At 40.8% G+C, this 72,089-nt stretch overlaps 2 protein-coding genes across 7 annotated transcripts in view; both read right to left on the bottom strand.

Annotated features, from left to right (window-relative positions):
- Positions 1-20,774: 20,774 nt before the first annotated feature.
- Positions 20,775-51,709, bottom strand: LOC131251072 (protein sym-1). Of its 4 annotated transcripts, none has more exons than XM_058251569.1 (8): positions 51,259-51,709; positions 35,984-36,071; positions 30,849-30,943; positions 29,129-29,201; positions 28,925-29,017; positions 27,887-27,973; positions 25,714-25,794; positions 20,775-20,963 (listed from the first exon to the last, which is right to left on the bottom strand). In XM_058251569.1, exons 1-7 carry the CDS (start codon positions 51,642-51,644, stop codon positions 25,714-25,716), a joined length of 903 nt encoding a protein of 300 aa, XP_058107552.1. In that variant the 5' UTR covers positions 51,645-51,709; the 3' UTR covers positions 20,775-20,963. The 4 variants fall into 4 exon arrangements, with proteins under 4 accessions (XP_058107552.1, XP_058107551.1, XP_058107550.1 ...); XM_058251568.1 differs by having other exon boundaries at positions 20,775-20,956; XM_058251567.1 differs by having other exon boundaries at positions 20,775-20,951.
- A 7,963-nt stretch (positions 51,710-59,672) lies between these two features.
- Positions 59,673-72,089, bottom strand: part of LOC131251071 (transcription factor GAMYB-like) — an 18,381-nt gene continuing 5,964 nt past the window's right edge. For all 3 annotated transcript variants that reach the window (XM_058251564.1, XM_058251563.1, XM_058251565.1), the window contains exons 3-4: positions 60,707-61,703; positions 59,673-60,259 (exon numbers count right to left, since the gene is read on the bottom strand). In XM_058251564.1, coding sequence (XP_058107547.1) covers positions 59,967-60,259; positions 60,707-61,703 — 1,290 coding nt within the window. In that variant the 3' untranslated portion in view covers positions 59,673-59,966. The remainder of the gene's footprint in view (positions 60,260-60,706; positions 61,704-72,089) is intronic.

Genomic DNA, 72,089 nt, shown 5'->3' with positions numbered 1-72,089 from the left:
ACATGCATAGGAGACACGTAACACAATTTTCCCATTTCACCACAGAATAAGGGATATGTTATACTCAAATTTCTCATAGTGAGAAGGAAATCAACAAGGCAAACATCAAGATGGTTAGGAGTTAAACACTTATTCCCCAAACAAGTTTAATCAATGATAAAACGCAATATCTACTTTTGTATTCCTAAAAAAAAAAAAAAAAGACATACAAAGCAAAATTTACAATCACAATCACTAATTCCAGCCTAGGTTTGATAAAAAGCCACCTAAAGATAATGATCCGCACCTAGGTATGGTTTGACGGCCTGCGGAGTCGCTTCCAAGGTGCCGGTCCTACAAATTTGTGTGTCGAAACCTTGTGCTAATAGGATTTGTATGTTAGGATACATGTAAAGGGCCTAATGCACTAAAAACTGAAAGAGGGTTGGAAAGATAGCTTCCAGTTGCTAGCGGAGTGCTCTCACGGCGGTGGGGTTACAAGCTCGGGCGTGGGACTGAGGTAAGGGAGGAAATTTCTCAACTTCCAGTCTGCTTAAGCTCTTCCTTAGCCTCCACTCCCTCTCTACTCTCTTCTCTCTCTCCCCACTTGCAGGAAATTCGTATGGAAATGTAGGAGGGAGATTTAAGGACTTATATAGTCTGAAAATTAGTCTAGTTAGCCATACGGAGACTTATTCTAATGTATATACCCCTAGTGGGTAGATTTTTAGTCCCAATGGACATATGAAGGGTTGTTCCAAGTTTGGTGGCAAACAGATTAGTCAATTGATTGTAGGGGCCCGATTTGTGATCAACGGTGACTGATGATCGATCGGGCTCACAGTTATACTGATATGAGTAGGAAAATATCCTTGACTCATGGCACGAGTTTGGTTGCGATCTAACGGTCAGAAAGCTGCAACTTTGCGAAAGAGCGAAAGGTCTATTTTACTTAAGTTTTTAGATTTAAGCTTACAAGATTTGTACGTTTTAAGCACTTGGCTTCTGGCCCAAGTTGAGCAGTTCTGGGTACTTTCTTGGTTCGCCACCAGCGATGGACATCAAGCCCAGTGAGACGGATATTATTCTATAATTTCGGAGGTAGTGGGCTTCTAACGAGCGGTCTGGAGCTTGTTTAGATAATCAATGCATTTTTCGAATGAATTAGATAGGGAGATTTCTTGGGCGCAATCGTTAGGCTCTGGATTAATTAAGTCCTCAATGTGGTCTATTCGAAATTAGAGAAAATGATGATTTAGTCATGATCACTTTATATTGTTGGTTCTTAGGCTAAATGAGTGATCGAGTTGATTTGGTTTATAAATCAAGATCCGACCCATAATTGACTCGACTTTAGGTATGTCTTTATTTGGTCATGGTTATCTCGATTAGTCAGTGATGGGTCGGTTAGATTTGGGCCCTAGATGAACAATTCACAAGACTAGACTTGAGGTTAAAGTGATCAAGCGGATTAGTTGGTTTCATATGGTTGGTTAATTGAATTTGTGTGGTTCTTTATTGGTATCACCTATGTATATACTCACCTCCAGCGTCGAGGGTTAGTATGTGATGACGTGGGCTAGTTATATATATATATATAAAATTTTAGGACTTTTTGACAATTCAGAATAGCAAAATTTTCGAATGTTACATCCTAACCATTCCTGAGATAACTAATTTGAAAAAGGACTCATATCATTGCACAAAAAATGTATAGCGTGTAAAAGATCTTTAGATATATTTGGAGTGTTTTTTACAGAAGTACAACTAGCGTTTCACTGGATCAAGCTAATATTTTTTCTTTCAGTCATCCCAGTGTGAATGGTTGGACCACTTTATGGACAATTTGGATTTCATATAAACATCAAGTGGAGCCCAGAAAAGCTTGAATAATAGACAATCCCTTTCTACCTATTCCAATCACATGTCCCAATTGAGTTTAATATCCTACTAATTTTTTACCTCGTGTCTTAAAAGTACTTGCGAAAATGGATTGACATAGTGGATTTCTCACAAATATCATGGTGGGCCTCATGTGCCGTGGAGCAATCACATCATTAAAAGTCCTCTCATGTCACATCACCCGGCATGTATAGGCTAGTTGGCAATGCAGGGAGAGAGAGAGGATTAGGTGAGACCTCGAACTCACCTAGGTCGATGCGACCCTTACTGTAGGGCCTACCTTGATGCATATGTATTCTATATCCACACCTTTCGTCCGTTTTCATTTTAGGCATTATCCAAAAATGAAGCACATCTAATTATCAGGTGGACCATACCATAAAAAATAGTGGTGATCAAGTGGACTGTACCATAAAAAATAGTGGTGATCGACCATTATTAGGCCATAAAAGTTTTAGATCAAGCTAATATCTGTTATTTCCCTTCATCTAAGCTTATGTGACCTTATTAAAAGATTGAATGGCAAATAAACACTATGGAAACATTAAGATGCTCCCTAATAAGCTTTTAATCGGTGGAAGTTCAATCACCACTCTTTCCTATGGTATGGTCCACTTGATAATTGGATTTGCTTCATTTTTGGGATCTTGCCGCAAAATTAGCTGTCAAAATGGATGAACAATGTGGATGTAAGTTACATTCATCACAGTGGGTCCCACCGTTAGGGATGCATATAAACATCAAGTGGGGCCAGAAAGGTTTAAACGGTAACCAGCCCATTTGCACTGTTTCCCGTTGTGTGGCCCACTTGATCATCATATCCCTCTGATTTTTTGTCTCATGCCTTAAAATAATCTGCCAAAACTGATGTACGTAATGGATTTCTCACAAACATCATGATGGCCCACTTGTCGTGGGGCAGTCACGTCGTTTAAAGGCCTTCCACATCAGCCTGCCTGTAATACAGGCAGCCAGTAGCAAGCGCAGCTTCGGTGTATCTTGTATCCACAAAGGTGGGATCCCTAACCGGGGGCCCCACCTTGATGTATTTGACTTTTATCCATGATGTTCATCTGTTTTGAAACTCATTTTAAGGCAAAGTCCAAAAAAATGAAACAAATCCAAATGTCAGGGTGGACCATAATACAAAAAATAGTGGTAATTCGACCATTAAAACTTTTCATGGGCCACAAAAGTTTTGGATCAAGATGATATTTGTGTGGTCTCTTCATCTAGTTCTTAGTGACCTTATCAACAGGTTGGATTGAAAAAAAATATTCCAGTGGCCCCTGTGAAGTTTTTAATGGCGGGGAGGCTTCACGCAAAAAATCAGCTGGATATGAGCAAGATGCTGCCCACAATAATAAAACCAAATCCAGATGATGAAAACCGTCCAAACCTTCTTGGGACACATGTGATTAGTCGGTGAAATAACCTTACAAAACAAATGATATTATTGTTCACTTTGTCTGCTAAAGGTAAGCCGTAAACACACTGACGAAAGCAAGCACACAAAATTAGAATTCAATTGTGAATATGACCGGCAACAAGTGCAAAATGGTCTCTTATAGGCCTCAACAATGCCTTCCTGTCAGGAATCAGTAGTCAAAGTGAAACATGCTACTTTTTCATTATATTTTTCAATGGAAGGTGTGTATTCGTATGTATTTTTAAATAAGGCATGTATTTGTGAATAGACTAAAAGGTAGATAAGTTTTTGTAATTAACTCTATAATCAATTGATGTTTCAGAAAGTCATCTCATAGTTGCTCCCTATTTTTCATAAATGCATCTTATAGTTGCTTTCTGATAGGTATTTTACTTTTGTTTAACTATTTCTACTTATAAAAGTCATTGCATATGGAAGTTAATGTACAACCCATCTTCGGAGGAAGAATCCTACCTCTGACAATCGCCTGGTTATCTTATAACTATCTTACGAGTGGCTGAATAGGCGACTGATCTTCTCAGGTCTCAGTCATATACAATCGCATTCGACATATCTGTCTATTTTAGCGCTTGGATTTAAGTTGTTCGATTTGAATTGAACTGTACAATCAATTCCAGCGCACCTGGAAACACCATACGTGACCAAACCAAAATGACTACCAACATTGTAATATAGGAGAGCTACACTAAAGAAAATAGTTAGTAAAGAGACATCCACCTTTGAAATTTACAAGGCTCACAATGATGGTTATGCGAAATCCACTCCAACCATAAGATGCCACATAAAAAGTTTAGACATTGGGCTAAAAAAGATGCCGATTCATCATTCAGGTGGGGACCCTAATAAAGGAAATAGTTAGGGTGTTGCCATGTACACCTTTTCTAATTCTCATTCGGAGGTGATGCACCTAGTGGGGGTAGATTTCACATAAACATCATGGTGGGCCCCACCTGAGCGACCCCTTTCCTCAAGGGTGGCCAACCGTTTAACAAACTTAATGAAAGGTACTTCAATGATAGTTACTTTTAATGAAGTACCTTATTGGAAACCCTTTTGAAAAGATACCATAATGTAAATTCTAATTAATTAGGTGGTTTTTATTTTTATTTTTTTGACATTCATGTTACAACGACCGGATCACTGGACTACTAAAAAAAAATGTAGCTCTGGGCCCCACAACTATCCATTAAATCCACGATAGGTGATCGGGTCCATTAATCTGGTGGCACGGTAGAGAGGATAGGTGCAGATTATGGTAGAGCTGTATCTCATAAGTACATGTGGCCAGATGGCTTACAAAGGGACCGTCCATCTAGTGGAACCCATCATGGATGGGCCACAGTTTAAAAATCGCACCTCCCGGAGAATCCTAACCGTGTTGCTTGTTACCGTTGCATTGAAGTCTACTGATTGAACGGTGAAGATTACCTGATTGATTTTTCATTTTGACCATTTTCCATCCACGGTAGGGCAACTAGATGGATGATCCCCGTTGATACATTACCATGCCACGTAAGTTCATTGATTGGTGGGACATCCCTCCCAGATTGGATAATGTGAATCCTTTGATCGTTCAACTATTTTCCTTTGAATATGGGCCGTCCCTTAACTATCTCTTTGTGGGAAACTAGTTGAACGGTCAGGGTGGCTCCATGGACTGCATGTCGTCGTATCAACGGTTTGGATTAGTGGACCGTGGTCCAGCTTGTTTGGAATCATCCGTATCAGCCAAGTGTACGTTTGATGATGAGGACACTATAATTCTACCACCGTACACGTAAACATTATCCAGGTGATCCAAACCGTTGATCAAGTGGACTACACATGCACAATCTATAGCACTAGTACTATCACCGGACATAGCTGCCTTGACTTAAGCAAAATCATAACAATGCAAGAGGGCCGTTTGTCAGTGGAGGGGATTGGAGGGGGTTTCAAATCCAAGGGTTTCCAATCCCCTCTTCGAGGGGTTTGTAATCCGAACTTGGATTACACCTAAAATTATTTCAATAGTTGCATATATAATATGTGTGTCACTATACATTATCATTCTATTAGGTACATGGTCCACTAATGATGATCACCACTGTCCATGTAAATCAATGATTAAAAATTATTGGTTAATCACTCAGACATGATCTTGTGCTTGTGGCTCATTCGGGATTTGGAATTTCATCATTTTCGGGCAAAGCATTTATCACAACCATTGTCTCAAAAATTACATATCTCACTAATTAGAGATATTAAAATTGATTTAGTAATTAAATTCAAACCCCAATAACTATACCATGGATGTTGATTCAAATTCCAAACACAGTGGGAGGATCGCAAATCCGGAGGTATTCTATTTTTGGGGGTTCAGAATCCAGGGGGTTCCAAATCCACGCTCCCAAACAGGCAGTAAGATTTCTCTGATTTAAAAAGTGAATTGTTAATGGTTTTTGACCGTCTGCTCATTGGCCACCAATCAAGTGGTCAAGATCATCCTGTCACTGCAAATCTTAGAATTTTGACACTTGTGTTAGTAGATAAGCCATAAGGAGAGTTCCATTCTTTCAATTGGACGATTAAGATCATCGGGGCAATGAAGACCTGGCCCACTATCCACATGGAGATCCACGAGATCAAAGAGGGAGCTGATCTAGAAGCCCCATCTGCATGTGCCAGACACAAACGCTCCACATGTGCCAATATTGTACGTGTGCAGGGTCTGGTACGGTAGTAGGGTGGGCCCTTTCATCAGGCGTTAACGGATGTAACCAACGGTCTAAATTGATTGTGCAGTCATTACTCATCTGATGACTGGGCCAGCCGCAATTTTAGTAAGCAAAAAAGGCTCTGATTGCACCATCTGATGGACGTCCCAGATCCCGTACACGATTGCCATGCTGGAAACGTACGTTGCCTTACGTTTGGCGCTTGAGATGGTGCGTCTGCAGTTAGACATTTTGAAAAGTCAAGATCACCGTCCATGATTCCACGTGGGCAATGCGACACCTAGGGCATTTCTGGACGCAGCACTATAAAATTTTCCACGTTGCTTGCAAGATTTCCACACGCGCGCATGATCCCTCCCATTCATGTACAAATACAAGCACGAGGACGTTACGCACACGTGTGATGGACTACAATCTTCTATATATTGTCCTCAAAACCTGGCCAGATCACTCCTCAGGTGGACCACAACATAAAACTAATGGACGGCTAGGAACAACCTCGACCATCTTTTCGTATTTTACATCATGGCCCACTTTAGGAATCAAACAGCGTGAATATGGGAAGAAGATCTGAATCATGAGTTATTCCCTATTCGCACGTGTGCTTGCCTATAGGTGGGCGGGGATTCACACGCGGGTGGGCCAGCAACCTCGATTCTAGTGTAGTAGGGGTATTTTGGGTATTAACTGAGAAGCTAAGGACATGATGACGGTGACCGCATGCAGCAGTTTTTAGTCAAGTTCGGTGGCTGTACTTGCACGTACTGTCATATTGACCGTTCATCAGCGGCTTGTTGTCATCACGGAGACTGTTAAAAGTGAGAGTTTCGCTACTTCCATACATCCCGACGCATGGCTACATTTTTTTCCTCGGAAACATAAGCGTTGGATCTTGGATCATGCTGCAGTGATCCAAACCATTCATATGGTGGGCCATACTACAGATGGATGTTAAAAATAAAGTCCTCAAGATCGAAAAGCCTATTATTTTCCCACAAAACAACGGTTTTAAAGGAGAATAGAACTTTCAAAGGTTTAATACTCGATATGAGCTTTTCTTTCTGTTGTCCTATATCGGCAGTGAGGCCAATCATATCAACGGTTTGGATCATTCAAAAAGGACCCTAGATATCTTGCAGATTAAAAATAATGGACGGTCGGAATATAGTGTAGCAAACGTCTGGAATAGTTCATATGGAGACTTATTATGACGGAATTACCCCTAGGTGGTTGGAAATATCAATTTCAGGGGGCTAAAAATACAACTTTTTTTTTCCTATAATACGACAGGCTATCATAATGCAGATGGTTGTTGACCGAATCTCTTTAATACAAGTCAAACGAAGGGGGCGTTGTCTCGACTGACGTGTCCTTCGACTTTTTTGACTATGGACTGGTGGGCCCCACAAGGCTTACGTAATCCTACCGTCTGCATTGCGTGTATCTCGTAGCTGGCATTTCTATCCTTGAGTGGGCCCACTTTGTAAGAATGGGGCCCACGATAGATGGGTCCCACAGCTAAATTGGTGCTGGATGATCGAAGTACCTTATAACTGCTTACGTGTGATGCTTGTAGGACATCCACTCCGTTCAAAATGTGGGTTGCAACATGAAGATTGGGCCATGCAAAAATCAGGCTGATCCACTCATTATGTGGGCCACACATGTAGCTTGGATTAGATCGACGGTTGTCGGAGGTTTTCTACAGTGTGGGCCATATGATGATTGGTCAGCCTGTTTTGGGATGAGGTGATCTTGATGGTATGGCCCTCCTTTTGTGCGGATTGGATGCTGCTTACGGTTGAATAGTGGACATTAATGTGCTGATTGGGCAGTAAGTAACCGTCCATCTCTACCTCTTTATTTCTACGTGTGGCCCACGCAATAAACGGTTGGAAGTTTCCATTTGTAGGTGGGCAGAGGCATGAGGGAGGAGGACGCAGATTGCGTCCTACCCCCGCCGGGATGTTAGTCCGTCCAGGCAGGGCTCTGTGGGGCCCACCTAGATGTAAGTATTTTATCCACGGCGTTCATCGCTTCTATCAGACTATTTTAAGCTATTAGCCTAAAAATGAGGCAGGTCCACAGCTCCAGCGGACCACACCAAAGGAAGCTGCAGTGATAATGACACCTACCGTTGAAGCCTTTCTAAGGGACACTGTAATGTTTTTCTACCATCCAACCTATTAATAAGTTCATGTAGATGTGGATGAAGCGAAAACAACAATATAAGCTTGGTCCGAAACTTCTCCAGCTCCCAAGAACTTTTTAATGGTGGATGTTCAATCCCCGTTTTGTGGTCCACTAGATCTGTGGACCTGCCTCATTTTTGGGTTCATACCTTAAAATGATCTTAGAAAAGAGATTAACGGCGTGGATAAAATATTTATACTACGGTGGGCCCCACAGAGCTCTGCCCGGACGGATTACCGTCCGGACGGGGGTAGGACGCAATCCGCGTCCGAGGAAGGAAAGCAGTTTTTTTGGGGGGAAATCGGCTTCGGTGAATCCCTGACTATGGGGCGTAGGTACCTTGTATCTATGCCGTCCATCCGTTTCGCCAGCTTATTTTAGAGCAAGTATAAATAAAATGAAGCAGATGCAAATCTTAGGTGGACCACGCCACAGGAAACAGTGGTGATTGACCATTTAAGAATTATTGTGGGCCAAAAAAGTTTTGGATCAAGATGACATTTGTGTGGTCCCTTCATCTAGGTCTTTTTAACCTTATCAACAGATTGGATGGAAAATAAACATTCCGAGGTGGGCCCCAAGAAGTTTTTAAGGGTGGGCGTTCAATCACCACTGTTTCCTGTGGTGTGGTCCACTTCAGACTTGGATCTGCTGCATTTTTGGGTTATGCCCTAAACTGAGCTGGGAAACGTATGAACGGCATGGATACAAGATAAATATATCACGGTGGGCCCCACAGTCAGGGATCCACCGAGTACCATTTGATGCGTGTCCTTAGTGAACCTACCATGTGTGGCCCACTTGATGAGTGAACCGGCCTAGCTTATGTTTTCGCATGCCTGAAGAATGGCCAGAGATCTGTACACGTGCAGGCATGTTTACACATTAGATGTGCCGTTTCATTTGAACCGTCCATTAGATCTACACTGATCAATAAGTAAGTAGATTAAGGGCGTGTTTGGGCAGTGGGATTTGAAGGGATTAGGTGGGATGGGATTCATTCCACTCCATGCTTGGGAAGAATGGAAAAGCTTGGAATTAGATGAGACGGAATTGCATTGGGTCCTATGCCAATTTCACTTAATGTTAGCAAGTTGTGTAGGTCCCACCATGATGTGTGGACTATATCCACACCATCCACCCATTTTTCGAGATTATTTTAAAGTATGGGCCAAAAATTAGGTAAATCTAAAGCTCAAAGTGGATCCTACCATAGAAAGCAATGGGGATTGAATACTTACCATTAAAAACTTCTTTAAAGCCACATAAGTTTTGGATCTATCTCATTTTTAGGCCCATGCCATAAAATGAGGTTTCAAAACAAATGAAAAGTTTAGATATAAAACATGTGTTATTCTAAATAATTTCAAATGATGGTGGGTATATCCATTCAATGTACCACCGTATTACCAACAAACCATGGCATTAATCTTATCCCATGGCAACCGGGGACAATCCCTGCCACGGGTAATAATTACGTTTTTTGGAATCCCATCCCACCCAAACTCTTCTAATCCCACTGCCCAAACACGCCCTAAGTGGAGTATCTTTTTCGTCCATCACCCATCTAAAGTTGCCCATCATCAGAAAAGTTGAGTTGTACGAAGTTGTACAATTTCTCATAGGGAGAAAAGTCGTGACTAGCGAATTTCAGTGGGCTACATTCATCAGGTGGGCCCCAGATAATCCTGGACAGGGATTGAAGGATGACCGTTGACTATATATCTTCGAACCATGTTCTTACACTTGGCACAGAGCTTGAGTCTTTAATACTTTCTCATCCAAATAATTCATGCCGAATGGACGACATCATCTGGCCCACCATGAGATGTGTGGCCAGATGAGGTCCGTAGCTATCCATCCAACCGTTGAGAATCTCGAAATGTCAATCAAACGGACGGCCATTGAGAGACAGCCCTGGATAAGGTCGGGGATCTCGATGTCATGTGTCCCATGATGCCGAGACAACTAACAAACCTAGGTTGGTTTTGCAGGGAGAAATTGCATGTGATCCTCGAGAGATCCTAACCGTCCAAATTTTGTCGTGAATTTTCCGAAAATGCCATTTGAAATATAGTCATTTTCATGTCCGTACGGATATTCAAGAGAGGTGATTTCGGTCAACTTGAGGAAAAGGAGAGGAAACAACCCATCTACTTTTGAAAGTAAGTGCCAACTATCCACTGCCAATCATTTTCAGCTTTCCCACACGTGTGCCAATATGCCTTGGAAATCTCACGTGTGCTGGCTTCTTACATGTGCAAGATATGCTACCATCTATTTTAAAGGTTGTTGTAAAATAGTAGAAATGGGAAAGATTGAACAGAAAATTAAATTAAACCGGACTTCGAAGCAATATTAAATACATTTTTCTTAAAGCATTATTAGCTCTCTCTCATTAATATTAAATACATTTTTCTTAAAGCATTATTAGCTCTCTCTCATTAATATGAAATAGCTGCTAAGTTACTACCAAACCGCTTCCAAGATAGAACTCGGAACACAGTTTTTCTTCTTTTTTTTTCCCTAATTTGACGGATTATGTATATATAAAAATAGCTTCAGTTGCTTGTAGAGAAAGAAAGAAGAGGATATATGTGATTGTAATAATTCTTGATATATAAGGGATTTTACAGAGAATGAAAAGTTGTGTGTTTTCACAAAGAAACATTTCTTAAGGGCCCGTATGGCCAGGTGGATTGGAAGGAATTGAATGGTATTAGGGTGGATGGCATGGACTTCAAGGTAATGATGGTGTTGTCAGTAGATTGTCTTAAGATCCGTGGGATTGCTACATCCCGGGATTGCTATATCGAGTCTGTTTGGCACGCCCGGCCAATCCCGGGATTAAACCTTCCCATCCCTTCCAATCCCTCGAACCAAACACAACCCAGGCAAATTTGAACGGATCAGGATGGGATTTAAAGTTAATGACGGTGTTGTCAGTGGATTGTCTTAAGATCCATAGGATTGCTATATCCCAGGATGAGATCACCCAGTTTGTTTGGCATGCCTGGCCAATCCCAGAATTTAACTTCCAATCCCTTCCAATACCATCGAATCCCTTTCAAACCACCCGGCCAAACGGGCCTTAAAATGTATTTAAAATCGTTCACAATGGTTAAGTTTTTTAAAAAGAGACATGACTTAATTAAAAAGGACAGAAGTTACCGTTTCTTATAACAGTGATATTCTACCGACTGTTCCATGCAGTAAAAATATTCGACCAACTGAAACATAATAACAATATATAATAGTCAATCGGACATAACGGTTGAAATACACTGGTCATTCAGCATGATAGTCATATCTGTCAACTGGTTGAGGAAACGATCGAAATCTGTCAGCCGATCGGTGGTGGAACGACTGTATTAGCATGCCATTGAGTAAAAACGACCAAACTGCCTCATAGTCCACACCTACGCACATGTCTTCTAGTGCGAAACGCAATAAGCCTTCTTCTCTTTCTATTCTCTAAGTAATTTTACTAGAGAATTCAAGCCTATTTTTCTCTCTCTCTAAACGATGTAAGACAAAATTTTAGAGAAAAAACTAAACTTTCAACATTTGAATAAATCAAAAGATAAGAAGTGCATATGTATGACTTTAATTATTTTTATTATTCAATTTAACCAACTCAATTAAGAATAAATCTCGACACATATGATATTAAGCTACATTATCACGTGTGGCTTCAATTATCTTTAAGTGCATCACATGTGTCTCATGCACCATTGTTCATCTTCAAGTGCTTTGCATGTGCTACCAACCATCTTTAAATACCCAAACCTGCAATCAGCCGTATTCAGTTGCTGTACAAGTGCTGCCAACTATCTCTAAGTACTAGTGTATGCTACTGGTCATTTTCATGTGCTCTACATACGCCACCAACCATCTTTAAATACTTGTTTATGCTATTGGACATCTTCAGGTGCTTTGTATGTGCCACCAACCATCTTAAAGTACCCTTGCTATTGGGACTCATTTAATAGTGACCCGACCTAACTAGAGATGGATGGTCCTAGTAGCGGATTTGTGGGGCCCAACGTGATGTATGTATTTTGTCAACACTATCCATCGATTTTGACATGTCATTTCATTAAAAGGAGGTAGATCTAAGGCTCAAGCAGACCACACCATTGGAAGCAATGGTGATAATAACACTCACATTTGAAACCTTCCAAGGGTGCACCGTGATGTTTACATGCCATCCAAACTATTCATAGGGTCATATAGATCTAGATGATGGGAAAGCATAAATATTAGCTTGATCCAAAACTTCTATTCCCAAGAAGTTTTCAATAGTAGGTTTAATACCCATTGGTTTCTATGGTGTGGTCTACTCAAGTCTTCCATATTTCTTTTGAGCTTGTGCCTTAAAATTATTTATGAAAATTGATGAATGACATGGATAAAATACATAAAACACGGTGGGCCCACAGATCTATGCAGTGATGATGATACTGCAGTTAAAATTTTCTAATGCCCATTGTGATATTTATTTGCCATCCAACCTGTTCATAATTAGTGTTATGTAGGTCAGTAGGTGGGTGTTACCGTTTCTATGGAGCCCACCTTGATGATATGTTGTATATCCACGCCGTCCAGACATTTCTCCAGCCTATTTTAGAACATGATCCTAGAAATTAAGTAGATCCAAATCTCATGTGGACCACACCACAGGAAACAGTGGTGTTTGAGTGCCTCACCATTAAAAATTCCTAAAGGCCCATAGTAAGGTTTTTGTAATGTTTATTTTCCATCCAACCTGGTGATAATGTCAAGAAGAAATGCATGAAGGGAAAAATACAAAGATTAGATTGATCCAAAATGTTCGTTGCTCACAAAAAGTTTTCAATGGTCATTCGCAACTGTTTCTAGTGGTAGGGTCTACCTGAGATTTGGATCTTCTTAATTTTTGGGATCCCGTCCTCAAATGAGATGGAAAGACAGATAGACGGCGTGGATATTCACAAAATACATAACAGTGGCCCCACACGTGAGACCATCAGCATGTATTGCACGTGGCATTTTAGTCCATGTGGCACATGTGGGATGCTTGAAGATGAATAGTGATACAGGGGGCAGGGCCCCTATTCATGTCGGTATTGGAGGGTTCACCACCGAATCCGTGTCAACTCGATTGTACGATCATGACACTATTTGAACGGTTGGGATTTTATTGGATGCCCCTGTATTTAAATTTCGGTCAGTGAGCTGTCTTCTTCAGATTGAAGCGTGTGCACTGTCCACACATAAAATGCTACTGGTCGGAGCTCTGTGAGTCCCACCATGATGTATGTGTTTTATCCACTCCCTCTATCCATTTTTCTATCTCATTTTAAGACATGATCCAAAAAATGAGACAGATATAAATCTCAGGTGGACCACACCACAGGAAAACATGGGTTATTGAACACCCGCCATTAGAAACTTCATAGGGCCTGCTATAATGTTTATTTGCAATTCAAACTGTTGATAAGGTCACACATGCCTGGATGAAGGGAAAACACAAATATCAGCTTCATCCAATACTTTTCTGGCCTCTAAGAAGTTTTTAATGGTGGACGGTTGATTTATTTCCTGTGTTGTGGTGCACCTGAGATTTCGATCTGCCTCTCATTGGGGCTCATGCCGTAAAATGAGCTGAGAGAATGGATGGACGGGCCAGATAAAACACATACATCATGGTGGGGTCCACAGAGCACCTCCCAGTAGCCACGTCGTTGCTGGCACGGTCAGCAAGCAATCCGCATCACCCAAAATTCAGATCGATGGGCCACACTGCATGGAACAGTAGGGTTGGGGACGCTCACCACAAAACCTTCCTGGGCCACACAGTGATGTTTTTAGGCTATCCAAGCCGTTCATTGGTGAGAGACACTAGCTAGGGTGAGGAGATTCCCAATATGCATCCTAATCCAAAACTCAGGTGGGCCACACCGAGTGACTTTTAAGATTTTAGGCATGATTTACATTGTTTCATAGCGTGTTCTACCTGATTTTTGGACCGAAATGATTTTTGTTTTCTATGGTGAACTTAAGGTGACTCGACTGATGAACGGAGTAGATATTACACATGCATCACAGTGGCCCCCACAGAGATCGGGTGTTGCACGTGCTTTCTACCACCGGTGGTGTAGAGGATTTGAGGAATATAAACCATGGGCTATATGAAAAATTCCCAAGATCTGACCGCGTGGGTCAGACGTGATTCATCAGTGATTATTTCTCCACAATCAGTGGCGAATATCTCCCATAACAATCCGAATCTTGATCAAATGGCCATGAAATTCAAACAAAACGGACCATTCTCATTTTCCAAGTCTATACCGAATTTCCTCAGTCATCAAACATTCAATATCTGTACACTCGGTAAGCACCGTGAAATCTGAACCTTCCATCTACTGGTTAGTTAAAAACCCACCTGGCGAAGGATGTTCAAGGAGCAAACCAATGGCTAGGATCATTTGGCTGGTATGACTTTTGGCAATGGTCTATCAAAGATAAATGTTAGAACAGATGAAAGGCCCAGATCTCATAAAATGTAGTCCACATGTACACAAATTAAGTGCTTGGACACTTGGTAGAATTTGATGGTTGGGATGCAAACACCAATAAATCACAAATCTCACATCCCATCAGAAATCACCCGTCCAAATGTTAGATGATCATAAATCCAAAATTGCAATGATTTGATTGCTCTGCGACTGTAGCCCAGTGGGTTGGTTCTCCTACCAAATACAATGTATTGAATAATCAACCCTAACCCAATTAATTGGGTACTGCCCAAATATCTTACTGACCGTACATATGGTGATTTAATTAGTCTGGATGGTTGTACCACCTAGATAAGATGTGGTCCCAAAATCATAATTCATTGATGATTGTAGCCATTGCTTTTTGAAGTTATATGTTAGGCATTAAAAAATTTCCTTTTCATGTCTAATAAAGATGGTGATGGTCATAATCATATGTTTCACATAAATTTTTCGTGGTCCGCATATAACAGTCCACAAGATTTCAGTGGACCACTTAAACATCGAGCCCTAGGTCAGTTTTAATTAAAAACCTTGCTTTTCATGCCTGAATGGTTCTAATCATGAACACAATATAGCATAAACCTCACATGACAAACAATTTTAGTTAAGAACCTTATTCTTAGAAAGGTTATGATTTTACATTTATAGTACGTCTGTTAGGTTTTTCTTTTTTCATGATATTTAGTGTGACCAAACATAACCTAATTCATAACTCATATGGATATGAAGGACGCAAATTGCCAATTGACGTTGACTCAGTCAGTTGTGAGTAGTTACAGGTAGAGCTGTACACAAGTAAAATCCAGTCGACCTTGGCACAACTTTATTAGGCTCTACTAGCAACAAACATATCATGCTTCGAAAATCAATACATGAGTACGGAGACTCTAATCCCGAGTTTCCGAGTGTGAGCCTATCAAAAATGCATGTGGGCAAGTTCTCACGTACTTACGCAGTTTCAATTAACATTCACCCCTGATTAGCAATTATATTGATTTTAAATCAGCAGTATCAAAAGTTAAGCAAAGATAAATAAGTTCAAAAATAGATAGCTAATGTTTAAAATTTACAATTCCAAGAGTGGTGTCTACTCAAATGAGGATTTTACAAGCTGCAATATATATATATATATATATATATATATATATATATATATATATATATATATATATACACACACACACACATTCAAAATTAATTCAAAATTATTAAAGTGTAAACTTTTCAGTTTTGGCCCAATCCTCCAAAACATAATGGCAGTGGTGCAAGCCGATCTAAGCCTAACCGTCTGAGATCTAGATAGTATACGCATCGATAATATTGATTGGTTAGTATTTTAAAACATCGTTCCAGGAGAGAGCGAGTAGCTAACTCAATGGTTCTATTTTCTAAGTTACACATGTTATCAACATAATCAAGCATATGCAATAATTGCATTACAAAACAAATAATTTCTAGGTTAATTATTTAAATGCATGGATGACATAATGATATGCGCAATGGTTGGCCTACAACACAACCCAACTCAACAATATTTACCATGATAAATGTCCGAGATCAACGATACCAATATAAAACCACATTAATGCTATTACTAACGAAGATGTCAACATACGCACAATGGTTGATCCGTGACACAATCTAAGGGCTATGTTTTTACTATACTAGCCATAGGAAGTGTGTTTATAATATTTGGGGTCCACAATAGGGTGTAGGGGTCAATATACACCGTAGGATAGTTGACCCAATAATGATCTGCGTATGGATACGATCGGTCTGCTATTTAAATGCGCCGATTGACGGATATGATCAGAAATCAGTTTAACGGTCATCGATGATCAATCGGAGCCGTGGCTATACTGATGTGTAGGGTGTTAACTTAAGTTGTTGCCCTAAATTTGATCTTGATCTAACAGTCCGAAAGTCATAACTTTAGTAAAGACCGGATATAGACAACTAACTTAAGTTCTTAATTAATTTCAATAATATTTACACATCTCATGCACTAGCCTTGTGAGTCTAAGTTCAGCGATTCGAGACGTGATCTCGGCTCGATATCCGAAATGAATGACAAGCCCTCTTAAGACAAACATCTTTCTATCGTCTCGGGTTTAGTGGCCCACTAAAATACGGTATAGAACTTGTACAGAAAATCGGGACATTTCTGTAATGAATTAGATAATGATTAAGGTTTGGATTATCTAAGTTTATAATGTGGCCTATTCGCAATTAGCGAAAATGGTGATTTGATCCTAATCACCCTGAACCGTTGGTTCTTAGGCTAAATGAGTAACTAGGTCAATTCAGTTTGTTAATCAAGATCTGACCTTTAGTTGTCTCGGCTTTTGGTAAATCTTTATTTAGTTGTCGTTGTCTTGATTAATCAGTGATATGTCAAATATATTTGGGCTTTAGATGAACAAATTACATGGCTAGACTCAAAATTTAAGTGATCGGGCGAATTCGCTAGCTTCTTATGGTTGATTAATCAGATTTGTGCAGTTCTTTATTAGTAAAACTTACGTATAAGCTCACATCGAGCATTAAGGGTCAGTAAATGACGACATAAGCTAATAATTAAAGTAAAAATTTTCAAGAGTTTTTTTTTTAAAAAATAAAATAAAATAAAATAAAAATCCAAACTAGTGAAAATTTGGGACGTTACAAAACCCTAACTCAAACTCAGCTTAACTCGGTCCTCGATCATGACTGGCCAACTCAACTTGACTCGGTTCGGTCAATAGCTCGGGCCAGCTCGAGCCGAATTCAAGCCTGTGTGACATTTTCTCAAACACACAAAATGCATCTTCAATCCCCCACACTTTTAATGCAAAATAGTAATAACACTTTATAGGCATTTCATCAAACACTTGGCGAGCAACATCAAGATGAAAATATGAGGGCAATACTACAATGTAAAGTTTTTTTTTTTTTTTTTTGTGGTGATTTATTTATTCAATCTTCCATCGAATGCCCATTTCGAGAATACCTTGATACGAGGACACTTCGTTGAGTCATTTTATTAAACACTTGACAAACAACATCAAGATCAGAATAATCGAGTCACCGAGCCAATTCGATCAGAATCAATTCGAGTTGGGGTTCAAGCTAAGTCGAGTCGAGTTCGGGCAAGCTCAAACTCAGTTCGTAATTTTTTCGAGCTCCAAAAACTAGAACTGACTTGACTAGGTCCAAATCCAATTTTGAGTCGAGCGAGCTAACCAAGCTAACTCAACTAATGTACAACTCTAGTTACTGGTCGGTGCTATGAACCATTAAGTATGTCTTTTATCCGCATTCCATCCATTTTTTCATATCATTTTAGAGCATGAACCCAAACATGATGCATATCCAAATCTCAAGCCAACCACACCACAGGAAACAATAGTGATTGAACGCACACCATTAACAACTTCTTCGGAGCCACAAAAGTTTTGCATAAAGCTGATGTTTATGTTTTCCCTTCATCCATCAATTGATGGATTAGGCCACACATGCATAAAAAAAGGAATGAAACCAACCATCTACATGGAAGATGCATGTATTAGGTAACCAAGGATTGGAATAACATATACAACCACAGTAGGGACGGTCCAGATCAGGCTAAAATGGCTTAAACCCCAGCCTAGCCCAAAAATAGATCAGTACATCCATTCGGGTCCAAGCCCAGCCCATGGGCCAATCTTAGCGGGTGGGCCATAGCTGCTGCCACCCATAGCTAGGGCTATACATTGAATCGAGGTGGGTCAAGCTTGGCTTGGCTCATCCGTGCTCTCCTCGAGTTCGAGCTCGAGTTGGAGCTTGGCTTGTTTGCTAAAACTTTCGTCGAGCTCAAGGCGAGTTAGTGGATTGAGTCGAGGTGAGCTTATCTCGAGTCGAGTCGAGTCGAGTCGAGCCTGCTCCCAACCTGCACCTGACTCAACCCAGCAACCCGACCCAACTGACCCAACTCCCAAATCAAATATTCAATTAATAATGTGTATGTGTGTGTGTGTAATATTATATTAGATAGATCCATGGAGGGTACCTTGTTGTTTGTGTTGAGAGAGAGAGAGAGAAGAGCTTGGGCGATTGCAGGCCATATGGCTGAGATAAGTCCGATATACACTAAGTCAAGCTAGAGAGAGAGAGAGAGAGAGAGAGAGAGAGAGAGAGAGAGAAGCTCAGGTGTGGCAAGTTAGGTAAGGAAGGAAAATGGTAAGAAAGGGTCGAACTACCGGATGGGTATAGTTCAAGTTATTTTTTACAAAAAATTTTAAATTATATATATATATATATATATATATATATATATATATATATATATATATATATATATATATATATATATATATATATAAAAGTCGAGCTGATCTCGAGCTTTGAACCGAGCCAAGTTCCAGTTGAGTCAAGTCAAGCTCTACTATGTTCAAACTTGGCTTGTTTTCAAAACGTGGAGGATGACATGAAGCTTAGATTATCTCGAGTCATCTTTCCAGTCAAGTCAAATCGAGCTAGATCGAGCCACGCGGGGCGAGCTTTTCGAGCTAGCTTGGCTCGGGTACAACCCTACCGATAGCTCTAATTGGCAATGGGGGTGCAGACTGGCTAAGCCCATTCGGCTCATCATCCTCCTAGTTGAACTGGTTCACTTGGACAATCTAATTAATCGATCCACGCCATCTATTAAATTCAGAATATATTTCATGGACTACCATGTAAAAAACACACTGGTCGGATGATCCAATTCATCCTCGATGTGGCCCTATTTCTTATAGCCATCCCTTTTCCAAGCGATGGATGGATGGATACAATTGCCTCGCAAAATTGATTCCTTGGAATCATAAGCAATCCATGATGGGCCCTAACAAATAGATGGATCGAATTAGTTATTTGACCTATTTTTCTGTAAACAATTTTGACCATCCATATTAGAGGCCATTGATCAAATGGTTGAGATCATCGGATTGGTGTGATAATTGCATGGTAGCCCATGAAACTCGTGTTCAACCTAATGGACAGTCTAGATTAATCAACTGGACTGTTTATGTGTTCCAATGCAACTAGTAGCACTATAACTTATATTGCTCTGAGAGCTCGGGAGCATCTCTCATATAGATGGGCAGCCTCAGGCCCATTTGGCCAATGTAGTGGGCCTGAATTTCTGGTTCTATACATAAATGGGCCTAAGCAAATCAGACCAAAACCTGTGGGGCCAGTGTTAAGAAATCCAGACCACTGTTCTCATACATTCTAACCACATATATATGGACAATGCTCCAAAAACCTCCTTGGATGATGATAACCACTGATCTTGGGACCGTTGCTGTATTTCTCTTCTTAACCATCCATTCATTGCCCAGAAATCAGAAGCTTGGGATTTTCACATGGAGAAGATTTTTGGGGCATGGTGTATCCATGGTGAGAGAAAACCAACGAATGGTCTGGATTACTGACAGGTAAGGAGATTTAGGCATCATGTATGGAAGTTCCTATATTTGCATTGAGCAGAGTAGCCATTGTGCTCAATTGGGCTTTTTGCTGCATGGTTTCAAATGGGGATATCGGGCTTGCAATGGTTCGATGAGATCCAATCACCAAATAGCAACAGTACCACAAGTTGTGGTACTGTACAATCTTCCCATCAACATCCCCCTTGTGCAGGAAATCAGTACCATTAAATCTGTAGGCCCCACCATGAAGATGACCATATTTCAAAAATCAGGCCGATGAGCGCACTAGGTGAGCCACACCTGTACATTGATTCCAACAATGTTGTCCACTTGATGAATGGATGGACGCAGTCTTTCTTCTGGGTAATCTCATAGTGGGTCCCACCATTTTGATGGTACTGATTTCCCACAGAAATGGCATGCTAAAGGAAAAGATGGTCTAGTTGGGTAGGTATCAGTTCTCATTACCGATACCGTACAGCCCGATACGGTTTGTAGCCCCCTCTGTATAATGAGAATGTAGTTTCCATACTTTCCAAACAAAACCCAATTCCAAAAAAAAAAAAAAAAAACCACTTGATTATTTAAAAATACGAAAACAAAAACAAAATTTTCACACCTGTTTGAAAAGAAAAAAAAAAAAATTTAAAAAGGAAAAGAAAAACAATCCGACTCTTTAAGTACCTGTTGTCAGTTGCCGGAGCTCTTCGAAGTCCAGTATTTTGTCTCCCAAGTCCTGTTCTAGATATTGAAAATCAAATATTAAACATGAATAAAATGATCTTATTTGGACTCTTTTTTTTCTTTAAAGGTGTGTTTGGTTGCATCAAATATCATGAAATTTCATGATAGTCCGTGATAAGTCTAATTTGGTGCAACATTTCATGATATTTCATGAAATTTGGTGCAAGCAAACGGTTCATAAGATGAAGAATGAGCATGCATGCATCAGATAATCGGGTGGTATGTCACATCTTAGTAGGTTGGAATATGAGGTTTGCTAGCCCCCACAAACAGCCATCTCCATGTTCGACATCACACGCAGCATGCCTGCTAAGCTGACATGGCCCACGCTTTGAAGGATGATATTAACCGATCTGGCAGGTCTACTTGCTCGTTGTATAGGGATGGCCCACCTGATGAGGTCACCTGTTTTTTATTATTATTATTATTTTTTTATTTTTTTTTTTGCATATATTCATCTTCAAAGTGGTGGGCACCTTAAGGCACCGATGAGATGTCCCACATACTTTCCAGGTTGGAACGTGTGCCACGAGTACAGGGGCATGCAAGACTCAAAAATCTTGGTTAAGATCACAATGACAACACGATCCCAACCATCCATTTACATCTGGCGTATGTTTTTTGGACCTTTTGTTGTAATTGTAGATTTCGTGGGCGACCAACCGTGTGGTTAGAATTTTCAATCAAAGAGATCATTGGAACCATGGGAAATCCAAGGTGTGATCGGTAGGGTGGATGATCCAGATCGATTTCTACATGATATAGTTGGAGCAAGCATGAAGATCACCTAGTGTGAAAGTCAGGCTAATCCAATCATATCAGTTGGACCACAACTGCATGTTGGGTCAGATCATTGTCTGTCAATTAATTTTGATGGTGTGGCGCACCTGATTACAAGATCAGCCAGATCTTCATGCCAGGTGATCTCCATGATGGAGCTGACCTTTTGCACAGTTCGGATGTCCGACAAAAGACACATTAGCAGGAAAAAATATGAAGAATATATTAAGCTTCTGGCACTTAGTAGTGGTTGTAAGTAGATTTCTTTGATGATCTATCATATAAGATAGTTCACCACCATTTTTTAAATGGTGGTAACTCTTTAACCATACAAATGGCTGGGACAACTTTGGATGGACCACCACCTGACATTAACATTGAGAACATGATATTCTCCATCCAATCTTGCCCTTGGAATTTAGACCGCTCGCTATCTTATTTCTAACCATCCATTGGATAGCCATCAATTGGATGGATAGAACTGGTTGATTGCTGTGATTTTACAGATACACTCCATAATGTGAACCACAATTTGGGTTGTTTTAATAGTTGAATGTGAGTTTGAAATGTGAGGAGATGAGCCACCAATTTTTTTACAATGATGGTGAATGGTAGGAATTTATCCTTCTTTTCATGGAGAGAAACGTATGGCTAACTTCTAAATTAACTAAATGCCCTTTATTTATATTAAAAACCCTTAATATGCCCTTTCATAATGCAAAGTTTTAGCACATCGAAAAGCTAATTGCCGATAGAAAATTTGCCCAAGGTCGAATGGCAATAGTGTAATGAATGATAGCTCATCACAAAGAAAATCATACCGTAGACAAAGTGTTGGGATCTTATTCACAAAAATCGACCTCATCATGCGAATCGAGCAATGTACATGAATGATGGCTCATCGACTAGGGACTCTCCTGGCAGTGGGTCTGGACCTAGTGACACTGTTACGATGATTCCTGTTTCTCATGACGACTACAAAAAGCATCTGCGAAAGAATATGAAGTTTGATTCAACAACCACCTCTTCAACCAATTTAGCCAATGCAAGTAATGCTCTAGTTGCATCCTCTGGTGTATCACTTTGGGTGATTGATTTTGGGGCCAAAGATTACATGACAAGTACACACCCCATGTTGCCTTTCCTTAATCATCTACACCTTGTTCTTCAATTTCCTTGGTCGATGGAGCCTCTTTTAAGGTTCGTAGTTGTGGAATGGTTTCCTAAAGTCACCACATCACTTCACCCCGTCTTATATGTCCCTATGTTTCCATTTCATCTTCTATCTGTAAGCCAAATCACATGGAATAACATTTTACCCATCCCATTGTGTTTTCCACAACCTCAACATCAAGGTAATGATTGGTGAGGGGCGTGAATTACATGGGCTATACTACTTTGAACCAGGGACTGTTGGAGCAGCTCTTAATGCGAAAGGAACACCATTGCGATGGCATTGCCGGTTAGGTCATCCATCTTTGGAATCTCTTAAGAGTTTAGTTCCTTCTTTGTTATTTGTTTCATCAACAAATTGTGAGGCTTGTCAATTAGCTAAGCATCATAGATTAGTGTTTCTTCCTAGTAGAGAGAATCAAAGTTTTACTCCTTTCACTTTAGTTCATTTTGACATGTGAGGGCTAATTCAGTTCCTAGTAATAACAATTTAAAGTATTTTGTTATCTTAATTAATGATTTTTCTCGTATGACATAGGTATTTATGATGAACAATTGAATCGAGATATTTACTGCATTTAAATCCTTTCATTCTGAAGTTTGAAATCAGTTTCAACAGGACATTCAGATTCTCCATTCTGATAATGCTTCTCAGTACCTATCCACTTCCTTACAGGACTATTGTTATCAGCCTGTATCATTCATCAAACTTCCTAATCGTATACTCAACAAAATGGAGTGTCAGAGAAAAAATCAGTACCTGTTGGATGTGAGCATGTCTCTTCTTACGCACATGAATGCCACCAAATGGTTTTGGAGTTTCCCTATTCATACCACACGTCATTTGATTAATTGGATGCCATCAAACGTTCTATACAGTAAAATTCCTCTCTGTTTTGTTTCCCAATTAATCGCCTTTTCCCTTCCCAGCTTCCATGTTTGGATGCACCACCTTTGTCCAAAAACTATGACCAAGGCCAGATAAGCTTGGCACAAGGGCAATCAAATACAGTTTTCTTGGATATTCACACACTCAAAAGGAGTGTCAATGCTTTGATCTTGTCAGTAAACACATCATTGTTAGTGCGGATGAGACATGTTTTGAGGATACGCCTTACTACTCCTCAGCTTCATGTGAGAGAGAGGGGGAGTCGTCCAACATCTAACTGAACAGCTCCTCAACCATCGGTAATCTCTTATGATCTATCTGGCAATACCTGTGGACAAGCAACAAGTACCTCCAGCGACCAGTCCAACCATGCCAAAATTTGACCCCACATCATCATCCTTGCCTGGGGGTCCTGCTTCCATTCCTTCAGATCTAGACCTTCCTATTGCTCTCCGGAAATGCACTCATTCGATATGCCTTTGGGGATGCTCCTGTACCTAACATCCTATTTCAAACTTTGTTTCTTATCATTGGCTAAGCTCATCCTTCCGTAAATATGCCATGTCCCTGTTATGTGTTACATTCCCTACTTTCACCATGATGCACCAGTTAATCCTGGTTAGCTAAAGGCCATGGAAGAGGAGATGGCTGCTATGCATTGTATTGGGATGTGGAAATTAGTCACAATCATCTCCTGGGAAGCAGACAGTAGGTTGTCAGTGGGTATGCACCATAAAATACCTTCCCAATGGATTGATTGAAAGTTAAAAGCTAGACTTGTTGCTAAAAGTTATACCCAGACCCAGGGGTTGAACTACAAGGAGACTCTCTCTAGTGGCAAAACTAAACTCTCTTCGAGTGTTGATTTCTATTGTAGCTAACAGGTCTTTGCCCTAATATTAGTTGGGTGTGAAAAATGCTTTCTTGCATGGTGACTCAGCCGAGGAAGTTTATATGTAGTAATCGCCTGAGTTTGTTGCTTAGAGTGAGTGGAAAGGTATGCAAACTTCAGAAGGCAATATATGGCGTGAAACAATCTCCCGGGGCCTGGTTTGAAGAGTTCAGGAAGGCCTTTGTCGACTTTTGGTTTCATAGGTGCCAAGTTGATCAGCCTGTATTTGTGAGGCATAGTTCCAAAGGGCCGGTGGTTATAATTGTTTATTTAGATGACATTTTTTTTAAATAAAAAGGTGACTGAATTTATTAAGAAACCGCCCAAGGGTGGGAAAGAATACAAAAGGCAATAGAAAAGTAAAAACCTAAAGCCCGAGCAAGGCTACGACGACACACGTCTAGGTCCTTGACCCGACCATCCAATCTGCGACCCAATACACTGCCTTGTGATAAATCCAATCTGCTGTTTGGAACTAAGAAATGTAGATGACATTATTATCATAAGAAGTGCCTAAGCAGGTACATCAGAAGTCAAAAGCCTATATCTAGAGGCAGTTTCAAACCAAGGATCTCGAACCTCTCTGATACTTCCTTAGGAGTTGTTAGATCTTGGTCAAGGATATACTCAACTTAGTGAAAGTATAGGTTTGATCTGTTGAAGGAGACCGGGATGTTGGGGTGGAGCCTAACAATAAATTATCTGATGATCAGTGAGAATTATTCGAAGATCCAGAAAAGTACAGAAAACCAGTAGGAAAGTTCATCTACATCCCTCCCTCCCTCCCTTGTTTGAGTTAATATCACAATAGAACGCGATATTTTGAGATCTGCCAAGATTTTCAAAATCTTGCAATAATATTGTTCAGTGTATTTCTCGTGATATTATCGTATGAATTTCAAAATCTCAGTGATGTTTGTCACATTGCCCCTGGCTACTTGTGTTATGTACACATAGAGATAGACCTGTTTATTCAACATGTATAAACCAATGGTATGGAGGAAAAGTGAGAGCATGCACCTATTTGGAAATAACTTCTTTGTGAGCTTTGAAAGACAGAATTACATTCCACGCTAGAGCAACGATGTTCGCTGCAAGAACCTGCCACCAACAAGAATTATAGTAGTTAACGGTTTGAAAACGATTGGGGAAGAAATATATAAAAATGGAGAGTCCGACTTCTTTGTCAGTGAACAAAGTGGAACTTCCCTATTATGCATGTAGTTTATACATGTGGGACCCATGGTTTCGTGATCCCTACCATTGAACCTGTCTCTCGTCATTGATGGCCCATGCCTAAGAAATCTCATCAATCAGATAACTCTAGCCTTTTGTTTGTTGCCATGCAAATACTTACTTAAGAAGACATACACCAACATCCACGTTGAAGGGGGAATGGGCCCCCAAGATAGGACGTGAATTGAATCACTATATGCCCATCCGTGCATATCGGGGCCATGGTTTGGTGATCCAAACACATTAATGTGATGGACTCTACTGCAAACGAGATGCCACGAAAATCTTTTGGATTGGAAGAACCTGACCCTTTGATCAGTGATCCACATAGATGGTTGAAAAAGGAGAAAAAGAAAAAAGAAAAAAAGATACAACAACGATCCAGGAAAATGCACAGATTGGATGGCTAGGATCTACCAATCTGGAGGAATTTTGGCAATCCCCCATTCATGATGGGATCCATAACATCAAGATTCTGGATCAATGAACCATGGGAACCACTAGTACGGGCTCATCCAATGAGGGTACTATTCACGGTCGCATATCTGAGCATATACGTGTTTGGACACATGCATATAATTTCCATATGGTTTGCAAGGCATCAATATTTCATGTTGGACAGTAAAACCTCACTGGACACTTGAAAATGAGAACTTCCCATACCTGTATGGAACAGGAGAAAAGCAATGGAAGAATTCTTAATTTTGGTTCTACGTGGTGCACTAGCCACTGATATGCTTCGATAAAATGTACCGATTCAATCATGAATGTTTGTGTATTTAGATGAATGCATACATGTGTAAATGCAGTATGGCTTGAATAATTGGCTGGTCTGCTCAGAGGGCGGAGTCCAATCTGACTTAACAGACCGTATGGCTTGAATAATTGGCTAGTGGACTGGGCTGGGCAATTGACAAGCATCTAGGTAGTCCAGCCATCAGGTGGACTACACATGTCTATCCATGCAAGTCATTATATCAGTAGAATGCATGTATGTACATAAAGCGTGTTCATCTAAACTAGACATGGTTTGCAAGTCTCCTGGCCTGGTGCAATTTATTCGGACACTTGAAAACGGCATGCCCGGCACACACTGGTACCAAACACGAAAAAGCCTAATAAGAGCAAACTTTCCCTTTCCCCTTTTCTTGCAATTTCGTTGTAGTTATTACACTTCCACACATAGATGTATGACTCTCTATCTCTCAGCAAGAAGGAATGTATTTACATACACAATGTGCATGCATACAATTATGGCTACAACTTGGGTCCAACGACCCAACACCGAGTTCAGGCAGGTTGGGTTGTCAAGGTCTTAGGGTTGGGTTTGGGCCGAGCAAATTTGGGTTGGGTTAGGTCAGATGGGGAATAATCACACATATTTGGGTCTGGTTGAGTCGTGTATAGAGGACTGCAGGTTGGGTTCAGGTTGGGCACCTTGGGTTGGAATTTGGGTCAGGCTGAGTTCTAGGTTGGCTCCTCTTGAGACAAGGGCAGGTTGACCCTCAACCCAACGCAACCCGCCAAAATTGCATCTGTATATACAACATGATATGGCTTCAAAGAGTGATAGCTTATATTGAATGTTGTAGAAGCTGGCCAGCACTTGAAGATTGGAATGCATGACTCTTGATGCATGTCTGTCTATTGCTGTATTCATGAATGCATGTTTGTATATGCAAGAATAAGTGTGTATAAAGAATGCATGCATGCCGTATCTGATGTGGTTAGGTTGTATTTTCGCTCAAGATTTGGCATTCGTATACGTATTATGTGTATGCATGCATACAATAAACACCCACTTGCAGAACAATGATTTATATTTGACATGGGCCCATATCATACTTACATTTGTTCGTGAAAGTTGTAACTGCAATCTTTCCATATTTTAAAAATAAAAAACCCAGGAACTTTCAAGAAAACCAATTGTGCAAGATAGAAATGTCATCGTACAAACCTGAAATTGCTGCGGAACGAACCGGAAATTTAGAAACTGGAATGGGATCCACAATTGCCAATTTGCCACCACAGAAGAAAACCACTCCTATGAATAACAAAGATCAAACAAAATGTAGCCAAGTAAGACAGCCCTGCAATGGCAACCTTGAGGAAATAGGTTCTCACCCTGCATGCCAATGTGGCACATCCAATAAACAGGCTGCTTGTCAAATGCTCTCATAATGTATCTTTCATGGCCTGAAAATCAAGCAGTCCAGTCATGAGGTGGGCCACATGTATGTCAAATGTGGACCATCAATTCACACATTTTGACCAACCATTTTTCTCATGCACAATGCATCTGTGATTGAGCCTGATTTCAGGCCATGAGTCATAACACATGCATGGTGGGGCAGGCCTACCTGGTGAATGGCCGGGATACCATCACATTTTTCAAGAATATAAGAAAGAGAAATGCCCCAGTGCTCCTAGTTGCATTGGGCCACTTAGACAGTCCAACCCATGATCCAGACTGCTCAAATAGGTCCAAGGCACATTCCATAGGCTACCATGCAAATGTCATATCAATCTCACAAATATTAACCATTTAATCAATGGGGTTTAATTTGGACAGTCAAGACTGTATACACAAAAATAGGTCCAATCAATAATTTGACCCATCTATTTGTTAGGGCCCATTATGGATTGCTTATAACTACGAAGATTTACTTCTATTAGGCACTGATAACCATTCCATCCATGGCTTGTCAAAGGGATGGCTGTAAAGGAAAAAATGTCAAATCAAGGATGGATTGGATCATCTGATCGGTGTGATTTTTTTTCTGAGCAGTCCATTTATTGGGTTCTGGACTTAATAGACAGTTCAGATCGATTGATTGGTCTATCCATGTCAACCGATGCAACTAGGAGCACTATAACTTATATAGTGCTCTGAGAGTGTTGGAGGATTTCTCTACAAGAAATACAGTACTTATACACAGAATTTGCTTGAGAAGATAAAAGAAGGGAAAAAAAGAAAAACGGATAGAAACTTCACCTGTCGGAGCTTTGGCATTATTTGGGATGGTCTTCCCTCTAGTGTTAGAAGGCAAGATAAGAAGACTCCAATGAAGATAGGAGAGAAAAGGAACTGCACAGAAGCTGAGGCTATGTTCAAAATATCACAACAGTTTTTAGGTAGAATTGAACCCACAAACCAAGGGGTAAATATGTAATTTGACCGACAAAGAGAGAGGCTTACCTGATCAAGCAAAAGGCGCAAGAATGCACCAGGTCCTCCTGGCATGGTCACCACATTGCTCAAGTAAAAATACCTAAAAATCCCACGAAATAAGGTTTTTATTAATTCAATTTCAGAAGCTCTGGATTATGGGCTCATCATGGAATCAGATCTCTATCATGAGAGGAATTACCAGGTCCTGATGCCTTAGGACATTAAATGTCCTGATGTGCCAGTACGAGAAAGTGGGCTTTGCAGATCCAGAATGTTGATCTTATGGGGCTCACCATGAACAGATTATGCACGGAAAGTCTCCAAGATTGGAAGATCCTAACCGTTTGTTATCAGATGGTTATTATAATTTATTTATTTTTTTTTAAAAAAAAAGGAACCAACATTTTGAAGAAAAGGATCAAGATTGAACGGCTAGGATATTTTGATCTGGATTTTTTTTTTTTTTTTTTGGGGGCTCATTATGTCAGCAGCCTAGAATAGGTCAACAAACCATGGGCCCAATGGCAAAACAAGCACATCAAGACACTATGCATGTCAAGTTGATATTCCTCCAACTCGGTGAAGCAAGGAGAAAAGATAAAGGGGGAAAAAAGAAAAAAAAGAAAAAAAGAAAAGGAGAAGTCATAACCAACAACTGGTTGAAATTTTGTAATACCAAATGAATTGGAAGTGCAAGAAAGTGCCTGTTTGCATGCAAGCAATGCCAATCAAATTGGAAAGGAACAACCTCGGACTCTCTCTCTCTCTCTCTCTCTCTCTCTCTCTCTCTCTCTCTCTCTCTCGGGGAAAGAAAATCAATTGAAAAAGGTGGTGTCTTTTGACCTGTTTCTAAGTCGGTCTGGGTGTTTTGGAGAAAGCAAACATCTTTTTGCATTCAAAACCTTTACTACGAAAAATCCAAAAAGGTCGGATTTTCCTATGCTCCAAACATTTCCTAAATGTCTGACCCCAAATTACTTCTTTTTGAAGAAGTAATTACTTTTCTGAACAAAACATTAAGTAATTTGGGCTCAGAAAAGTAATTACTTTTCTGAGCCCAAATTACATGGACTCGTTACAAAAAAAAAAAAACTCGTGGAAATAATCAGAGTTCAATCCAATTTTATTATTCTAAACAACTTTTGCATTTAATAACATAATACTCTTCCATGTGAGAAAATATTACATTAACATTTGCCTTGCATCATCTGCTTCAGATAGAAACAAACACCAGAATTGATTTGTACATTCAGGTGCACTACATTGCAATTGGAACAAATAGGCAGTCCACATCGTCAATCTGGACTGTCAATGCAGTCCAGCCTCTTTGTAGGCCGCCTTAAAAGACCAAGCTGATTAGATGATCCTAACCATCTGATAGTAGCATGAAAATAGATCCAGCCATCAATATGATTCATCCAATTGGTAGGACCCATTTTTGATTGCTTATGGCTCCAAATAACCCCTTCAATCAATTGATGCTATCCCATCTATGGCTTGAAGAAGAAACGTGGAGATAGAGAAAATGGCAACACTTGAACTGTTAGGATCATCCATCAACATGATTTTCTGCATAGTGGTCCATGAAGAGTAGGTGGATGATATAAGCAGCCCGGAATGATGATATGGACTGCTCAATTGCTCGGAGAGCACCTTGTTGTACTGTCACTTCCCTATCGGTATAGCCATTACTGGAATTCATCTCCAACTTTCAAATACAACAATTGCATAGATTTAGAATCATTACCAAAAATGCAATGTGGGACCAACCAACACAAATCCCAAGAAAGTGAATAGAAATGTTCGCTTCAAGTCCAATGTTGGCACCCGATCAATTAAAAGCTGTCAGTATACAAAATAGAGGATGAGTTGTGATATTAAACGCTTAAAAGAGTAAGAAGATGCAACAAGTGGTTTTGTATAGTTAACAAACATTGGCTGTAAGACAAGTTCTTAATCTTCTTCTTTTTCTTTTTTTCCTTTCTTTTCTTTTCCTTTTTTCTTCATTAAACAGTTAAATATAAAAATGAAATAAAGAATGCATTCACAGGCAATAAAAGGGAGATGGTGAAAAGTAAGCATCATCCGGGTATCACTGTTTAATAGTTTCCACTTCCTAGCCTAAGTCTATTTGACCCTTTTGTCATGCATGCGGACACATACACATACACACAGGGTTATACTAAGTGAGTATGACCACACATGAACGGACATTCTTTCCACTTTGGAAGATAGAATGATCAATATGCAAAGACTGCATGGTTATATTAGGAGAGAGTTTGACCATGCAATATAGGCAAATGCTCGTGGATGTTTACATCTTGAGATGAAAGAAAGGAAGTGAAATTAATAGGTGTCCAAGAATAAGATGGTGGAATTTAAAAGGAGGGAAAGCAATGATATTCTGAATAAAATTGATTAAAAACAGAAATTGGAATATTGAGTAGGTTTGTCAACCGGTCGGGTCCTAGAGTTCTGGGACCTGGGCTGATCATGTTGGGGTCCTTTCGGTTCCAAGTCTTGTTGTGAAGGACCTAGATCCAGAATGTTCCAGATCTGATTGGGTTCAGGTACCATCAGGTCTTTGGACCTTGGTTTTGAGTCAGGCCAAGGTCAAATAAAGGCATTTACATCATGGGGCCACCTAAATGATGGATTAGATAACACATACATGAGCCACTTTTACACATTCTTGGAGTAAATGGCCTATCTTACATGCATATGGCTTGATCCATTTTCTAAACAGGTCCGAGGTATTGGACCAGGACCCGTTAAAATCGGGGTCCATCTAGTACCCACGGGTCTAGGTACCCATTGACAGCCTTAATGTTGAGAAAGATGTGAATGTTATGTGGTGCATTAAGAAAGTTGCCAAAAGAAGTTCTAGGAGTACACGAAAAACCATTCTTATAAGGAAACTTGGTGGTTGAATGATGAGGTCCAAAAATCTATTAGCAAGAAACAATCATGTTATGAGGCTTGGCAAGGGACTAATAAAGAAATTTTAGAAGAAGAAACAAATGCCAAAAAGAAAGTATGCCAAGAGAGGCAACTGAGGCTGAACTTAAGGCATATGATGATTTGTACAACTGATTGGGGGTGAGAAGGTAAGAAAGATGTCTTCAAACTCACGAAAATTAAGGAGAGGAAGTGTAGCGACCTAGATAATGTTGGATGCATTCAGAACGATGACGGAGGATATTGGTTAAGGGCATGGTTCTAAATATCAATATCGGGGGGTGTATCAGCCCAGCCAAAAAACGATACAATAGGGGCACCACATATTGCTATCAGACCATTTCAGCCGATATTGGTCATTTTCTTTTTTTAGCCAAAGAATTAAGGAGAATATCAGGTAAAGAGAGAAAAATGAGACATTCAAGAATCCATCCTCCTTTTTGTGTGTGTGTGTGTGTGTGTGTGTGTGTGTGTGTGTGTGTGTGTGTGTATTTTGCACATGCATATAATGGTGTATTAGACCATTCTTTGATAAGAATGTGATCTGTCAATTTGACCTATTAGAAGTTAACTAAATGGGCCCTAATTGAACACAAATCAAGCATGATTTAGTGATTAAGGCCCATTGCATTGAAATACAACAAAAAGAAGATGAAAACATGAAAAAAGAAAGTGAAGGTTTACCCTTTCTTTTGATTTTTCCCATAATGATCCACTTTGCTTGGATTTGTCAAATGCCACTCAAATCATTTGTTTTGATCCCAAAATAGGACTAGATCTCACCTAACATGATTTTCTAAGCTTCCTCCATGGTTTAAATAAAAAAAGAAGAGGAAACATGAGTAAAATTTTGAATAAAATAAAAAAATTGGGCCTTTGTGGGTGTATTGGCCTATATCGGTCCGTATCAATGCCGATATGGCCCATTTTTTAAAGGCTAGGCCAATTTGGTCTCGTATTGTATCCAATTTTGTCAAATGGCATAAGCAATCCTATGAGACCCAGGGAGGTTGTGCACTTATGCGATTGCATAACCTCCCAAACATTTTATTTTATCGAGAAATGAAAAATTCAAGGAAAATTGAGAAAAAATGAAATTTTGTGTAAAAATACTACAAGTATATAGAATTGTTTTTTATAGTTTTATTAGACTATTAGACTAACAATTCAACTAACAACTACTCAAATAAATGCATATACTAAAAAATGTGAAAAAACATATAAATAATATTGATGGCATTTTAAGAGAGAATGGGAATAATAGTGTGTGTAAGAGACTTAAAAGACTAAAGAGATTGAGAGATGAGAACATTAGAGAGAGAGAGAGAGAGAGAGAGAGAGAGAGAGTTGTGGAAATATGGGGGTGAAAAGGTGAGAGAAAATGAATGTGGAAAAAAGTTCCAACTGTAAAAAGAAAAAAAGCTATGCTATGGGTGTGATGGCATAACCACATATGGCTTATGCGGTCGGCTGGTCACAAACTTCTCTGTGCAACCATATAAGCCCCAATGGCACAATAACTGCATATGGCACCATGGTATATGGTGTCTACTAGTCCAGAATGGCATATGCGATGGCATAATCCCTTATGCCATCACGTATGACAACACTGATTGTATCAAAAAAAAATAAAAAATGACACGACATGGCCATATCGGCCGATACGATACCGATATTGAAAACTATGGTTAAGGGTGAAGAGATGAATAAAAGGTAGAGAAGTTATTTCCAAAAACCTATTAACAAACAACCACTTTGAGAGTTTAAGGATAGGGGGAATCATAAACTCAAATGAGGCCTGAGAACATAGATACGTTCGCACGATCAGGATACTTGAACTGAAAGAAACATTTAGAAAGATGAAGTTAGAAAAAGCCTTAGGACCAGATGGTATACCAAGAGGGTTTGGAAGTGCAAGGGAGATATTAGCTTATTTTGTTTTCTTTTTTAAGGTGATTAGCATATTTTGGTTTACTAAGTTGTTCAACGAGCTTGCAAGAAAAAACAAAATATCAAATTTATGGAGAAAAAGTACTGTGGTACCTATTTACAAGAATAAAGGAGACATACAAATCTGCATTATCGTGGGATTAAACTTATGAACAAGGCATTAAAAAACGGTTACATAATGGCTGTACGGTTACGGTGGTAACCATTACACGTTATGGGGCCATAACAGTTGTTACATTAAAAAAATGGCCTGCAATGATCCTATATGGAACCAAAAACAGTTTTTGTATGTGTGTGTGTGTGTAATGGTTATTATGGCCCTTATTGTTACGGTAATGACAGTGGCCGTTATCGCCACCATTACCATTATGGAATACCTTGCTTACGAGTTATACAATCATACTATGAAATTTTGGGAGAAAGTAATTGAGCGAAGATTAAGGCATGGGACATGTATTAGAAAATGAAATAAGCCTTTTCGGCATCATCATTCCAAAATTTTACGAGTCATACCGTGAAACTTCGGAAGAAAGGTTTTGAGCAACTAATTGGGGCCAGTTATTTGTAGAATGGAACTTCACGAGGGAATTTATGATTGGGTGGTGGCAGTGGACTTTTTAGGAATAATCTAAAGGAGTCTCTTTTCGAGCTTTCCCATGATTATGGCTTTCCAATTCAAATGAAACAAGGATGATTCAATCCTGTTTATCAAAACATGTGGGTGCAACAAGTGTGTAGAGGATACATTGACTGAAATCAATGTAGGAATACGTTAGATAAGCTTTAGAATCCTGCGAGCAGCTCACTAGTGGATTGACCAAAACCCCGACTAGAAGAGACCCACGAGCGGCTCAGCAGGATCAAGCATAAACTTACAGCAAATTAGCCACTCTTCCTAGAAATTTAGGGAGAAAACTCATCATTTCTTTTGTGAAATCAAAATCAATCAACTATATTATTAAAATTCTGAGATTACATACATATTTAATTGCTTAGTACTCAAGCTAACAAAATCCTATGCTATGCTAACTCTTGTCACAACCATACAAACTCTCAGAATATTGACTATAACTCAAACGATATCGAAATTACATGACCTTGGACTCATTGGAAAGCTAACTCAATTGACTTTAGCTTAAGCAATACTGGAATTACATGATCTTGGGTTCATTGGAAAGCTAAGTCGATGGGCTTTAAAACTGGAACAATTTCACAACGCTTCAACATCATTTGATGCCCCCAAAAGTGAACCACAAAGTGAGTAGCAGAAATACTAAGGGAGACTTTAACTCTGCCTAGATAACTAAAAAGTGGGAGAAAATCCTTCCAAGGAAACTATGCCGAGTTGGGAGTCATTCAACTATAGGACTTCTCATGTGGGAACAACAATGGTGGCCCACTCCTCATGTAATCATAATCACTGGTCTCCAGGGTACAAATTAATGACCCACATACTATGGGCTGCAAATATAGGCCTCAGAGGATCAAGATAAGGTACTGCTCGTGATCAACGGTGGAGAATGATTTCCCCCATGCCAATTACATCAAGGACAAATATGGGCCTCGGAGGGTCAAGAGATCATGGGTTGTTCGATGATCAACAGTGGAGAACAATTTGACCCCATGCCAGTTACATGAAGGGTGCTTTTGAATGGTCAAAGATATTGTAAGGCTCTTGGTTCTGGTTATGAACAGAATGAAATAGATTCGAAAATCACTGTTGATATTATAGCCCCAAGGAAACCTCCATGGTTGGTTTGGCATTGGTGGAAGTTTTCTACATAATTCCTTCCATCAATAAAATTCAGTGGTAGTGTCCAACTTAGCCAAAACCAAAAACAAACAAACAAAAAAAAAAAGGAACAAAAAAAAATATCAACCTAACTTTGCAAAAGCAAAAAAAAGAAAACATAAACAAGCAACATATACACAAGAGTTCAAGGAACAAAACATGCATTGAAGGAAAAAAAATACCTGGCAAATTGAGTCCCCAATGAAAGTTAATAATGCAGACGTCAAAGCTTTTGTGAGCACTGGATACTTCTCAAGAGCTACCAAATACCTGAAAAAGATTACATAATATAGTTGATGTGCTAATCCTTTTACTCTAAAATAGAAAATTTTCAATAGGGTTGTTCCATATAGACCGGATACGTCTTGTAAACAATAGAATAGATCTTATGGTTGTTCCATATAGAAATAAACCTTTAAGACACAATGATAAATACTGTTAATTGGACGAGCACAACAAGACATGCAGGTAAAAGACAAGCCAAAAGGATAAGAGTGACTCTCTCACCAAACTCTCGGAAGCTTATTGGTGACTGTGTATCTCACAAGTCACAACATATGGCAAGAAGAAAATTCAATTTTAGATGATAACTCCTAGATCCCATTAACAATGAACGAAATTCTCCAGACTTTCCACAGCTCTAAATCTTGTGACAAAACCCACTTAATTACACTTTGTGAGTTGCGTTTCTATTATAAAAAATCAATAGCTAGAAAAATGCAAAGTGAGGAGCCACGATCCTTCTCTAACACCCTAGATTCCACTTCATTCCAATATTTGTGCTCATCAGACAAGAAAAATGCCATCTTAGCATTTGCCTTTTCATACTAAGAAATCCACTTGTTCCTAATGGGCCCACTTCCCTATCGAGCATAAACCAGAGTTCCCAATAACTAGGTCATGGATATTACCACTAGATCATCAGCATCATCTTTTCCACTAGCAACTTCCAACAATATAAATAGGTCACGGATGTTACCACTAGACCATCAGCCTCATCTTTTCCCCTAGCAACTTCCAACAATCACTTGTTAAAGACTAACTAGATACTGCAAGTCTGCAACTCATTGTTAGGCACCTACCAAACAGGGTCCTAGTCTTCTAAGAGGCACTTCATGAGCGTGACACGCTATCAACGACAAAACTCACAAAGATACAATGCATCATGTAGTAATTGCCACACTGGAGTTAATCATAGAGAAGTATTCGAAGATATAATGCATCAGCTTGGTGTTTATCAAGCCAATTGACAGATATCGTGGGCATTGAGATGAGATGCTGATGCAAGCATTGTTGTACAGATTCATAGAAAACAAAGCTCGATGACGAGTTTTTCCCAACTTGGGGAAGATGTAAATGACATTCGGGCCACAACTTTCTTGAACTTTGATCACGGAACGGCCCACGGTCTAGACATTCAATTGCCTAGATTTTTGTAGGATTGTGTGTGGTCATCATCTATCACCCTCAAGGACAATGAAAGCCAACCACGATAGACCCCACAATCATAGGTCCATTTTACACATCTGACCAAATCTTGAGTTACCAATTACCAATTTAAATTATTTTGTTATTGGTTTTAAATTCTTATTTGGTTAGTGCTAGATTTATCGGAACAAGATTCGTGCAACCAACCCCAAATAGTTGGAATAAGGCTTAGATGATGATGGTGGTGATAGTTAGCAGTAGAATTATCTTGGACTCCAAGCACGGGGTTAGTATAAATAGGATTAGTTAAGAGTCGGATTTAGGTTAGAACTTTGTTAAGTTGAAAGCCAAGCTAGGAAAACTCTATAAATACATCTAATATGGGATTTTTTTTATTATTAGTGATTGATGATATTGATTTTTAGAATAATGTTACCTTGCTTTTTCCAGCAAGCTTTGTCGAAGGAAAGTTCCACCTTTCCCACAAATTGCTTGTAGAATTTTGTCATTTTCAAGGCTTTACGATGTCCAATTATTGAGTCGCCGCAGGGCTGCGTGAATTGATTATCCTATGTTGATTCGAGGCAATTTCTTGGCCCCTTCGCTATAGCCTGTACACGTTGTTGCATCAACCTGAATGGCTTGCATCATTTTTTCCTTTGATCACTCGTTCACTAAGGGTCCATTTGGCGCCCATCAAAGTTATGTCTAGAACAAGCCTATCTAGAGACATCTGACAAGGATAGGTTATTCCACCACCTGGTTGTTGTTTGTCAAACACCTTGGAATAGGCATGAATGGATAAGCACATGTGGTGCCTTGCACCTGGCACATTGACACATGTGGACATGCAAGGCACGTGTAGATAGAAAGTGGCACATGTGCATGCAAATGCTTGAAAATGTACGATGGACACATGTGGGGTGCTTGAAGATGTACGGGCACATATGATGTGACACATGTTGCGCACATACATGTTTAGCTGCCTATTAAAGCCATACAAGGTAACCACTTTTTCAAACTTTCCATACCACTGTTTTGGTGCCTATTTAAGTCCACAGATTAACTTGATCAATTTACACACTTTATGTTCGCGTCCCAAAATTCTAAAACCTTTTGGTTGCTCCATATATACCTCCTCATCGAGGTCACCCTCTAAAAAAGTTACATTTACATCCTGAGTACATGATCTAATGCATCCTCAATTGCCATTGAAGGAAATTTAAGTCGTTAAATAATGTTATTTGAATGAAGTCCGTTGACACATAGAAGAGGCCATAATCATCGCCTTAAAATTGTCCGAGTCAATGTGCATGGAAGAGACAAAAACAAGAAAACACACTTAAAGATACACTTGAGGCGTGTCACAATATTGTTATCTTTAAGGCGAAATTTGCAGCATGGTCGTTAAACCAATTTGCAAGAGGGTAACAACAAATCCACATCAAAGATACAATAAGCCTTCTCTCATAAACTTGAGAAACGTGGGCTTCGACCTACAAAATTAAAAAACCGTACCCTAATACACTTTTGCAGTGTACACCCTGACTTCTTTATTTTAACAATTTATCCCCTGATTTTTTTCCATTTGCAATTTACTCCCTAAAATTTTTGCAACTTTTCAAAACTATCGAAAACAAAATAATAGTAGAGAAGAAGATGTAAAGAGGAGATTGTTAGAAATATGTAATTTAGAATGACTCAGAAGTTAGTTTTTATAAAGCAACAAGAAACACTGCGAGTCCTTTTCATGAAAAGGCACATGCATTTTCATGCTTTTCATGGAAACGTCTTTCCATGGTGTCTCTTCATCGATGGCAACTATTCGCCAAGATTTTGAATTCAAAAATCAATTCATTCACCAGGAGTCGCTATAATTCATAATTAAATGGTCACCAAGAATCACCAAAATGTAGCTATTGTTAATCTCTGGCGCGTATTTAGAAGTAATAAACGAAACTAAAATATTCTTATCATCTAGTTTTGACATGAACGATATAGGTGAAACTAATGTGATTCTAGGTCTAATGAGAAACAAGAATGATATAAGTTTGTCTCGGTCACATTATATTAAAAAATACTTAGAAAGTTTAATCATTATGATAAAGACGTTGATTCTACTCTCGATTTTAACATTTAAGTTAGAAATGAAGGCCATTGTGTAACTCAATTAGAGTATTCCAAGGTGATTGGTAATCGTATGTAGGCCATGATATTTACTTGACTTGATATTGCTTTTGCGGTAGGTAAATTGTGTAGGTTTACCAGTAATCCAAGTTCAAATAATTGGAATGTTGTTTCTAGAATACTTAATACTTGAAGAAAACTACTACTCATAGCTTATACTTTTCTGGTTACCCTAGTGTGATTGAAGGGTGTAATGATGCAAGTTGAATCACAAACTCTAATAAATCCAAGTCTACTAGTAGATGGGTTTTTACACTTGGAGGAGCCGTCATTTCTGAGGGATCCAAAAATCTTACTTATATATCTCATTCTACCATGGAATCTGAATGTATGACTTTGGCAACTAGTAATAAGAGGCAGAATGGTTCCCAAACCTGCTGTTAAAAACAACATTATTGGCAAGGCATTTGCCACCTATCTCTATCTACTGTGACAGTGAAGAGACACTATCAAAGTCTAACAAGACTTATAATGGGAAATCTAGACACATTGGTCATAGGCACAATTTTGTACGACAACTAGTGATAGCGTTATAACAACACAATATGCGTGTTTCATCCAGACCCTAGTAAACCCATTCACCAAGGGTGGCAAGGGATGTTGTCAGTAGAACATCAAGAGGAAACTAAAACCAATTTCACAAACACTAGATGAGGGAAACCCAATCTAATTTATAGGTTCAATGGGCAAACTACATCATAGGAAGTGATTGAAGCAATACTGTTTGTTCTTTTATTTGTCTCGTTTCTAGATATATGTACGATGATGGGTACCTATAACGATTAAAAGGAGGATGAACTTTTGCTCTTAATGAGTCCTTTCAAGGGTGTTATTATTACAGAGGTATTCACAAGGACTCACCTATACGAGTATTGGAAGTTCGGCTGCTTCCCGATGATCGACAATTTTGGTTGCTCCCATGAACTTATGAATCTAAGACCGAGTATAAGGTCGTTAATGTACTATTGTTTTTAGAACGTATGGAAATTGAAAATATGTTTCTGTGACATGTCCAATTGTGTTACATGGAATACTTAGTTCAAGACCATGGTCACTAAGAATTCTAATGCAACTTTAATGTTGTCCACACTAAGTGAAGGTTAAAGTCCACAAGACACCATCTCCTATGCACATATCTTCCTTACATATTCCGACCTCTTTATTTTGAAAAATAGTGAGGAATTGTTGGGATTTTTCCAAAAAAAAATACATAATAAATAAAAGATTCTTGGTGATCCTTGATGACCATTTAATTGTGAATCATGACAACACTTGATGAATAAATTGATTTTTTTAATTCAAAATCTTGGTGGAGAATTGTCAGTGTAAGTGCTATAGTTTCTATCCCTATGTGTTGTCAAATTTGTAGTGCCAAAATCACTATTATACTCTGTTATATATAACTTGCATAAGTGAAGCTCTCTCAAGGATCAACATACATGAACAAGCTAAGCTCACATCAAGCAAAGCTCTCAAGTACAAGACTCAAGATCTTGAATGCAAGAGCTGCTCACAAAACAAGACTCAAGCTGAACTCAAGACTCAAGTTGAAAGTCAAGCTGAACTCAAGACTCAAGCTGAAACTCAAGCCACTTTCAAGATTGAGCTACTTCAAGGTTTAATCTTCATCAAGACTTCAAGGCTCATTCTTCATGGTCTCTTGTTTCAATGTCCATACTTCATGATTGAGGTTTGTTTGACCATAGGATGACCTTAGAAGTAGGTCATTTCGGATACATAAACCGAATGTTATTTTACATGTGATTGGTCTGATTGGTCTCTTCTTCGACTAGTCCTAGACTTGCTTCGACCGGTCTAAGAAATCCTCGATCAATCGTAAGTTTGTTACATATTAGGATAAAATCTATTAGCCTTCGACTAGTCAACATCTTCGACCGGTCGTAGAATCTACGACTCGAAGTCGAGCGAACCTTTGCAGGACCTACGACCAATCGTAGTACGACCCGTCGTAGAACGGTCTGCGCTTATCCCGCCTAATCTTTCAAATATCTGATGGCTTCGACTAGTCGAAGAGCACTATCCGGATCTTCTCACCTATAAATAGAGCACGAATCTCAAAAGAAATCATCGATTTAATTATAGTATTCAAGCCAATCTTCGTCGAACTTCTGAGAGATAATTTTGTGCTCCATTTAAGCTAAGTGTGCTTATTTAATATCTTCTTTCCTTAGCTTTATTTTAATTGATTTTGTTTCTTATATTCCAATCTGATTTGATAAAGAGGAATTATTATTCCCTTTCTTTGGAATCAAAATCAATTAAGGCAAGCCCTATTTGGTTTAATTTAAAATCTATTAGAATTAGAACCATTGTAATTGAGTACTGGACATTGAACTTTGATTTAGTTCTACCGGGCTGCTACAACGAAGAAGATATTCAGGTATTTTACATATTGTAAATTCCTTTCTATTATTTTGGTTTCTTTCAAGATTTGCCAGAAAAATCTTGTTATATTGGTTATCTGAGGAAAGCCAGGAAAACTCAGAAGTGGGGGTTTTTTAATTGTGTAAGCCCACATACAAAGACACAATTGTAAGGGTTTTGGGTGAACCTGGGAAAACCTATCTTTAGTGAACGCTAATATCCCCTGTGTGAGGATATTAGGAGTTGGTGAACACACAGGCGAACCACTATAATCCCTTGAGTTGTGGTTGATTGTTTTATTCTTCTAATTTTTTATTCTTTTTGTGGGATGTATGTATGGTGGTGAATGTTGTAATTATTTCAAGCTTTGTGAGAATGTTGTAATAGCTTAGAATTTACTTTCTGCTATTCCTTTATAAGCTTGATTTTCAATTTCATTTGAAAGTTGTTCCAGCAAGGTTGCCCTGCCATTTTTATGGTGTATGGCTGTCCCTAGAACAATACATTTTTAATTACAAGTTTATATTTATTATTGTATTCCTCTTCGATTTGAGACTTGATACAAAGACCTTTCTAGAAATAAGGTTGTCCTACCATAAACTCTGTTTTTGGTGTAAGGTTGTCCTTAGAATAACGTTTGTATCAACCTCTCAAGATCTGAATTTTGAGGTTGTTTTTCTTTCCTGCATTATTATTTAATTTGGCTATCATTTTCTTTATTATTCCGCTGTTATAAGTTTTTATTTGGCATTGTCCTATTCACCCCCCCTCTAGGACATATACCTTGGCCTTTTCAGTCAGTGATGAAGAAACACCATGAAAATAATGAAAAGACATGCCTTTTCGTGAAAAGGACTCTAAGTGTCATTTGTTGCTTTATAAAAAACCACATTTGGGTCATTCCAAATTACATATTTTCTAGCAATCTCCTCTCCATATTCTTCACCACAATTCTTTTGTTTTTGGATAGTTTTGAAAAGTTGCAAAAAATGCACGGGGTAAGCTGTGAACAGAAAAGAAGTTAGGGACTAAACTGTTAAAATAAAGAAGTCAGGAGGGTACACTTCAAAAGTGTGCTCGGAGTGCAGTTTTTAGGTTTTCCAGGCCGAAGCCCAAATTTCTCAAGTTTAGGAGAGAAGGCTCATTGTATCCTGGAGACGAATTTGTGGTAACCTTCTTGCAAACTGGTTTAACAACCACTAGGGTGCGAATATCGCCTTAAAGATAATGACATTGTAACATGCCTTAAGCCTATCTTTAAGTGTGTTTTCATGTTTCCACCTCTTGCATATGCCTCTACTCTCACGAGTAGCGCACATGTGTGACACAAGTGACATGCACGTTATTCTGGTGTCGACTCTATTGAGGATAGTCAAAAAACAACTTTTTAAAAAGATAACATGTCCAACATACCAATATTTTGTTAATTACCTATCACAATTTTTTATTTTTTATTTTTCAAGGGTAACGGGAAATATATTGAAAATAAAAGAAGAACAAGGACGAAAGAACAAGATCTACTGAGATAGCAGATAGCACTAACAAGCTAGAAAATGAAGGTCATAATCCTTCAAACAATTTATATTGACCACCCATTCAAAAATTAGGCTTTTGGCCTTGGAGCAAACAACTTCTACGAAGGAAGACTTGTCATTAAAGTATCTATCGTTCCTTTCTTCCCAAACGGACCACCAAATAGCAAGGATCACCAATCTCCAAACACACGTTCTGTTTTTTCCTAGCTTGAACCCATGCCACGGCGACCGGAGGTTAAGGGTAGAGTTAGGAATACACCAGCTGATTTTGAAACGTTTACAGAAATCCGACCAAACTTGAGCGACAAACGAGCAATGAACGAGTAAATGGTCCACCGTTTCTTCTTCTTTCATGCAGCACAGATAGACATTGACGATTTGCATTCCCCTCTTTCTAAGGTTGTCGATCGTAAGAATTCTATTCTTACCAACCAGCCAGCCAAAACAGATGAATTTAGGGGGAGCAGAGTACTTCCAGATGAAGGAGGAAGAGGGAGCAGTTGGATTGAGATTGGGGAGGAGTTGGGAATAGAAGGATCTAATCGTGAACATGCTGGATTTGTCGCGCGTCCAGATGAGACTATCTGGAGAGGACTGATCAAGCTTGGATTTAGAGATGCAGTCGAGAAGGTCCACAAATTCAATAAGCACCCAGTCATGAAGATTTCTAATACATTTCACATCCCACACAATGTTTGCAGCCGAAACTGTAAAAATCAGCGATGGGGATGTTCTTGTCTAAGGCGAGGTGGAAAATGTTCGGGTAGCGGAATTTCAGCAGCTCTTCACCCACCCAAAGGTCTTCCCAAAAACGAATGGAAACTCCGTTACCTAGCTCGTAGCTAATACTCTCGAGGACAGCTTGTTTTGACCGAAGGATCCCCTTCCATAGGAAAGAAGCCCTGTAGGCTGAGGAATCTTTTGTCCACCACCCACCTGGACAAGCACCGTATTTACCTTTGATGATTGTGTTCCAGAGAGCACCACCTTCAGCTCCCAATCTCCAGGTCCACTTACTGAGAAGGGTCTGATTCATAGTTTTTGAAATTTTGACACTTGCTCCGCCCTCTTAGAAATGTTTGCAGACCTCTTTCCAATCTAGAAGGTGTAGCTTCTTCTTATTTTCCTTCCCGCACCACAAGAAGTCGTGTCTTAGCTTATCAATGGACAGGAGCATAGGAGAGGGGCATCTGAACAGGGACATGTAGTATAAAGGGAGGTTAGACAGGGCTACCTTGATGAGGTTTAGACGGCCTCCCAATGATAGGTAACGACACTTCCATCTAGCGAGGTATTTATAAAATTTACCAACTATTTTATCCCACATTGATTTCAGGGGAGGGCCTATAGCAAGGGGGAGCCCCACGAAAGAAGAAGGGAAGGAAGCCAAAGGACAGCCGAGGGTGTCTGCATAGTTGGATGTTTTAGCTTCCGACAGGTTGACTCCAAATAGCTTTGACTTAGCCAGGTTGATTCTCAGACCTGAGACAGCCTCGAAGCAGTGTAACGATGTGCACAGGTTGTCAATGAAGACCGAGGAAGCTTCAGAAAGGATAAGGGTATCGTTGGCAAACTGGATGTGGGAGATGGGAGGGGACACCCCTAGCATCGCGATACCTCTCAGGATGCCTTCATCTTGACCTTTGAGAAGCATTTGGGAGAGAGCCTCACCTACCGCAAGGAAGAGAAGAGGGGAAAGGGGGTCCCCTTGTCGCAGGCCTCTAGAACAATTGGAGAAGCCTTTGGGGGAGTCGTTGAGAAGAACTGAAAAGTGGGCCGAACCTATGCATGCTCCAATCCACCTTCTCCACTTGGCACCGAACCCCATACGGGTGAATGTGTATTGGAGAAAGCCCCAATCGACGTGATCGTAGGCCTTTTCGATGTCCAATTTGCAGAACTCCGGATTTGTGGCACAAGTGGAGTCATTGGCAATGAGGGCACAATCTACAATCTGTCTGCCCCAGATGAATGCATTCTGGTTGGCCGAGATAAGCTTTCCCATCACTTTCGATAATCGGGAGGATAGGACTTTGGCTAAGATCTTGTACGGGCTCCCGATCAGACTAATTGGCCTGAACTCAAAGAATGAGCTTGCTCCGGCCACCTTTGGAATAAGAGCGATAAAAGAGGCACTGAGACCTTTAGATAATCTTCCCCTGTTGTGGAATTCATGGAGAAAATCCATGACATCTTGGCAGATAACTTCCCAGAATTTTTGCAAAAACACAACAGGGAAGCCATCGGGACCAAGGGATTTATCACCTCTCAAAGAGTCAACTGCCATCTTCACCTCTTCTTCAGTAAAGAGGGCTTCAAGAAGCTCCGCATCTAAAGCCTCTAAACTGTTGAACTGAGTATGATCGAGGTGCAATCTAACCCAATCTTCGAAGGAGAGAAGGGATTTGAAGTGGAGGATAGCTTGCTCCGCGATCTCCTATTTGTCCTCTAAGCAGACCCCATTCACTGTAATACTGAAGATGGCTTTGGATCGAGCGTGCATGTTGGCGATGCTATGAAAATATCTAGTGTTCTTACCACCCTCAGATATCCATCTAGCTCTAGATTTCAGCTTTCAAGATATTTCGTCTTCCAAGGCCCTGGCTGAGATGGATTGGATGATTTGAATACACCGGCCCAAGGTTTCTAAAGACATTAAGGTACCTCCAGCTTCAGCGTCGATACGATGAAGTTCAGAGAGCAGGGATTCCGATTCTGCATCCCTCTTTCCTAACTCCTCTTTTTTCCACATCTTCAGCTTTTGCTTAAGGAGTCTGAGCTTGCAGAGGAGCCTGTGCCTAGCGAAACCTTCTACCTGGAAGCTCGACCACCACTCTACAATCCTTTGACTGAAGCCATTGATCTTGAGCCAAGATGAGTTGAATCTGAAAGGTTTAGGGCCCCAACTCTCTTCTTCCATCAACAGCAAAATCGAGCAGTAATCAGAAGTTGTTCTGGGGAGGGCTACTTAGGACAGTGACGGAAAAGCCTCCAGCCATTCGGGGGACATGAGGAATCTGTCTAGTCTGGATTGAATGGGAGTCTCATGCCCATTGGACCATGTGTATTTCGCCCCTGAAAGTGGAAGGTCGACTAGCTCTTGGGATTGGATCCACTCTGAAAAAGAGTGCATAGCTAAGGAGACCCTTCTCCTTCGGGAATGCTCCTCCGCAAATCTGATTACATTGAAGTCGCCAACGAAGCAACATGGACCTGAGAAAGACTATCTAGTAATAGTCAGTTTGTCTAAAAAATCTGGCCTAATGGAATCAACGTTGGGACCATACACAGCAGAAATAAGACAACGGAAATTGGATGACTTATCTTACAGAATCACTGATACCAAGAAGACAACAACTGAAGAGGATTGAAGCTCCCACTTAGAGGATTTCCAAGCAATCAAAATGCCTCCCGAACTGCCAGTGGCATCAAGGGACACCCACTTCGCGTCCTTAGCTTTCCACAGGGTGGCCAAGAGAACGTCTTTGAACTGGGAGACCTTAGTCTCTTGGAAGCAGAGGACATCCGGATTTTTTCTTTTGACGGAGTCATTAATCAAACATCTTTTCTGTTTAGAACCCACCCCCTAACATTCCATGAGATGATTCTCATTAGGGTACGGAGCTTCCCCGATTTCCCTGTCTTCCTTGTTTTTCTTTGGAGGCGGATAAGAGGCTTGGACTCGGTTGAAGGCTTTGGAGTTCCCGGTTATTGATGGATCTAGGTAGATGTTTCGTAGGAGTTTTGGATTCTGGGAGGGGTCTTCCTCTATTCTCGATGCATTGGAATAGGGCTATGTAATCCTCCGGTCTGTCCTCGAAAGTTAGCCCTAGAGATCTTCCGACGTGCCCAACCGCATCTCTTATCCATTTCTTACTTTGGATCGTGTCATAGATCTGTTCTGCTTTTTTCTTCGACTGACACCATATCAATGGCTTCCTGCTGATGATGGGGGTAGTCGGTGCGCATCTGCAAGGGTTCTACTTTGATGGCATCACCTGCTGATTCTTCCTGGAAGAGGGTGATGGGGCCCAGGTCACTAGTCACGAGAGGGAGGTAAGGAGGTGAGCGGAGATGTGGGGGAGGAAGGGATTGGGATTTTGAGAAGCAAGTCTCTGAGTCATCTCCCCTAGAGGTATCGTCACTAGATGCGGAGTAGGTCTGCATCCTAGCACAATGGGGAGAGAGCATCTGCTGCGGGAGCTGCCACGTCGTCGAAGGGTTGTCTGGACGGAGAAGATGGCCGAGAAGGTTGTCGGGGAGGGGAGAGAGAATAGATAAAGATATGGTTTTAGGGATCGAGTGTGGTATATGGATATGGCTATCGAGTATGGCTGATGTCTTGAGAGACGTTGGGGAGGGTTGGACCCAGACCCGAAACGGAGGATCCGTTCTCGATAAGAGAGACGGACACTCATCTCGGGCTGGAGGGTCTGATGGCCTCGTGCCAAAGACTTAGGGCGATCTCGGGATCTCGGATGGCCACGCGTCGGCTTCCTGGAGACGGAGGCTCGTCGATTTTTGGGCGCACCGAATAATGATGGGAAGGAGTTGACGTGACTGGATCTGGGTCGAACATGTACCCCTTTCCACCGAATGATCGATGAGAGAGCCCGACTCCCTAAGCAAGGACTCTGCATGCATGCCATGTGGAGCCTTCTCCGACGGCCGCGACTGCCTCCCCTCATATCGACGGTCGGCGTCGTTAGAGCGGGACGGCTGGACTCGAGCGATGATGCCACGTGCCCCCCTAATGGGCTGAATGCAGGTGTGCTCTCCGATGGCGTCTGAAGAGCTGGCAGGGAACAAGAATGGTACTCTGTTGGCGCATAGGCATTGTGCTCCTTCACAGGTCGTCTTCTCTGGTACTACCACCGGCACTGGAGGAGGAGGTTCCTTGGCTCTCCAAAGGTCACTCCACCTATGATAGACAGCGTCGAGAGATTCTCTTTGCACCGGGAGCTTGAGTTGGCAGTCATCAACGTGAACCAGTAAGTGTGGAGGCAAAGGAATCCCTTCTTCCTTCTCACCCGATCTCTGATGACGGCCATTTCTTCTTCGATCTTTGTCTTGGAATCCAGTTCTATTAGGGAGCCGAGGCAGGTCACCGACGACGTACCAACATTCCAAGGGGATAACCCAGATGAGTATCCAGATACTTTCCATCCCAAAGATGGAATACTCTTCCCATGGCACTACTTTAGCGACTGGTTCATCCGAGTGGAGTTAGCCCGCCATTATCAGCATTTCTGGGTTGAGGCCGGGGCACACCTTGACCCACAAATCATTGTATCCCAGCAGTTTGAGGTTTTAGTTGCCAAGATGGAAGCCAGTACATTCTTCTATCCAAACCCTAACTTGCAATAAGGATACCCCCTCTTTGGTGATTATGACTACAGTGTCTAGTAACTCGTCTCTAGCACGGTTGAAGCTTGCTTGGTTTATACGGAGGTTGCAATCCTTCTCTACCTCCTTAGGTTTTACTCTGTCCAGTCCGGGCGAGTAGCTTGCTTCCATGTCGGTTTTGCTGGAGAGGTTAGGGTGCGCTCTCGAGGTTTGATTGTGTTGGAGGAGTGCATCTCTAAAAGTGTGGCCTTCCAATCTCACTGCTTGAGAAGAGTTGGGGTTTTGCTTGTAAACCTTAAGAGTCTTAGGAATGGCTTCCCTTCTTGTATTAGTGTTGCGGTTAGGTCCGAACCGGGCCCTCTAGACTAGCAGGGGTACTCCTCCAAATCTCTCGTCGTGGAGCATTTCAACCACTCGTGCTAGTTCCGTCTCTGATCCCATCCTTACCTGAGCAAATCCTCGGTAGGATCCGTTGCTCCGATCTCTCGGCATGATGACGTCCATGACCACTCCTGCACAACCAAAGACCCTCAAGATGTTGATGAGGAGCCACCCGGAAACGAACAGGGTTGGGTAAGCATCCCTCTTCCTTCCCACTGGTTCTGATGCCAGATGGGAACATTTCCTGAAAGAAACTTGCTTCCAGCCTTGATTCCCATGGTCCTCCGATTCAGCATTTTCGTCCTCGGTGTCTGCCGGAGTTGCCGATTCGTCTGAAGTTCGGCCTCTGCTGGAAGCACCCGATCCTCCCGCCGTCTTTGGCTCTTCTGTTATGAGATCGCCTTTTCTTCTCGTTGAGTTCACCTTCATTCTTGTTGAGACAGTGAGGATATCGAGTTTGCATCTCACTTTTTTGCTGTTTTTCTTTTGATGATACTTTATGAACAAATACAGAATGTGATGAATTGTGAGTGTAGCATAGTCAACTTGTTGTCATTCCTTGCAATTTTATTTAAGGTTTAGCGTAATGGATAGTCCTGGCTGGGTGGATTAGTAGGAACTGGGGGCCTGCTTGTCAGATGTTTATGATGCTTGTTGGTCAGCATGGCTGAAATCTTTCTTCTATCTGTCTGCAATCAGACTTCATTGCCTATCACAATTTTTATCGAAATCTCCGTCCAACTGTATTTTAGAAAACCATGGATAGTGCCACTATACCAGACAAGCTTATCAATGCAAGCACCTAAATATTCTCCTACTTTAATTTGAAACTCCCCACACCAGCGTGAACGAGACATATTCATTTACCCACCAATTCAATAGCCTTCTTCTAAAAGTCCAACGAAATCCTAAAGAGATAAAGAAACAACTCCATCTCTTTGAAACCATCGTGTAGTGGGGAAAAGATAGTCCGCCATCACACTCTTCTCTACACATGACACATGCTATTGAGAATTTTGATCTGGTGAAGATGGTCGGGCATTAGAATTTTGTTCAACACTTTTGTCCAACAAAACAACTCAACTCTAGGCATAAATGACTTTTCCACCAGTATATGTTAGAACAGGGACAGCTTTAACCTTGCTGTCCAAAAAAAATCTAGGAGGAACAGAGGAAGCGACTTTTTCCACACATACCCGTCAACACAAGGACAACTTCCCTCTCTCAAAGCAAGTAGCATAAAAGATGCCATTTTCATAGAATCATTCTCTTTCCATAAGAAGTACCAGCAATCCATCTCTAATAACTGTATATTAGGAGAATGCTAATTACACATGACCTGGCACACATTGGTTGGATGATCCTAACTGCTCAATCTCAATGAGAAAAGTTGACAGACCTTGCACATGCATCAAACAAAATCATACAATCAAGCAGCTACAATCGTCTGGATAAATGATTTTCTTGCCATGGCCCACCAATGGCTGACCCTTCAGGTGAGCAGTCAGGGTGGGACGGGGCACATGCCTGCTGCAGCCCAAGTGGATAGTCATGTGAATTCACTATTCTCAGTGTGTATCTATGTATGTATGTGTGGTGTGCTATTTGCCAAAAATCAGCAGCATCGATCGCCCTGCTAGCCTGTTTTAAAATCCACTAAGCACAACCAATCAGGCAACATAGAAAAATAGGCCTATATATATATATATATATATATATATATATATATATATATATATATATATATATATATATATATATATATATATATAAAGAAGATAACCAACCAAACAATAAAAATAAAACAAATGAGTGATTTTCAATGACCACATTAGTGAGGCATCCCGTCCATACACCACTACATGTGCCGACAGGGAATACCAGAGGAAGACTGGAGCTTTCCATCAGGTGGGTAACCACGTAGAGATCTGGCCCAAGAATCAAGCTGGTCCACTCTTTAGGTGGGCCAAACTGTTAGAAACAAGCTAATGGCCCATAAAAACTTCGGCAAGCTCTTTTCAGCCATCAACTGTTTCAGCAAACTGTGGCCAACCTGACAAGTAGACTGACCTGAATTTTGGTATGAAGCATATTGAGAATGGCACTCACCTGATGGACGGCTTGGATTGTGTACACGTGTGCCATTATGTACACACGTGTGGGCTTACCAGAGCACAATAAGCTTTTTTTTTTACCATGAAAGCAATGAGTGATCATTTCCACCACTCTCTTCTTCACCTCTTCCATCTGAATCCCCGCCGCCGCCGCCGCCTGAAGAACCTCCAAAACCGCCTTCCCCGCCAAAACCAGCATCGGAAACCGCTCGGGCAGGGAAAAAATCAAGACCCATTTTCCCTAACCTCATTTTGGAGGGACCCAAATCGCCGGAACGGATTTCATGGCTGGAATTTGAACTGAGACCGAAACGGCACGAAAAACGACCCGGAAAACGGGATTCTGGATGGAAATTTGCAGAGATTCTGGAGGGATTGAGAAAAGGGGATATGGGTTTTGGAGGGAGAGGGATGGAACAGAAGGAGGAGAGAGATTTGACGGGGATTGTTGCGGGATTTGGCGCCATTTTCGCTCTGTGTGAGAGGCTGTTGGTGTTGGGCGTAGGTTTTTGAACTGCGCACCTACGAGGTTTTTGCTACTGTTTTGGTGGGGTTTATAGAGCAGGCGTTCGTTTTGTCTCTCGCGACTAACAATCCAGCGTATTTTTCCACACACTGGGGCCCACATGCTGAGATGGTATGATGTTATGAACCGTCCCCATTTTATTTAATGCATTAAATAAGATATTATCCCGTAATTTCACTTCATTTGATGAATTTAACCAATGATTTTCAAACTTGAATTCAATCCATTGATATTTTTCTTTCCTTCTTATAAATCCATATAATGGTAGGAAATTAATAAATGAGTATATTCCACAAAATGGACGGTTCTGATCATGGAAATAGTGATAATTAGATCCGCATTGAGAGTGGCGAAATACGCTTGATTCTGTCGCGATGGAGGGAAAACGAACGTATAGCCGTATAGAGCCGAGCGCGGCCGGGTATCGTATCCGCGAGGCTATTCCAAACCGTGGACTAATCGGGCTATTTTTGGCCATCCATGCCAACCTGGCACTTTTTCAGACGTCCAATCCGTGCCTTTTGTGGGACCCACAGTGTAGATGGGCTGACCAAAATTTTGGCCCGTCAAGCTGTCAGTTTGGTGGACACGCATGCATTACAATAATGGAATAGTGGCCCGAGAGATCAAACGACCAACCTGATTTTTCGGCCATGTCATCGGCGTGGTGGAACCCACGTAATGCATGGTTCGGATGCTTGAGGTCATGTTAGGAAGTTAACATAAAATAAGGCTAACTCAAGACTCAAGGGCATGTTTGGGCGGTGGGATTAGAAGAGAGATAAGGTGGGAGGGATTCATCGGGTGCTGTGCCAATTCCACTCCATGTTCGGAAGAATGAAAAGCTTGGAATTAGATTAGATGGAATTGCATTCGTCCGTGCCAATTTCACTCAATTTTAGCAAGTTGTGTAGGTTCCACCATGATGTGTGGGCTATATCTACACCGTCCACTCATTTTTCGAGATTATTTTAGAGCATGGGCTAAAAAATTAAGGTAAATCTAAAGTTCATGTGGACCTTACTATAGAAAGCAATGGGGATTGAATACTTAACGTTGAAAACTTCTTTGGGGCCACATAAGTTTTGGATCTACCTCATTTTTAGGCCCATGCTATAAAATGAGGTTACAAAACAAATGAACAATTTAGATATAACACATGTATGTTATTCTTAGTAATTTCAAATGATGGTGGGTATAACCACTCAATGTACCGTCACATTACCAACAAGGCATTGATCTTATCCCATGCTAACAGGGGACAAACCCTGCCATAGGTAATAATTATGTTTTTTTAATCCCATCCCACCTAATCCCTTCTAATCCCACCGCCCAAACACGCCTGGACCAGCCCCACACACCCTCATCCATGGCTCAACTGGTAGATTGATTATCTCGTTTCAGCATTTTTTTTTTTAAATTATACACACCACCACACACTTACGCCGTGGCAGGATTCCACCACCTATGGGCACTGGAACCCTCGTTTCAGCACTTGAGGTCTTGGTATCGATCCACACAAGCTAACCCAACAAAAAAATAAAAAGAAGGAAGGTGGACCACCCCACGGGAAAGTGGAGTCGGGAATAGCACCATCGAAACTTTCATGGGCCCACCAAAAGTTTTGGGTCAGGCTGATATCTGCGTTTACCATCCTTGTGTCAATTGGCGTATGAACGGCTTCGATGGAATATAAACATCACGCGGAGCTCGGGTATGGTTTCAATGGTGGGCGTCTCCATCCCCACTTTTCCCTCTGTTTTGGCTCACTTGAGTTTTGGACAGGCTTTATTTTTGGGCTAAGAGTCTCACATTAGATAGTCTAAGTGATAGACGGATTAGATGTCATACCTACGTCACAGTGGGCTCCACAGAGCTTCTTTCAGGGAGACGGATTGGCTACTCCCCCAGACACCAGCCCAGTGGCTGGTGGTCGGTGCTCTGTAGGCCCCACGAGAATGTTTGTGTTTAATCCATTCATTTAATCAATTTTTACAGATCATGTTATGGACTAATAGAAAACATGAGAGGGATATAAATCTCAGGTGGACCACACCAGAGGAAAACAATAATGATTGTATATCTACCATTAAAATACTCCTAAGGTCTACTGTACTGTTTATTTGACATCCAATCTGTTAATTAGGCCATAAAGAACCAGATGAAGGGAAAAAATAAATATCAGCTTGATCCAAAACTTTTATGGCCCCCAAAACGTGTTTAATGGTCAAAGTTCATTCAACACTATTTCCTGTAATGTGGTCCACTTTAAATTGATATATACCTAATTTTTTCGCTAAGATCCTTAAATGATCTATAAAAATAGATGGACGGAATGGATGAAACACATACATCATGGTGGGGCCCACAGAGCACCGACCACAGCCATTGGATGGTGGCAGGGGGAGTAGCCAATCCGTTTCCTTCTTTCAGGGGCTCTCGTAGGCGGATAGTCTGCAACGCGGACAGTAGGAAATTCCTGCTCTCTGAAGCTAGGTGGGCCCCACTGTAATGTTTTTGAGAAATCCATCCTGTTCATCACTTTTTAAAAAATAGGTAGATCCACTTGTACACAACGGGAAAAAGTGGGGAAGGAAATTACTGCCGTTGAAATCTTCCGGGCGCCATTGTGATGTTCGTGTGCCACCCAAACCATTCGTAAGGTCATTCCCATTGGAGAGACTGAAATATATATATATATATATATATATATATATATATATATATATATATATATATATATATATATATAGTCATGCTCCCCTGCACACCTACGCACGTGTGTACCTTTGTACACTTGTCATGGGTGTCTAATCTGAACGGTCCATGTGATGCGGAATCCCATTAAAACCCCTGTGGCAAATTTTCACCCTGTTCTAAAATTCTGATGGGCCATAGCAAAGAGAAATGCAAATCAAGGGAGGAAACTGTTTTCATTTTTCATGGCCCATCAAAGTTTTAGATTAAAGTAAAACTTGGTCTCGAGGGTTTCACGAGGTGCTGCTTCACATGAACGGTTCAGATTTTTGATCCACATCACGTATGATGGGTTCTCAAAAAAGTTCGTATAAAGTACGTACGAACTGGTTCGCAGGTGAGCGTCTGTGTGTGTGTGTGTATATATATATATATATATATATATATATATATATAGAGAGAGAGAGAGAGAGAGAGAGAGAGAGAGAGAGAGAGAGAGAGAGAGAGAGAGAGAGAGAGAGAGTGTGTGTGTGTCATGCTCCCTGCGCACCTTTGCACATGTGTCATGGGTGTCTAATTTGAACGGTCCATGTGATGCGGAATCCCATGAAACCCCCTATGACAAATTTTCACCCAGATCTAAAATTTTGGTGGGCCATAGCAAAGAGAAATGCAAATCAAGGGAGGAAACTATTTTCTTTTTTCATGGCCCATCAAAGTTTTAGATCAAATTAAAACTTGATCCTAGAAGGTTTCACGGGGTGCTGCTTCACATGAACGGTTCAGATTTTGGATCTACATCACGTATGATGGGTTCTAAAAAAAGTTCATACATAGTACGTACGAACTGGTTCGCAGGTGAGTATTTCCGTGTGTGTGTGTGTGTATATATATATATATATATATATATATGAGTCATGCTCCCCTGTGCACCTACGCACATGCGCGCCTTTGCACACATGTCATGGGTGTCTAATCTGAACGGTCCATGTGATGCAGAATCCCATGAAACCCCATGTGACAAATTTTCACCCTAATCTAAAATTCTGGTGGGCCATAGCAAAGAGAAATGAAAATCAAGGGAGGAAACTGTTTTCATTTTTTATGGCCCATTAAAGTTTTAGATCAAAGTAAAACTTGGTCCTGGAGGGTTTCACGAGGTGCTGCTTCACATGAACGGTTTAAATTTGGATCCATATCACGTATGATGGGTTCTCAAAAAAGTTTGTATGTAGTACGTACCAACTGGTTCGCAGGTACGTACGAACTGGTTTGCAGGGGAGCGTTTCCGTGTGTGTGTGTATATAGGCTGAGTTGTGTGGCCCCTACCGTGATGTGGGTCAAACATCAACGCCGTGATTTTGATGGGTCCGGCTGAGTTATGTGGCCTCTACTGTGATGTGGGTCGATCATCAACGCCGTGAATTTGCTGGGTCCCCTTTATGCTATGGGATATCCCAAAAATCAGCCGTATATAGAACTCAGGTAGGCCATATCATTTAAAACCATGTAAAGACATGCCTAAAACATATCAAAATACTTTGTGGGACCCACATGAGTTTTGGATGCGGCTGAAACTTGGTCTGACCTCTCATCTAAATGGGACAGACGTAATAGATGGTCTGGATTTGTGAACCACATCTCGGTGGTCTCAATATATTATTATGAATGTTTTAATGGGAGGATAACCCCTATCAACTGTTGTATGTGGTGTGGCCCACCCAAGTCATGGATTAACTTTATTTTTAAACCATTGGTCCACCACCTAATGATTCATCTGACTGATGGGGTAGATGTTCGATACATATCATGGTGCTCATGGTGCCCCCCCACAACCCTACCTGTTTCTGTCGTGTGGCCCACTTGACTTTTGGTGGATATTGAATTGCCACTCCGATGGTGTGGGCCAGCTAAGATTTGGATCTGCTTCATTTTTTGGATCATGCCATAAAATGGGCTGTCAAAACGGATGAAAGGCATGGATGTGATGTACATACATCAAGGTGGGCCCCACAGTGAGGGATCCACCCACATCGGTAGATACGGAGATTCACCGAAACCGGCCCCATCCACAAGGTGGGTCGATCCCTGACTGTGGGGCCCACCATAATGTGTGTATCTTACATCCATGCCATCCATCCATTTTCACAGATCATTTTAGGGATGATCCCAAAAAATGAAGCAGATCCAAATTTCAGGTGGACCATACCCCAGGAAACAGTGGTGAATGACCATTAAAAACTTGTGCGCTACAAAAGTTTTGGATCAAGCTGATATTTGTGTGGTCCCTTCATCCAGGTCTTTGTGACCTTATCAACGGGTTGGATGGCAAATAAACATTCCGGTGGCCCCCAATAAGTTTTTAATGATGGGTATTCAATCACCACTGTTTCCTTGGTGTGGTCCATCAAAGATTTGGATCTTCCTCATTATTTGTGATCATGCCTTTAAATGAACCTTGAAAACAGATGGACAGCGTGGATGTAAGGAAAATACATGATTGTAGGCCCCACAGTCAGGGATCCACCAAAGCGGTGCCCTAGATGATTTGCCTACCCATGACCTGGGCAGATCCATCCCTTGCGCATAAAATCACATGAGAGCAGATGGACCTGAGACATAAATCACAGTAAGCTTTTTACGTTTGGATGCAATATCAAATCAATTCGCAATTAAGTTAGTTCCAAGTGGTCCACGGAAGCTGGATTTTATATTAGGATGAAACCCCTTGCAAGTCGAGATTTTGTATTTGGATAAAACCTCTAGGAGGTTTCTTCTCAAGCATAAACTACAAGAGTACATTTAAAAGTGAGCTGTCCACACCATGGCTTTATCCACACCGTCCATCCAGTTTTTTCAGCTCATTTTAGGGGTTGATCCCAAAATTGAAGCATATCCAAAGCTCAAGTGGACCCCACCACAACCAACAGTGTGAATTGAACACCAACCGATGAAATCTTAACGGGGCCCACAAAGGTTTTAGAACAAGCTGATATTTTTTATTTTCCCTTCATCCATGTTTGTGTGACCCTATGAACACGTTAGATGACAAATAAACATCATTGTAGGAAGGTTTGAACGGTGGATATCATTATCGCCACTGTTTCCTGTGGTGGGGACTACTTGAGCCTTGGATGTCTTCAATTCTGGGTTCAACCCCTAAAATGAGCTGAAAAAAAATAATAATAATAAATACGCCACATACACTCATGGTGGGCCCAACAGAGTTTACTCACTCCGATAAAGCTGGCAATTGCAAGTCTTCAGAGTTTACTCAGTACGATTTCTTTTCCTGAAAGTCTTTATGCTTCATTCCATCCCATCATATGGAAACCAAAAATTGACATCTTAAGAGACATCCAATCGCTGGAAGGTCCCGTAGACATGGTATTCATGTCACCCTGCCCGAATCACCCCTTTGATTGTCTAGAAATCAATTGACAAGGATTCAAATAAAATCATACAATTAAAAGCTTCCTCTAAAAATGGGCATCCATATCTTAAGTGGAGCTTCCATATCCTACACAAACGACCCTTTAGATTGTCCGAAAACAGATACATGGATTCCATGGAAAAAGATTGCAGTTGGGGGGAATAGCGTCGAAGGCATCTTTTATAGAATGACAAAATTCCTATTTTATGGACAGTACCATCTAACAGAGACCTCTTTCTTACGGGACAGTTACATGGCTCCCCCTCCGGACATCACATCAACCATATCTTAAGTGGAGTTTCTGACCTGCCCAAATGATGCTTGTGAAATCCCCAAGTGGTAACACTTCACACAATGTGTTTGGAAAATGGTGTAGGTGTTGACAACTTGTAGAGATTTTCATAGAAAACTCCCCTCAAATGCTTACATCCGAAAAATTGGGTTTCAGTTCATACATAAAACTATTTTATGCCCCTAATGGTCATATCTTTCTACAAATTTACAAATGGCATCGTCTGACCAGTACCCCAAACACAGATAACTGTTTAGTGTGCGTTTGGTTGCACCAAATATCACAAAATTTCATGATTAGTTAGTTCAATTTGGAGCAAAATCTCACAATATTTGGTGCAACCAAACATACCTGTCAACACTACAGGAGTTGGCCAAACACAACAGAATGTACAGTTTAGTTTACATGAGTAAGATTTTACAAGCATCTAAATGATCTGTTGTCTTTTAATCGATCAGCACGGATTCCAATTAAAATCATATGGACATGGATATCCTTCTCTTTAATGGAGCTTCCCAACCAGCCCAAACGACCCGGTGGATTATCCAGATATCAATTGACGGGAATTCCAATTAAAATCATACCAGATGCAGCAGATGGGGAAAAAAAAAGAGAACAAAATCGAACCTTCTTGGATTCCAATCATATTGCACGAAAAATAAATAAATAAAATAAGACAATCAAAACCCTCTTCCAAAATCCAACACATTTCAATCATTTTGAAGTGCAGATAATGAACCATATAAAGCATCAAGACCAAACAGACATTTCATCTCCCTTTCAATTGACAAGGATGCGAAAACCATCAAGGCATCGAACAACAACCACACCCCATGTAATCCCAAATCAATGAAAAATCTAGATGCATCCTTAGGTGATGAGCTGTGTTAAAAAAATAAAAATAAATAAGGGTTTGTTTTGGTGGGTTTGCCACGCTTTAACAAAGCCAAAGGAGCAGCAGATGGTTGTTCTTTGCCTGTGATGGATTTGCCATCCCACTGTTGCTGTTGTTTTGCCAAAGCATAGCAAGCTCAACTGGGTACGCCCAGAGAACAACGAGGAAACATATGATGATCCCTCTCAAACAACTGACCATCTCACTCAGGCCGGCATTCCTACAGGTAAACACCCATCTTTCCACAATCCATGGTGCTCAACCGGCAGGGCCCATGATGGATGGACAATCCAATACAAAATTCCCCCATCAGACATTTGCAATCAGCCCTCAGATGTGCTGGTAAAAAGAAAACATAGCCCACCATCCATGTGCAATGGTGATCTCCTCCATGGTATTGTTCCATAGAGGAGATATCAAATATATTAGCCCATCTGGGGTAGGAATTGCCCGTCTTTCGACTGGCCCCACCTCTAACACATGCCAGGAGGAAAGGGCAGGCAATAGGCAATTTGGGCCAAGCATTGCATAGCACACAGACCAAAACGATATCACAAACCTGCCAGCCCCCACAAAGACAACCACGGAAATTGCAATGACAACAAAACCCGGAAACGCCGTTTTGGTTCGGGAACATTCTTTCTCAGAAAGGTGAACCAAGCATAAGTAAATGATTATATAGGTAAGATTATGTAATGGAATCTATCAAATAATTGAAGCCCATTGAATAGCGATGTTCAGATACTAAAACAGTGCATAGTTATTCTACAAACAATAACAAAAGCGTAAGTTTTGCAGCAAAAGTACCTCTCTATCCAATGCCTTTCCACGTATGCTTGTTCTGGAGAAGCACGACTGGGCCATACACAGCATCCTAACGATACACGTAACCCATGGATCCCATCTCACAGACTGCCTTTGTCCAGAGGAGGAAAAGCAGGGATCCTCAAGGAAACTCAGACATTTGACATACAGCAGGCATGTTATTCCATGGACATGAGCCAAGTCCCCATCCCTGATTCAGTGTAGAAGATCCGGTGGCCATGTGCTTGTAATCTCCGCAGAAGTCTTCGTTGAGAAGGGCCGCCAGGTGATTTGCGCATTCGGAGCTTTGTTCGAACCAGTCTGCACCGAGTAGTGCATCAGGCCTGGTGAAGTCCAACCGAGGGATGCTCTCCTTATCTCCTCCCCCACCTGGGGCAGAGACATGTTCAACCTTTTCAATCTTGATCTCAGGACCTGCAGAAACCATCAATGAAGTGTCTGATTTTAACTCGAGGGGTGCTTATCATGATATGTTTTCATAATCCCATGAGGTGCACGTCAAAGCATCCTTCCGTACATCGGGCACTTGCATAATGTGATCAGGGTTGTTACCAAGCAGATGGAGCGTGACCCAAAAACAAAGCAAATCAAATTGCGGCAGCCATCCAATCGGTGATCTTCAAAATGGACAGCTAACTTGAAAGTTGAGAAAAAAATAGCCACAACGTACATTCAACCGGTCTAACTCATAATAGTTCATTTTTACTTTTGTTTTGGCTGCGGCCCATCCATGTTTTCATTGCCAAACATATTTTCATTTTATGGTGGGGACCACACCATAAAATCTCTATGAAGCACACATCATAACTAGCAACAATTGTCAATTAATATCAAGATTTAAAGTAAAAGAAATGTGCTTACCAGGCAGTGCTTTAACAGGTGGTGACTCATCCAACGAGCTGCCGCTGATAGGTGTGCACTCGCTGAAGACTGATATGGCAGAATGGGCCAAGGGAGAAATTGGATCAGTGTAGCCTTCCCATTCCGTCTCACATTCATTCAGCATCGACCCGTCCATTATGTCGGTGGGGGTCGCTGCCAGCGAATTCGGACTCTTCTCAGCTGTTTGATTCTTTGCGCTGCTTAGTGCTTGTGATTCATGTAACAGTGCCTCTAAAAGGCCACTGTTGCGAGGCGAAAGACAGTCAGATTGCACATGCATGGTCAGCGGAGGAGTCTGGATATAAGCATCAACAGCATCAATTGATGGCAGAGGGGGGGATGTGCCCCAGCCGCCCAGATCAGTTTCGGGATATTGGAGTGAAGGGAGCTCCTGCTTCACCGCCTCAGGAAGAGGCTTGGAAGCAGAAAAATTGCCATTTAAAAGGGCATGGCTGCCGGTAACAACACCCCCAAAGGGTGCCGGGTTCTTGACGTCGGGATCAGGATCATAGGGAATGCCCAGACCAAAGGGTGACTGGACCTTCTCACAGGTGTCGTTTTGGAATGGGTTGGTGACACCCCCTGGAAAACCAGGAAACAAGGTTTCAGATTCTCGGAGACGCTTGACACGATGCATTGGTGGAGGTGCTAAGCTGTAGTTCTGAGATGGTCCCAACCCTTGATTCAGCATGCTACTAATGGGAATAGAGGAAAAAGTCGGTGCATAGGATAAAGCCCCTTGATTGGCTTTCAGATTATCGAAGATGACGTCAGGAATTTCATAACTGTTTGGCTGCAATAGGTCATGATGCCGTGTATCACCAGCCCCGAATTCGCCAATGTTCTGATTAGGTTGACCCTCATTCAGTGCCTGCAAACACACGTCGGGAGGGTAAAGCGGTAAACCAGCGCGTTGCCTTCTCTTGATGCGAGTGTTCCAGTAGTTCTTTATTTCATTATCAGTTCGGCCGGGCAACTGAAATGATTTGAAGAGGAAATGTCTCAGAAAAAGGCAATAAAGGTTCTAAAACATAACAAGAAAGAGAGCAATGCAATGAAGAGAAGCTACCTGGTCGAGGATGCTCCATTTATAATTTAAAGTATCATACATGAGGTGCTAGAGGCAACTCAGGTCAAATGAGGTTTCTTTTTCATTGTTTTCTATGCATCATGCCTGCGTATTTTGATTTTTTACGAAGCTTGCTTAAAGCCTCAAGTGTGTGGAGCTCCATCCACCCATGCCAACACAGAACAGGTGTGTAAGATCCAAGCTTTCCAACAGGTAGCCAACATTGTTTAGATCTTCTGGCCCAAAAATCAGTCTGTTGTACCCAGGAGGGCCATTGTACAAAACAAATGGATTGCCATCAAAATAGCCATCATTTGTTTTGTACACCATGGCCCACTGAGGATCAAAACTGGCCTGATTTTTGAAACAAGAGTATCTGACCACCATGGCCCACATGAGGGAGTGAAATGACCTGATTTTCAAACCAGAATATCTGATCAGTGCCACCTACCAATCGCAAGCCCGGATCTCGCACACGTGCCATATTGGCACCAGTCACTGAGTGTGGATAGGCAAGGTTTCACATTTATGCACTTAGCAAACCAAATATGATTAAATAGGTTATACTGTAAGTGTAGATATTTTTGCAATATAAAATTGTTTGAATGAAAAATATAAAGTACAAAGGAAATTGTACCATGAGACCAGTCTTAGTAAAGAAAAATGAAACTAGTAATGATCGGCTCATGTTAGTGGCCAGGTCTGTGATCCAGACCATCATCTAATGGTTCCTATCCATGGTTAGCAGGATCTGTAAAAATACCTACTTATCTTGCTCCCTGTTTCTCAAATCAAGTTCACAGATTTGTGTAAGTACTATAATAGAAGCCATAAAATGGCACGTTTCATGATTGCTTCTGGCATTCATTTCTTAAACCAGTACTATGGTTGATGCAGCTCAAAATGGGCCAAGATCAAAGTCCATGAAAGTGTAATGCCAGTACTGAAGGGGTCATAATAATAAGTTATGGGTGTATTTTTAAAATTTTAAGGGTTTTGCTAACATCCCGAAACTTCCCCACCTTCATGGGAATGTTAGCAATGTCCCCCCCAAACCTTTTAAATGGCACACAGGGAGACCTATTGTCAGTCCGAACCATTCATTTCATACAACTAGGAGCAAGTCATGGTGCAAATAAAATCATGCCAATCAGATTATCCTAAGCTTATGATCAATATCATGAAAATGGATGATGCAGGACAATTAACCATTTGCTCTAAAAGCTCGAACTTTTAGAGTATGGCGAATTAATCCCTTTATCTCATAGCCCAGGCCCCACATCTCATGGGTTTTAAGACCTCGGCCGAATCCCCTTCGTGGGCCTCAAATCACATGGGCCGCCCACCCCGAGCATGTCCCCGCATCTCACGGGTTACCCCACTCGAGCCCGGTGTGAAATGCGCATTAATTACCCCTGGTGAGGAGTCTCGAACACGAGACCTCCCCTGTGGGCCCCAAATCACATGAGTCACCCACCCCGAGTGTGCCCCTGCATCCAATAGGCGACCCCACTCAAGCCTAGTGTGAAAATGCCCCTGCATTAATCACCCTCGGTGAGGAGTCTCGAACCTGAGACCTCCCGCTTTGATACCAATTTGATGCAGGACAATTAACCATTTGCTCTAAAAGCTCGAACTGTTAGAGTATGGCGAATTAATCCCTTTATCTCATAGCTCAGGCCCCACATCTCATGGGTTTTAAGACCTCGGCCGAATCCCCTTCGTGGGCCCCAAATCACATGGGCCGCCCACCCCGAGCGTGTCCCCGCATCTCACGGGCTACCCCACTCGAGCCCGGTGTGAAATGCGCATTAATCACCCCTGGTGAGGAGTCTCGAACACGAGACCTCCCCTATGGGCCCTAAATCACATGAGTCACCCACCCCGAGTGTGCCCCTGCATCCAATAGGCGACCCCACTCAAGCCCAGTGTGAAAATGCCCCTGCATTAATGGACAGTCAAGATTGACTGCATAAACAAAACAGGTCCACTTGAAACATCTAGTAGATAGATCCCACTTTGTATTTCCGATGATTCTAAAGTAGCACTTTGATTTGATTATTCTAACCACGTGATTTGTGGCTCAAAAACAACAAACGATTGTAACATTCAATCTCTGAGGGAGGGGCAGGTATACAGGTTTGGATGATGTTAATTCTGCTCTCCTAGGCAAGTGGGTTTAGCATTCTCTCCGAGGAAGACTGCCTATGGAAATCAGTAATCTCGGCCAAATATGGTGTAGAGCTAGGAGGGTGGCGTACTAAGAAATCATCTCTTTATAGATCTTCTTACCTTTGTAAGAAAATTAATAAGATGGACGCGTTGGTCTTCAGAAATATTTCTTTCTTGGTGGGAAATAGAGAAAGAATTAGGAAAGCCTTTTCTGTTGGCTTTCCTTTCTGTTTTCTGTCTCTTTGTATTTCTGTGGCTTTTGTTTTTCAGCCTCCTTGGCCCAGTTCAATAATATTATTCATCTTTCAAAAAATGAATAAATTGGCCTCATTCGAAGCGTTAGGATCATCCAATCGGCGTGATTCTCACATCATGGCTTGCTCCTAGTTGTATGGGTGAATGAATAGTTCAACCAACAATAGGTCACTCTGTGTGCTGTTTAAAAGGTTTAGGGACATTGCTGATGTCCTCGTGAAGCCGGGGACATTACCAGAACCCACTTTTTAATAGTTTTTTCTGAGCTGTTGGAGTGTAGGGGAGTCATAGAAACCACACCTATGAGGTAAAACAGATACAGGGCAGGACCGATTAGGTAGAATAATAGTAAATGTTATCAAGATAGTATCAAACAATTTAAATCAGTCATACAAACAGTTTCTGGAATGAATAGTATACTTTATGATTCAATCTTTATATGACTGTATGGATTATTGGATTATGATTTATTATTCAATCTTTTTATGACTGTATGGATTCAAATAAACGATGCAATTCATTTTTTTTATTTAATGGAAGTCACGAATTGAGAAATTTCAATTTTAGCTGAGGCTTTTCCCCCTTAATCAAAGGTCTTACTTTCCATTCTAAACTAAAGAAAAAAGGGGTAAAAAATACGTTTCAACATTTAAAAAATTGATGGAGGATTTGGATTTTGAAGGGTTTTATTGGTTTTTTTTTTTTTTTTCATCCCTAAAGCAGAGGATAAAGAAGCTTTTCAAAATAAATAAATAAATGCAAAGGATAAAGAAAACATCATGCATTTGATGTTATCATTTGTTTTTGGATTTTGGCTTTTCTGTCTGATTTGGCATTGAGCAAGAGAAGATCTATTTCTCTGTTGACAACTGTAAGTTTATGCGATAGTGGGGAAGTTGCTTGGATTACACAAGTTTCTTATGAATTCCAAAAACATTAAGATGACTTTCGATTGCCATTTCCATTATGATTTCACAATGGAACAGAAAAAAAAAAATGATAACATGGGGGTTTATGATCCTTCACATTTGCACATCAATATGTTTTGCATCTATGGATTGTTTCTTTTGTTTGAACATTATAGTTATTAATATATTGCATTCGTGGGACAATGTCCACACAGCTGGGGTAGTAGGCTGGATATCATATAGCCAATCGACTATAGCTAGATATAAAAAAGGAAAACAACTATAAAATAGGGACTCTGAATAACCTATGGGGCATCAACCAAAGAACAAAAGATCTGTAAAGACCTTCTATTGTTTATGTGGGTCCTGCATCAAGTCTAGATGTCAATTAGGGTTGAATAATAGTTGTCTCGAGCAGCAAGTAGTGAATGGTAGAGGTGTCAAATAGGCTATAGTGGGGAAGTTGCTTGGATTTCACAAGTTTCTTATGAATTCAAAAAACACTGAGATGACTTTAAGATTGTCATTTCCATTATGATTTCACAATGGAACAGAAAATTGATAACATGAGGATTTATGACTCTTCGCATTTGCACATCAAGATGTTTCGCATTTATGGATTGTTTCTTTTGTTTGAAAACATATTTGGCTTGAACATTATAGTTATAAATTTATTGCTTTCGTAGGACAATGTCCATAATTGTTTAATAGACATATATGGATGGGAAATGGTGACCTAACTAATTTCTTATGTGTACAATTTTTTTACACTTATCTATATTTCTTTCTAACTTCTCTACAAAAAAAAAAAAAAACTTCTTAGAAAAACCATACATTTTGTGATTTGATCCATTTTGATGGGGTTTACGATACAATATTGATTTTCAGAAAATAATTGTAGCATCTCTCCCCCCCCTCCCTCCTGGACTGAATAATCTATGGGGCCTCAACGCTCCCTCGCGGACTGAATAACCTATGGGGCCTCAACCCTCCCTCGCGGACTGAATAACCTATGGGGCCTCAACCCGAAGAACAAAAGGTCTTCAAATACCTTCTCTATTGGTTATGTGGGTCCTGCATTAAGTCTAGATGCCAATTAGGGTTGCATAGCAGTTGTCTTGAGAAGCAAGTAGTGGGTAGTGGAGGCATCAAATTCATATTGGTTGTTTGTAGCAGGTATTAGAAGTATTATAGAAACGAATCAGGTATTAGAATTTAGAAGTACTATAGAAACGAATCCAAAGGGTTTAAAATTCTAGAACAAGCGAGAATATAAGGTTGTGGAGTACAATAAAGGCATCAAGCGTCATCTCATGGCCAACACTGATAACCCTAATCCGAAAGGCTCAAGCCTTTGAACAGTGGACTAACTAGCTCCTTCAAAGGCGCTTGTTTCAGAGGAAGGCTCTCATGGCACTGGTGAGCCAATGCTTCAGGTACCAAATCCTATTGTTGACAAAAGATTGAAGGAGATGCTCAGCCTGGTTGTGGAGGGGTCTCTATAGTCGACATGTTGGATGCATTAACAGTTTCCCATTTGGCACTTCGAAGCTTGTAATGGATAAACTGACCCCTACTACCTTCAGCTTGCAGGAGGAGTTGGTGGCGTTCGCAAGGGACTCTGCTTCTATTGACCAATGTCTCTGATGAAGGTAGACAAATGGAGCCCATCTGATGTTGCTACAAGCAGGGGCCCATGGATTCATGTATTCGGAATTCCAATTCACACATGGATAGATTTGGTGGTTGGTGAGATTGGGTCTAGATTCAGGTAGGTATTGGAGATAGATAATATGTCATCAAAGAGAAACTTTGTCACATTTTGCTAGGCTCAAGATCCTCTTGAGGTCGGAGTTGGTGGTTGGGAAGGCGTTGAAATTGGAAGTCAGAGAACTTTTTCCCCCCTATTTTTCACGATAATGGAACTAGTAGGGCTAATCAGAGACATTGCATTTCCTCATTGCGAACTGTACATGGAGAAAGGGATATTTCCAGCAGTCCCCCCTGACAGACATTGTATGTGGGGAATATGTTACTGCATATGGCATGAGGTCGTCGGAGTTAGGGTTGATTGTTGCCTCAATTGCAGAGATCCAGGGGGGTGCTGGCGGCAAGGTAGGACCTAGGGTAACCTCAGAATTCAGATGCTCAGGGAGCTGTTGATTTTTGTTGATTGATCAGGGGGTTCTGTAGAGAGGATACATGGCCCAAATCATGTGGTGCCTTCTGCTGAGCTGGCTTGCAGATTCCAGGATATTTCAAGTCTGACTCCTGTGATTGAGAGAATTGAACTGTCACTGACCTAGAGACATGTTTCTCAGATAAGTCGACTCAAGAATAGGTGCTTGAGTGCTGGAACACCATCTCTACCTAATTCGGTAGGTGATGGATCAACTTGTTAAATCCCACCACTGAAGATAATTTTGGGGGGGCAATGATCCATCTTATTCTATATCGGCATTTTTTCATATTTTGGCCTTCAATTCTCCCACTCGTCTGCCTTCCATGCTGCATCAGTCGATTGGTGAGCCTGGGTTTCATGTGCTGGTGGGTGGCTTTGGCGGTTGAAGGTGGTAGGGTCTGCACTGAAGGAACTGGAAGGGGAGCATGGATGGGGAGTTGGTGGCAACATGCAGGGTGGTTACTGCAAAAGAAGATGTATTTCTTTTCTTTTCTTTCTTCTTCTTTTTTTTTTTTTTTTACTTGTTGAAAGGTTAACAAAGTTCATTCAAAACTAAAGGGAAGGGAAGGGAATTCTCAATACAAAGATGGGCGCAAGGTCCCCAAGGTTACAAGGTCAAGCACCAATGGATTAGGTTCTGTGATGTGCCCTAGTCTCCTAGATGGGGATCTTGGAAAACAACAGCAAATTCTGAATAATCTGAGTTTGCTTCAGCAAAATCTAGGATAAATGGGATAGGTTTATGGTTTAAAATAAGGGAAACTATGGCTGGATAGCGTACGCTGAGAGTTTAAGGGTTAAAGGAAGATAAGGTATAGGCTATTTGGGTAATGGACTGTCGGTTGGTTGTAAACAGGGTAACTCTAGGTTGATTAACAGAAAATGCAGATTTGCATTGGGATGCGTACGAAGCAAACAGCGAACTTTGTATCTAGGATTTCACAGGCTGATCTACTTCAGTCGACTTAACTGTTCTGATAATTCAGTCCTCATGAATCACGAATCAGATTCAACAAAAAGAGTCTGAGGCAGAAATTTAAAAAAAAAAAAAAGATCGTCTGTTTAAAATAAATCCTCAGATCAATCTGCAGATTCAAATTAATCCGACGATCAAAAACCAATAGCTTCGATGGAATAGAATCAAATAGAACTCGCAGAATCAAGCCTGAACATATTCAAACAAGAACATGAATTCATGTGGCAGCGATTACGCAGAGAAACAAATAAAAGGTTTTTTTTTTAGAGGATAGAAACAAAAGATGGAAGTAGGAAAAACCGGAAATAGTAGAGAATCTAGGATATGACTCAACTGGAGATTAAAAGATATATTACACGCCCTTCTCGTGCTGAGATATCACACACCCTTTTTATGCAGATTCAAAACTTTGTAGTTCTCATAATGAAAACTCTTATTGAGAAGAAAAACAAGCATCCCTAAAGTTTAACATATAGCAAGTATTTATAGGCAAACAGATCCCATGCCCCATGAGATGCCCTATTCCCTTATATTATATAAATACCCCTACCAATAAAATCAACACTAAAACAAGCATATCTCAAACTACTAATCCAAATCGGAAAATAAAAATGGATCTGTTTTGCATATTCCAAGGCCTAGTGGATGAGACCAATATTGCCCATATGATAACTCGGTCATAGGTCAACAGTCAAAGGGTTGATTTTCATTTAAAAATAAAAAATAAAAAAAAATCATAGTTGTAAACTGTCAAGATTTGTGAGATTTCTTTAGATCTCTAGATGTGCAGGTGATGCTTTCTCCTAGCATACACTTTCAATCCCGTGGTTGCATCACTCTTTGATTGACAAAGTAAATAAAATATTTACTACCCCAACAAAAGATCTTATCTCTTTGAAAACTGATGTAGGATGAGATGATCTAACCTAAAATGATACGTTGAAACTAGATAGCGGATTACCTAGAGCAATCAAAAGACAAAATAATGCTAAACTACCACAAGTTAAAGAAACTCATATTTGTAACATGTTAAGGTTAAAATCACCTAACAATCCCGCAATGTGATTTTTATAAAGTATCAAGTAATTAGGATCGTGTAAAAGATAGGACTCCCCCCTAGCATAGGTATTAAATCTGAACATTAATGGAATCACTTGAGTTCCAAGGGTTTTGCATGCTTAGGGAAGTTTTAAGGGTTAGGGAATGTAGGGAATAAGTTTAGAGTATTTAGCAAACTAAGAATATAGGGTTTCAATATAGGGATTAGAGAATTTAGGATTTTGGGGATAGGGATTTGAGGGTTTAGGGGTTAATAGGTTAGGGAATTTTGGTAAAATTAGGTTTAGGGTCATAGGATTTTGGGGAAATTCAGATTTGGGGATTAGGGTTTGGAAAGATTGGTGATTTTGGAATTTGGAAATATTAGGGTTAGGCTTTGGGATTCATGTTTAGGCGTTTTGTAAAGGGGATCAAAGGGATGAGAGAAGTTGAAGATTCAAAGCAATGAGGCCACGGATTGGGGCTATCCGTACAGACACCGTTCATGCTGTACTGTTCCCGATGTATGGTTCATGGCTAGAGCTTGGGTCCGGTTGGGTGTAGGTTAGGTCTAGGTTAGTTTAGAATCAAAAGAAAAGAAGAAGAATAAGAAGAAAGAGAAGAAGGTGAAGAAAGCGAGATGTGAAGAGAAGTTCCTCCTTGAGAGAGAGGAAGAAAACAAGAGGATAACTAAGGGAATCACTCCCCAAATGGCTTCACACCATCAATCCCATCACAGGATGAATTGCTAAATCACATAGCAAAGGAGAAGAAACTCTTTTCATTCATGGTTCATAATAATCAAACCCTAAAAGGGGTCCAAACCTTTATGATATCAAAAGGAGACTTTTACAAAAAAAAATCTCTCAGGAAAAAATTCTCATTTGAAAAAAATAAAAAACTTTTATCTCAAGTAAAACATAAAATAGTCCAAAAATAATAAAATAAACAACAAAAACTACTCAAAACAAATAAATCTAAACTATCCTAAACTATTCATAGCCAATGGGATGGTCCACAATCAAGATGGGGCACGATCAAGAGTGGTCCAAAGGTCCATCATACGCGATCCAATGAGTCGATCGATGCACCCAATGTGGGGTCTTCAATGATGGCTAAGAATGCGACTTGGGCCCAGTGGGCCCCATGTGATGATCGTCTAGCCATAAGTGCCCAGATGTCCTCATCAATTCCCCTTGACTGAGGAGATATCACCTCTCCCGAAATAAAGCGGTAGTGATGCTTGAGGAGATCCAGGTCTCATCCCTGAAGCTCTGTCTTTGTGATTCATATGTTGTCTGAATATGGCCTACCCTTCCACTTGATAAGGTACTACTGACAACCTCCATGTTGGGTGGAAACTACTCACTCATCCCAGATATCCTCTATTGTTTCTCTTTTGGTAGGTGTGTATGGCAAAAGAGGTAAATGCTAGGAAGAATATGCAGGTATAGGCCAAGGGTCATGGGACAGGTCAGGAAAGCTATCATCTGGATCAAGGTGATAATCTAAATAAAGGCTAATAGGTGTAGGTATTGGACCCTCAAAAGACAAAAGATCTTCCACTTTGAATATAGATCTGAAACCCATCTCAGGTGGAAGATCCACAACATATGCATTATGTCTCAATTTACTCAGTATCTTATAAGGTCATGCACTACAGGCTTGTAATTTCTTAATGGCCCCTTGCGGAAACCGTTTGGGCCTCATACAAACCATCACATAGTCACCTATCTAAAACTCTCTGAACTTGTAATGAGAGTCAGCGAATATCCTGTGCATTTCATTGCTCATGTTAATCTGTTTTCTAATTTCAACATGTGAATCATGGATACGACAAATTCTTTGGGAACTCTGACAGCCTATGGGATACTGACATAGGAACTGACTCTATTGTTCCATCCTTAGCCTCTCTGTCAAATTCTTTCATAATTATAATATGGAGAGACTTAGGTTGTGACTCTTCGCTATTCTCACTCATCTTCTTGTTTATGTGGTGACTGTGGGAGGAAGAGGATCCAAGACACACTTAACAAATGCAAGGGGTGCAGTCTCAACATGCTCAACCTCTTCGTCACTAGTTCCAGTGACATCGGGCCGATAAACTTCTTCTTAGTACTCACCCTGATCAGCCACATCTTTATCTAACTCGCCAATGGCAAGGGCCTTATTTCTCTCTTTTGTAGGACACTGATGTGTGAAATGCCCATATATTCAACAATTGTAACATTGCATGGACTCATCAGCCCGCACACTAGTACCAGCCAACCCTTTCCCCTTTTCTTCTCTGTAGATGGGTCTCGAACTAGTAGGGCCATTGGGTTGAGTTCCAACGTTTGGTCCGGCTCCTTGCGAAGTGGGCTCGATGTTATAATACATTGGATCAACCCGCCTCACGAATGGCAGTTTCAGATACCGCTCCAACTCTTACACCACCTGATAGGTGTGCTCTACAGTGTTCACATCATGATGAATGAGCTCACGCTAGATCTCTGGGCAAAAGCCCATTCTAAAATGGGATAGTGTAACTAGTGAGTCTTCTTGAACATTACATAGCATCATGTATTCATCAAAGCGCACGATGTAATCAGTTACAAACATGGAACCTTGCCTAAGGGATTGCCATTGATCTAGGAGTCAAGGTTCATAGGAAAAGGGAAGATATTTCTCTTAATATCTCTTTCATCTCAACCCAATGAGAGACCAGATCCTTTCCAGATCTTTCCGCCTGTCGCTCCACATTCGTCCAGAACAGTTAGGTG

The sequence above is a fragment of the Magnolia sinica genome, chromosome 7 (genome assembly GCF_029962835.1).
Source record: "Magnolia sinica isolate HGM2019 chromosome 7, MsV1, whole genome shotgun sequence".
Taxonomy (NCBI): domain Eukaryota; kingdom Viridiplantae; phylum Streptophyta; class Magnoliopsida; order Magnoliales; family Magnoliaceae; genus Magnolia; species Magnolia sinica.
The sequence above is the reverse complement of the archived record's forward strand: the minus strand, read 5'-3'. Positions and strand labels throughout refer to the sequence as shown.

Bases quoted from the DNA above. Each gene is read 5' to 3' on its own strand.
- LOC131251072 (XM_058251569.1), bottom strand. From the start codon at position 51,644: ATGGCGCCAAATCCCGCAACAATCCCCGTCAAATCTCTCTCCTCCTTC. The intron at 36,072-51,258 runs GTAAAAAAAAAA...AATCTTTTTCAG, and splicing joins GATCACTCATTGCTTTCATG to GTATTTGGTAGCTCTTGAGA. The intron at 30,944-35,983 runs GTATTTTTTTTC...GTATACTGACAG, and splicing joins TTGGGGACTCAATTTGCCAG to CTTTTAATTGATCGGGTGCC.